This window comes from Oncorhynchus nerka, linkage group LG5 (assembly GCF_034236695.1).
Source record: "Oncorhynchus nerka isolate Pitt River linkage group LG5, Oner_Uvic_2.0, whole genome shotgun sequence".
Taxonomy (NCBI): Eukaryota; Metazoa; Chordata; class Actinopteri; order Salmoniformes; family Salmonidae; genus Oncorhynchus; species Oncorhynchus nerka.
The window spans coordinates 50,304,382-50,376,470 of NC_088400.1; the positions used below are offsets into that span (position 1 = coordinate 50,304,382).

Consider the following 72,089-nt stretch of genomic DNA (forward strand, 5'->3'; position numbering starts at 1 on the left):
TTCACTGTTTCATCAAATACATATTTTTGTGTGTGTGTATATATATATATATATATATATATATATATATATGTATGTGTGTGTGTTTTATACCTATAGGGGTCCTAAAATTAACAATAGGATCCTTGGTAAGAAAATCTTAAAACATTTTCATATGTTAGCTTAGTAGAAATTCAGTCCGGGCACTATGAATGATCTCTCAAATTATTACATACTTTAAAAGTGTTTTATAAACGTGTGAATAACTAGCTTACTAACATTAACACGTGCGAGTAATGATTCATGAATGATAAACAAACTACTCTACTGATGCTTTTCCCTTTCAAGTGTAACATGCATGCACAAAGTGAGCAGTAAAAACAAACAATGGCTTACTTACAAGGATTTCAATTTATGCAAGTTATCAAAGTGGTCAACTTGGAGATCCACAATAGGGTTACACGAGATGTTCCTAAAAAACATGTAAAAGCATTGACATCAGAGCTCCAGTAACAGCATAAATTATAAGACATAATATTTAACAAGAACTATAGCACCATAGCCGTATAACAATGTCTTTCAACGTTAGAGCAACAAAAACACATAAAATATTCAAAGAATGTTTGTGCATAGATCCGAGTGTGGCTCTAACTCACAGCTGTAGTAAATCTCCCAGATGAACAAAGAGATTGGGAGGGATTGCCACGAGTCTGTTGCTGGACAGATCTCTGTGGAGACAAAGCTATTTACTGGAAACAAACTACAATAACCAATATACCACAGCATTGTTGAATACTCATTTATGACTGGCCAGAAGGGCATTCTAGAATGAGCATTAAAACCAGATAACGGGACAGTTGGAAAAGATATCGGGAAATCATGCAATCATGACGCAATATAAGGCGACACATGCAGACCATACTTGCTACAAAGCTACAGAAAGCTAAACCAACATTGGATACATTGTAAACGCAGGTCCAACGACAAAACGTAGCTAGCTAGACATGTTTTTTTTTAGCATCTGATGACCTAAAATGGTGAGTGATGAAACAGCAGGGAGCAGGTCTCGAACCATCGACCTCCGAGCCCGAGGTCCGGCGCGCTATCGACTGTGCCGCAAAAACATGCTCGTGCGGCAGGGTCGATTTCTGCGCAGATAAACCCAGAGTCGTTACACTGCTCCCTCCTGTCAAAGAGCGCGTCCTCGCGCTTGCTTGAGACTCTACGTCTTACAGGAACGCGCTCACCGGCCAAGCACACGCACGGTCGTGGATGCAATGATAAAGTATGAATTTGTTTCTAAAAATATATATATATTTTTTAAAGAAGTTATTTCTATCGGTAAATGTGTGCTTCAGTACTGTTTTCTTTGGCAACTGTTGTATAAGCAGGATAGACACCTCCATTCTGTACATTACCTTTGAAATAATGGAGTCCATTTTTCAAAGGTAATGTACAGAACGGAGGCATTTATCCAGTACTTATACGGTGGATGAAATTTACACAAGGTTTACATGACCACCTGTTCTGCAAATCCAGAAACAAGTGTAAATGCATGTCAGAATAATTGTTTGGATTCACCAAAACTCATAAAATATAAATCATAATCAACATCTTGGCCTGGGAACATGTTGTATATTTATAGTGCAGTCTGTACTGATTTATATGGTATTATCTGAATTATTTTTTTAAGTCAGTGGAATAGGTGAATATATCAGTGTCTGGGACTCAAAATATGACAGAGGAAAATGTCAAGCAATTTCATGTCTTGAGGCATAACAAAACCCAACTTACAATTCCCCAAGTTTCTTTAGAAATGAGAACGCCTGTTCATGTATGCGACTGATTCTGTTCTTCTGTAGGACACTAGAAAAAGTTAAGGAAAGGCTGTCAAAACAAGAATTATAAAACAGACATTTTCTCACTTTATTATCTTCTCTGTTGGTTCTAAAAGCAATTTAACCAGATTATTGTTTTGGGGTCCACTATTTAGAATCCCTTAGGGAAACAAATAGATGTTGATATTTGGAATTGTAATGGTTATAGCCTAGTGAGAAAGCCAAGGACACAACAATAAAAATGAGGAAAACGAAACAAATTAAGTCACACTTACAGCACAGTCATCATGTTGCACGACCAGAATGTTACGTTTCCAACACTTTCAATTTGATTTCCCTCCATGTCCCTGGAGACACACAAGCGCATAAAAACATATTTTGAAAGTAACATCATGTTGATAACAAAGCTCTTTGATTTGTTGACTTCCAAACGTACAGCCAGTTTAGTCGTGGCATTTCCAGGCAGATGTCATCCAGCTTTGTCAGAGCGTTGTTCAACAAAACCCTGCGAACAAAAAACAAAACAAGAGCGGTCTGATTTGTGTGCCATTCAAAGAAAACAACACTCACTGCCAAAATACTTTAGCATATCACATTGGCCCTTTAACAATACCAGAGCACTCCAATAAAGTGCATATGAAAGCATAGACGTGGGAAGTCGTTTGGGGGTGGGGGTGCTGCAGTACTACAGCAGTATTAAAGGTCCAGTGCAATACTTTTGTGAATTATTTTTTTCTTAAAAATAAATAAATACAAATAATAGTATTATTTTTTATTCTGATTTTTTCAGTGCAGCACCCTCAGCACCACTACTTCCCACTGCTACGTATGAAATAACTTATTCGATGGAAAAAGCTAAACAAGCCCAACTCAAGAAGGTAAAGGTAGAAATGAAACTCACAGGAGTACCAAGGAACGCAAGCCTGAAAAGGTCATGGGGGATATCTGATGGATACTGTTGTTTTCAAGGATCCTACAACCGAAGGGTAGAGTTTATTTTCAGCTCTCTTATTAAATTAAGTATTTGGTTGAACGTTGGTTTAAAAGGAAACTGTAGCGATACAAGCTTTGTGCGAGAGTTCTGAAGGCTGTCTAAAAATGTCGTCTTTGTACCCATTGTGTTAACAGTATGTCTATATATGCAAACAGGATATACAGACTGTGTCAGTAAGGATAACCTACAACCACTCCAGCTTGTGTAGATCTTGGAACACCCCGGGCATCAGGATGGATATCTTGTTATAGCTTAAATATCTGAAGCAGAAAATTCAGATTTTAAATATGCACATTGAATTATTTACCATTTATTTCAAACATAAGCAACTTGATAAGGAAAACTTAAATCAACAACATGCAAGGTAAAAATCTGTCGTTCTGCCCCTGAGAAAGGCAGTTAACCCACTGTTCCCCGGGTGCCGAAGACGTGGATGTCGGTGAAGGCAGCCCCCCTCACCTCCCTGATTCAGAGGGGTTGGGTTAAATGCGAAAGACACATTTCGGTTGAAGGCAATTAAGTTCTACAACTGACTTTTTATCCCTCTTTTCCTTTTCATTATAAAGTCCAACATAACACTGTCAAGTGCACCCATCGATGTATGAATATTATGAACTTACAGTCTTGTTAGATTGTATAGTCCTCTGAATGCGTTAGGACTCACAGCTCGAATTCTGTTATGTTGTAGATATCTGAAAAGTAGTATGTTAGAAGTATGTTAAAAAAATATCTTCTTTAATTTAACATTTGCTGTGTCCAAAATATGTACTACTTACTAAAACTAAACATTGTGTACTAATAGTACATTGTGTTCAAAATACTATTTTTAGTCTTACATTAATTTGTGTGTTCAGGAGAACAATTGCCACGATGACTAACAAGTGAAAATTATGTACAACAAGTATAGAAGCCTCACATTTCTACATTAAAGACCTAAATATAAACGGATCCCCGTAGAACAAAATAAAAATACCAATTGGTAGATACTTTCATAGTATGTGGTTTGATTAGCTTTTTAGAAGAAGAAAATTACCCAAACAATACTGCATAGCTGACTTTATTCGAAAGATAGTTCTTGGCAGTCAATGAGGCATGTTTTTAGTCTCCTCATCTTGCTACTACTTCCATGCTGCCAACATGTTTCAAGGACAATGTGATCCAGACTACTGCACTACCCCTCCTCCTTCCTGTGCTGTTCCTACCTCCAGAGCCCCCCCCCCCTCTCCTGTGCTGTTTTATAGTTGATTTCGTGCTATTGTTCACATTTTGCCATGAGGATAAGTGTACATTTTGCAGTAAATTTCCTGCTATTCTGCACATTTTGTTCAAAATGCCCTGAAGCCCAAGGCAAAAAAATATAATAAGCCCAAGGCAAATAATATATAATAAGTATCTCGTGTGAACAACTTAGTATCTCGTTCGAATGACTTAAGTCATTCAAATGAGATATTAAGTCGTTCAAACAAGATACTAAGTCATTTGAATGACTCATTATCTTGTTTGAACGACTTTAAAGTTATTTTGTCTAATTATGCCTAATTTGTTATGCAGTTTGTCAGACCATATAATGGTAGCTGTGGCCATTCATTCACTGATTCTAACCATTGATATGATTATTCATTGTCAGTTCTTTGATAGCCTAAAGCAGGGCTGGTTTTAGGGCCAGGACGATACCAGTATTGCCATCGTCCAGGTTTGGCCGGGGTAGGCCGTCATTGTAAATAAGAATTTGTTCTTAACTGACTTGCGTAGTTAAATAAATGTGAAGGAACTTGTGAAGATGCTGGAGTAAACAGGTACACATGTATCTATATCCACAGTAAAATGAGTCCTATATCGACATAACCCTAAAGGTCGCTCAGCAAGGAAGAAGCCACTGCTCCAAAACCGACATTAAAAATCCAGTCTACGGTTTGCAACTGCACATGAGGTGAAAGATCATACTTTTTGGAAAATATCCTCTGGTCTGATGAAACAAAAATAGAACTGTTTGGCCATAATGACCATCACAAAGTAGATGATGTCATGAGGAGGACAATTATGTGGATATATAGAAGCAACATCTCAAGACATCAGTCAGGAAGTTAAAGCTTGGTCGCAAATGGGTCTTCCAAATGGACAATGACCCCAAACATACTTCCAAAGTTGTGGAAAAATGGCTTAAGGACAACAAAGTCAAGGTATTGAAGTGGCCATCACAAAGCCCTGACCTCAATCCTATAGAAACTTTGTGGGCAGAACTTAAAAAGCATGTGCGAGCAAGGAGGCCTACAAACCTGACTCCGTTACACCAGCTCTGTCAGGAGGAATGGGCCAAAATTCACCAAATAATTGTGGGAAGCTTGTGGAAGGCTACCTGAAATGTTTGACCCAAGTTAAACAATTTAAAGGCAATGAGTGTATGTACAATTCTGACCCACTGGGAATGTGATGAAAGAAATGATAGCTGAAATAAATCATTCTCTACTATTATTCTGACATTTCACATTTTTTAAATAAAGTGGTGTCCCTAACTGACCTAAGACAGGGATTTTTTGCTAGGATTAAATGTCAAGAATTGTGAAAAATTGAGTTTAAATGTATTTGGCAAAGGTGTATGTAAACTTCCGACTTCAACTGTACATGTAGGAATATTAGTGGGAATATTGTCCCAATATAAAGAAGAGAAAGGAGAATGGAATATATTTGAAAAGCCTAACATTTTAAAATACATTGAGATGAAGCCGCCCCGCCCCGTATAGTATTTAAAAAATATATATATACTGTACGCTACCATTCAAAATTTTGGGGTCACTTAGACATTTCCTTGTTTTTGAAAGAAAACCACAATTTTTGTACATTGAAATAACATCAAATTGATCAGAAATACAGTGTAGACAATGTTAATGTTGTACATGATTATTGTAGCTGGAAATGGCAGATTTTTAATGGAATATCTACATAGGCGTACAGAGGCCCATTATCCGCAACCATCACTCCTGTGTTCCAATGGCACGCTGTGTTAGCTAACCTAAGTTTATCATTTTAAAAGGCTAATTGATCTTTAGAAAACACTTTTGCAATTATGTTAGCACAGCTGAAAACTGTTGTTCTGATTAAAGAAGCCATATAACTGGCCTTCTTTAGATTAGTTGAGTACTTGGAGCATCAGCATTTGTGGGTTCGATTACAGGCTCAAAATGGCCAGAAACAAAGAACTTTCTTCTGAAACTCATCAGTCTATTCTTGTTCTCAGAAGTGATTCTATTCCATGCAATACATTGCCAAGAAACTGAAGATCTCGTACAACGCTGTGTGCTACTCCCTTTACAGAACAGCGCAAACGGCTCTATCCAGAATAGAAAGAGGAGTGGGAGGCCCCGGTGTACAACTGAGCAAGAGGACAAGTACATTAGAGTGTCTAGTTTGAGAAACAGACGCCTCACAAGTCCTCAACTGGCAGCTTCATTAAATAGTACCTGCTAAAACACCAGTCTCATCGTCAACAGTGAAGAGGCGACTCTGGGATGCTGGCCTTCTAGGCAGCTGTTGCAAGGGAAAAGCCATATCTCAGACTGGCCAATAAAAAGAAAAGATTAAGTTGGGAAAAAGAACACAGACACTGGACAGAGGAACTCTGCCTAGAAGGCCAGCATCCCGGACTCGCCTCTTCACTGTTGACCTTGAGACTGGTGTTTTAGTCACCAAGGGCATGCGCAATGGTGATATCACCAAAAGAGGACAGCTTATTGGTGCGTGAAATCAAATCCACGCTGGTAACCTTCAGCCCTTAAAATACAAATTCATTATCTAGATCACCAAAGGGACAAATCTTCTTTGTGATTTCAGACCAGGTGTGGCAGAAGGCATGAAGATCACTGCTCTGCTTCAAATGCCCTGATTGATAAAAATTCCGCTATGTAATTGTGACAATTTTGTTTACCAAAGACACCGCAATTAGGCATTAGTTAAACTTCTTCCTGCGAATAAAAATGACTTCCCACAACATTGTTGTCCAAATAACCAGACATGTTTTGCCCAGTAGGTGGCTTTTGACTCCTGGTAGCTTGAAGTGTTTGAAATAGCTTAATCGGTCTACGTCAGCCTGCGAAGAATAGTAAGGTAGTAATTGATTATTATTATTACTGCTATTAATGCATGAGGCTATAAAACTGCAACAGGAAGTTGATCCCTGCAATGCAAAGATTTATTTTGCAACCCTTCCTCCAAATCTATCCATTACACAAGGTTCTCCCTATGAAGTACTCCATTTCAGGATGCTTTCAAAACAATACTTTTTCTTTGCCTTTATCATCAAATTAAAAGATTGTTGTCATGGGTGCGATTGAAAATCGTATAGATTACTTATGTTTCTGTAAACCATTAGCCAACACTTCAAACATTTAACAGTGTCATCATGAAAGTTTACTTTCTCTTCATTTTATTTCAGTAATTACATTTATTTTTTCCTGTTACCTTTTGAAGTAAAGGCCTATCACAATCCTCTTTTTGTAGGTGATTCTGGTAGGCTAATAAAAGCATGTTGTTCGCAGCATAAACTATTATTATTATTTCTGAAGTTCATTCATTTATTAGTGATGGATACTTTAACTGTGCGTTTAGGTTACTGTTATTAAAGCACTCACATAGGCTACTTCTCTGCCAGATTGTGTGAGATAACTAGTCTTATCGGTAAGAGTGGTCTAAGCAATCCCCTTATGGTATCATGTTACCTCCCTACATTGATTGCACATGTAACGCAGGTCAACTAATGTTGAATACTTTTCAGTACTAGTGAGAGTCCAGTAACCAATCATATTATACTATATTGCTAGTGATATGTTTAAATTGACAGCTATTACAAATCAGCTGTCAGAAGCTGCATGACGAGCAGTTTATTTTGAGCCAATCAAAACTCAATATTCTCTTAGTCTCTGTCCTAACCTCACGTTATACACCAGTTGGCGCCAACATGCTAAAAACAAAAGCTAAAAAGGAACATGAAGAGCTACCGCCATTCCATGGTAGAAAAACTGTTTCAAATTGTTGAGGAGTTGTATAAAACTGAACTAAAAAGAGAGAACTGGATATTAACACTCACTTATCAATACGAACGTGCTGTGAAGGGATCTGTTTTTATAAAGTTTTCCACTTTGTAGTTATGGTGTATTGTGTGTAGATTGATGAGGGGGAAAAAACAATTTAATCCATTTTAGAATAAGCAACATAACAAAATGTGGAAAAAGTAAAGGTGTCTGAATACTTTCCGAATGCACTGTATAGGCTACTGTGGATGGGGTAGGCTAAATAATTATTACAGAATAGGCCTAATTCAAAAAATTGTGATACAGGAAATAAAAAATGCTAGGCAGAGCAGTACCAGAGTGGGAGAGAAGGCAAACACAATTCTTTAAATCTGCTCATATTAAACTCTGCTCCTTGCTCCACACTCGCCAACTTACAGTCTCTGGCATTCAAAAGCAACCCTGCTTTATATATTATTTTTACCACCTTTTTCCTCCCCAATTTTGATCTTGTTACATCGCTGCAACTCCCCAACGGGCTCAGGATGTGTCCTCCGAAACATTACCTGCCAAACCGCGCTTCTTAACACCCGCCCTCTTAACCCGAAAGCCAGCCGCACCAATGTGTCGGATGAAACACCATTCACCTGATGACTGAGGTCAGCCTGCAGGCGCCCGGCCCACCACACGGAGCTGCTAGAGCGCGATGAGTCAAGTAAAGCCTCCCCGGGCAAACCCTCTCCTAAACCGGATGATGCTGGGCCAATTGTGAGCCGCCCTATGGTACTCCCGATCACGGCCTGTTGTGATACAACCCGGGATCAAACTCTGGTCTGTAGTGATGCCTCTAACACCGCAATGGAGTGCCTTAGACCGCTGATCCACTCGGGAAGCCCCTATACCAAAAGATCTTTCAATTAATAATCATATTGATGATGGAGTCAGTGAATGAATGCCTGCAGCAAACATTACACGGTCTGACAAGCTGCATAACAAATGAGTCCTTTTGAATGACTTAATATATTTTGCCAAAAAAAGTAGCTGTTTTAAAGCGAATTCCCTGCAATTCTACACATTTTGCCATTGCTTATGACGTGTTCATATGTTATCGGTGTGGCCCCCTACCCCCAAAAAAGAATAATCCAGTAATCTGGCCTCAAATGTGATAGCACAACAAGACTGAATGATAATCTTGAAAGTTTGTTTTTCCTTACAACCATCATCTGAAGGTAAGTCTTGCTGAATGAATGTTATACACAGCCAATGTAAGCTTGTTTTGGCCATCACAACCATCAAAAGGGGACGGGAAATGCTTTGATATTGTCTGTGGCTGTCACAGAGGCCTTGAGTGGTTAGTCTATTAGAGAGTGTTTTTGAAGTGCTATCAAAATATTTACTTGCCGACTGCAACGTAATCAAGTGACTTCTCTCGCCTGAAGACATTTTAAAAATGCAATCAATAATTCAACGACAACTTACAGTTTCTGAAGACTCTGGTACTTATAGAATATGTCACCGTTCAATATCCGAAGTCGGTTCCTTTGCAGGGACCTATGGGATGTGATTAGTTCATAAGGTCGACCAGATAAATAAAAAACAACAAACACAACATTGTGCCACCAAACAATACTGTGTGAATTTAAAACAAGTAAAAACCTTTTCATTTTAATTACTAGGTTCTCGGCTCATTGTCTGTTTGAGGTTGGAACTAATCACATTTCTATGTGACCACATTGTGTGTATTCGGGAAAATCTTCCAATTACATTTGAAATAGAATTGGTGATGGAACATATCATTATTCCAAACAGAAGGAGCATCTTTCTTTATATTGTGACAGAGAATGCATAATTTTGCCATTTTAGTCATTATCTAAGCTCATTCCACCTCGATTACCACGGTTACCTGAGGTTATGGAGATAAGCTTTGAATTAGTGAAGAAAGTATTTTAATTGAAAGTTAGCAATGAAAGACGAGCCAATTGGAGAAAGAGGAGGCAGCAATGATAAGCAATTAACACAATTAAATGACCCCGTCTGCAAATTGGGCTTTCGAGGTTTACCCATCGATCAAATTAATAGTCAAGTGGAACTGGATGTCCGCAATGGGCAAAGATGATAAATCTAGGGCCCAAATGTTCCATTATCTAAACAATGTGTGGACAATATGACAGTGAGACAAAATATTGTGAGGCCAAGAAAGGGTCGAGCGCTACGTGATCATTTATAGTCATTGTCATTATTTTGCATAATGTATGGATGGAAATGATAATGTATATTATATATCCTACTGTTTAGAAATTACTTTTGTCATAATGATTTCCTTTTGTTCAAGTTTTTCCTCACATTACAGTCGGCTTCAGTAGAGGTTCATGCCTCTTTTTTACTCTTCCAATTGAGAAAGTTGTTCCAGTACGGAAGAGAACAGCCCTAAGACTTAAACCAACCTTCAAAAGCAAACCTCCATCGAGACACTCATTAGGTAAGTGCGAGAGACACACTTTGTTTAAGTCGTTTTTCTCTTTCAATTCATAGGAGAAACAGGAAAAAGTATCTGCACACTTCCAGTCAGATGCAAATGTATGTATTCGAAATGTGTGCGGCAACTCACATCATGGTGACGTTAACGGACACGGCTGGGACATGGTGAAACTGGGCACCGTCACAGTCCAGCTCCAGATCTCTGCACTGACACAGCTCTGGAACAGCCACCAGCACTGGATGAGGAAGAGAGACAGTGGGAAGGAAGATATCAATGACTGACGCAGATCCACGTAGGAGCTGGACAAAAAAAAATAGCAATGAAAATGAATGTCAACAAGGTCTTTGGACAACACTGTTGTTGTAGAACTAGCTTTACTTAAGATTACACGGAGACATAGGAGAGTGTCAGGGACCAACCTCAATCACTGCATATGTACAGTAGCGCCACACTTGACGGATGTGACTGCTTTGCAGTTTTGCTTTCTTCCCTGTCTCAGCACAATGTCCTTGCAAAGGCTCCAGGTACCCTCTGCTTCGCAAACACGTTGCCGCCCGCTTGACAACGTCTTTGCCCGTTACGACACCGAAAGTTACCATTTCGTTAGCACGAGTGGAGACATTTCAAGATGTGAAATGAGGTTACTGCACAATCTCAACACTGTTACACACGGCCACAGAGAATTTAATTGAAGCAGCAATCTATTGAATTGGGGCCTCATGCCAGAGGAAAAGACAATTATTTTTTTCAAATTCAATAAGTCCAGGTTCCGACAGGAAATGTGTAAAAGGATAATAGCATTCAGTAAAGTGGGTATCAGAAATAATTCCTTTATGCTGTATCTGAGGGGATTTATAATCAGGCATAAAGGAAATGATAAGACTCCATGGAAATACTAAAATATCAATGGTATTCAAAGTTCTGTAGTGTTGATTTCCATTTTCCTTGCAAGTTAATTGATCATCGAGTACACTCATTGGGTCCTGACTAAAGGGGAAGAATGGAAATCAGCAATCTGGTTTTGAATATTGATGTTCTGATATTTGAGGACAAATTTGAATCGTGCTGATATTCAAAGAATTAAATATATGAAGAAATAATAATATTCTGTACATCTGACATCTAATGCAATGCATGTGTAATGACTAAATTGAATCCAAGATGTGTATTTGACCTAAAGTGTGAAATCCTATACTCGTCACTCATTTCAAGTGTTTTTGAAAGATGGGTAATTTGCGATTTGAATATCCTTGTCAGTGACCTCTGTTGTACTAAGAATAAAGTTACTAATGAATTGAAAACATCTGATTCTGCCAAGGAAAATTGAGAAAACATTGGATATAATCAAAGGATTATATGCACAAACTTGGAAGAAAAGAAACCTGTTTATTCAATAAGGAATTGTTTATTGCTTATTTGATACCATGTCAGTCGTGGTTTAATATGAAGTTGCGTTATTTAGAAACTCCAAATAGCGAAAGTTGCAACTCAATATTAGGAAGGTGTTCCCAATGTGTGGTATACTCAGTGTATATCAATAATGGACTAATGAAACAAATACAAAAATATTGTTTTGGGGCAGAGTTTTCCTTTAATGCCTCGGGGGAGGCAGCACAAATGGACTGTTCAAAACCACTCGATTTCCATCTGGTCTGTTTAATTCAGATCCACAAACTTGTGCTCTGACCTCTTTCTCCCCTCTCTCTCCAGATGAAATCTCGCGTCTTGTGACGGCCGGCCGCCCAACAACCTGCCCGCTTGACCCTATTCCCTCCTCTCTTCTCCAGACCATTTCCGGAGACCTTCTCCCTTACCTCACCTCGCTCATCAACTCATCCCTGACCGCTGGCTACGTCCCTTCTGTCTTCAAGAGAGCGAGAGTTGCACCCCTTCTGAAAAACCTACACTCGATCCCTCCGATGTCAACAACTACAGACCAGTATCCCTTCTTTCTCTTTCTCTCCAAACTCTCGAACGTGCCGTCCTTGGCCAGCTCTCCCGCTATCTCTCTCAGAATGACCTTCTTGATCCAAATCAGTCAGGTTTCAAGACTAGTCATTCAACTGAGACTGCTCTTCTCTGTATCACGGAGGCCCTCCGCACTGCTAAAGCTAACTCTATCTCCTCTGCTCTCATCCTTCTAGACCTATCGGCTGCCTTCGATACTGTGAACCATCAGATCCTCCTCTCCACCCTCTCCGAGTTGGGCATCTCCGGCGCGGCCCACGCTTGGATTGCGTCCTACCTGACAGGTCGCTCCTACCAGGTGGCGTGGCGAGAGTCTGTCTCCTCACCACGCGCTCTCACCACTGGCGTCCCCCAGGGCTCTGTTCTAGGCCCTCTCCTATTTCGCTATACACCAAGTCACTTGGCTCTGTCATAACCTCACATGGTCTCTCCTATCATTGCTATGCAGACGACACACAATTAATCTTCTCCTTTCCCCTTCTGATGACCAGGTGGCAAACATCTCTGCATGTCTGGCAGACATATCAGTGTGGATGACGGATCACCACCTCAAGCTGAACCTCGGCAAGACGGAGCTGCTCTTCCTCCCGGGAAGGACTGCCCATTCCATGATCTCGCCATCACGGTTGACAACTCCATTGTGTCCTCCTCCCAGAGCGCTAAGAACCTTGGCGTGATCCTGGACAACACCCTGTCGTTCTCAACTAACATCAAGGCGGTGGCCCGTTCTTGTAGGTTCATGCTCTACAACATCCGCAGAGTACGACCCTGCCTCACACAGGAAGCAGCGCAGGTCCTAATCCAGGCACTTGTCATCTCCCGTCTGGATTACTGCAACTCGCTGTTGGCTGGGCTCCCTGCCTGTGCCATTAAACCCCTACAACTCATCCAGAACGCCGCAGCCCGTCTGGTGTTCAACCTTCCCAAGTTCTCTCACGTCACCCCGCTCCTCCGCTCTCTCCACTGGCTTCCAGTTGAAGCTCGCATCCGCTACAAGACCATGGTGCTTGCCTACGGAGCTGTGAGGGGAACGGCACCTCAGTACCTCCAGGCTCTGATCAGGCCCTACACCCAAACAAGGGCACTGCGTTCATCCACCTCTGGCCTGCTCACCTCCCTACCACTGAGGAAGTACAGTTCCCGCGCAGCCCAGTCAAAACTGTTCGCTGCTCTGGCCCCCCAATGGTGGAACAAACTCCCTCACGACGCCAGGACAGCGGAGTCAATCTCCACCTTCCGGAGACACCTGAAACCCCACCTCTTTCAGGAATACCTAGGATAGGATAAAGTAATCCTTTTCACCCCCTTAAAAGATTTAGATGCACTATTGTAAAGTGGCTGTTCCACTGGATGTCTTAAGGTGAACGCACCAATTTGTAAGTCGCTCTGGATAAGAGCGTCTGCTAAATGACTTAAATGTAAATGTAAATGTAACTTAAAACATAGCTGCGAGCAGCAATGAACAGGCTGAACGAAGGACACAAGATCAGTTGGATAACAAAGCAAACACTCTGTTCCTATGTAATACTCTTCCTTTATGTGCAATCAGTGTTGAGTGGATATAATTGAGCATATTAGCGTATATGCTAATATGCATCTACTGCAGGGGTATTCAACCGGGGGTCCACATATTTTCCCTGCAATGTTTTTATGAATATTGCTAAATTACATACCCACAGTCGAAGAGAATCTTCTTTCTAATAATGTCAATTTTAATGATCAACTCCTAATATTGAGCCAAATATACTCACTGTAGTAGCTGACATACAGTGCATTGTCATGGCTGTGTGCTTAGGGCCAGTTGTATCCAATTGGTAGATAGTCTTGTCTCATTGCTGCAACTCCAATACGGACTCAGGAGAGGCGAAGGTCGAGAGCCGTGCGTCCCCCGAAACCCAACCAAGCCGCACTGCTTCTTGACACAATGCCCACTTAACCCGGAAGCCAGCCGCACCAATGTGTTTGAGGAAACACCGTACACCTGGCAACCGTGTCAGCATGCACTGCGCCCGGCACAGGAGTCGCTAGTGCGCGATAGGACAAGGATATCCCTGCCGGCCAAACCCTCCTCTCACCTGGACGATCCTGGGCCAATTGTGCACCACCCCATGGGTCTCCCGGTCACGACTGGCTGCGACAGAGCCTGGACTCGAACCCAGAATCTCTAGTGGCACAGCTAGCACTGCGATGCAGGGCCTTAGACCACTGCGCCACTTGGAAGGCCTGAAGTTGAACCTTCGCCCCAGTCTGAGGTCGTGAGCGCTCTGGAGGAGGTTTTCATCAAGAATCTCTCTGTACTTTGCTCCGTTAATCTTTCCCTCAATCAGGATTAGTCTCCCAGTCTCTGCCGCTGAAAAAGATCCCCACAGCATGATGCTGCTCCCACCACCATGGTGCCAGTTTTCTTGTAGATGTGATGCTTGGCATTCAGGCCAAAGAGTTCAATCTTGGTTTCATCACACCAAATAATCTTGTTTCTCATGGTCTGAGAGCCCTTTACTGTAGGTGTCGTTTGGCAAACTCCAAGCGGGCTATCATGTGCCTTTTAACTGATGAGTGGCTTCGTCTGGCCAGTCTACCATAAAGGCCTAATTCTTGGAGGGCTGCAGATATGGTTGTCCTTCTGGAAGGTTCTCCCATTTCCACAGAGGAACTCTGGAGCTCTGTCAGAGTGACCATCGGGTTCTTGGTCATCTCCCTGACCAAGACCCTTGTTCCGCAATTGCTCAGTTTGGCCGGGTGGCCAGCTCTAGGAAGAGTTTTAGTGGTTCCAAGCTTCTTCCATTTAAGAATGATGGAGTCCACTGTGTTCTTGTGGACCTTTCAATGCTGCAGAATTTTCCCGGACAATTCCTTCAATCTCATGGCTTGGTTTTTGCTATGCCATACACCATCAACTCTGGGACCTTATACGTATAAACAGGTGTGTGCCTTTCCAAATCATGTCCAATCAATTGAATTTACCACAGGTGGACTCCAATCAAGTTGTAGAAACATCTCAAGGATGAGCAATGGAAACAGGATGCACCTGAGCTGAATTTCAAGTCTCATAGCAAAGGGTCTGAATACTTACATTTCCAGTCAAAAGTTTGGACACACCTACTCATTCAAGGGGTTTTCATTATTTTTATTGTAGAATAATAGTGAACACAAACTATGAAATAAGGAACCACACATGCAGAGATCATCCGTTCACCTACTCTGCATCTCACAAAGACAGCGGTTGGAACCATAAATCTCAAATTTGGACCTATCAGACTAAAGGACAGATTTCCACCGATCTAATGTCCAATGGTCACGTTTCTTGGCCCAAACAAGTCTCTTCTTCTTATTGGTGTTCCCTAGTGGTGGTTTCTTTGCTGCAATTCAACCATGAAGGCCTGATTTCACACAGTCTCCCCTGAACAGTTGATGTACACTGTATTTGGGCTGCTAACTCTAATGAATTTATCCTCTGCAGCAGAGGTAACTTTGGGTCTTTCTTTCCTGTGGCGGTCCTCAGGAGAGCCAGTTTCATCATAGTGCTTGATGGTTTTTGCAACTGCACTTGAAGAAACTTTCAAAGTTCTTGAAATTTTCCGGATTGACTGACCTTCATGTCTTAAAGTAATGATAGAATGTTGTTTCTCTTTGCTTATTTGAGCTGTTCTTGCCATAATATGGACTTGGTCTTTACCAAATAGGGCTATCTTCTGTATACAACCCGAAAAATGTCACAACACAACTGATTGGCTCAAATGCGTTAAGAAAAATAAATTCCCCAAATGAACTTTTAACGTGGCACACCTGTTAATTAAAATGCATTCCAGGTGACTACCTCATGAAGCTGGTTGAGAGAATGCCAAGAGTGTGCAATGCTTTCATTGTGGCTACTTTGAAGAATCTCAAATATAAAATATATATAGATTTGTTTAACACTTTTTTGGTTACTACATTATTTCATATGTGTTATTTCCTAGTGTTGATGTCTTCACTATTATTATACAATGTATAAAATAGTAAAATAAAATAAAAGAAACCCTGGAATAAGTAGGTGTGTCCAAACATTTGACTGGTACTGTATGTAAGGTATTTCTGTTTTGTCATTTAAATAAATTAGCAAAATTTAAACAGTTTTTGCTTTGTCATTATGGGTATTGTCTGTAGATTGAGGGGATTTAAAAACACAAAAACATTTTAGTATAAGGCTGTAACATAACAAAAAAGTCAAGAGGTCTGAATACTTCCCGACTGCACTGTAGGCTTTGAAAAAGCACCCATGAATAGACAAGCACTGGCTTGGACATACATTTTTGCAACACCTGGCTAACCTTTGTTTAACCAGCTAATCAGCTGCTCTTAGTGAAAATGGAGTTCCCTTTCTATCTAATAGGCTATGTTAGTTTACACTTCCTCTTCCAATTCTAATGTGGGGAGGTCAAAATAACTATCCACCAAATCTATTCATTTTTCAAATCTAAACGTTAATGATAGCAAATGGACTGGGATTGTGTTTTTGGGTCCAATACTTTTGAAGAGTACCAATTGAGCATAAGCACGACCCACATCCAACACAGAGTGCTATATGCACATTTGATGAAAGGCCCAATACTCCAAGGCGATATTCACGTAATTCCCCTCGACCACGCCCACAAATTAGGGAAAAGAAACATTATTTCCTATTGAACCCCATTGTTAAAGAGCAAACTTTGTACATGTTTTGTAATAATATAATATTTACAGAGAAGCTGATGTTGTTCAATGTATAGTCGTGGCCAAAAGTTTTGAGAATTACACAAATATTAATTTTCACAAAGTCTGCTGACTCAGTTTGTATGATGGCAATTTGCATATACTCCAGAATGTTATGAAGAGTGATCGGTGAATTGCAATTAATTGCAAAGTCCCTCTTTGCCATGAAGATGAACTGAATCCCCAAAAAACATTTCCACTGCATTTCAGCCCTGCCAGAAAAGGACCAGCTGACATCATGTCAGTGATTCTATCATTAACACAGGTGTGTGTTGATGAGGACAAGACTGGAGATCACTCTGTCATGCTGATTGAGTTTGAATAACAGACTGGAAGCTTCAAAAGGAGGGTGGTGCTTGGAATCATTGTTCTTCCTCTGTCAACCATTGTTACCTGCAAGGAAACACATTCCGTCATCATTGCTTTGCACAAAAAGGGCTTCACAGGCAAGGATATCGCTGCCAGTAAGATTGCACCTAAATCAACCATTTATCGGATCTTCAAGAACTTCAAGGAGAGCGGTTCAATTGTTGGGAAGAAGGATTCAGGGCGCCCAAGGAAGTCCAGCAAGTGCCAGGACTGCTTTCCGATTGTTTGGGGCATCCGGAAAAAAGCTTGTCCGGAGAAGACTAGGTGAGAAGACTAGGAAGACTAGGTGAGCGCTACCATCACTCCTGTGTCATGCCAACAGTAAAGCATCCTGAGACCATTCATGTGTGGGGTTGCTTCTCAGCCAAGGGACTCACAATTTTTCCTAAGAACACAGCCATGAATAAAGAATGGTACCAACACATCTTCCGAGAGCAACCTCTAGGAACAGTTTGGTGACGAACAATACCATTTCCAGCATGATGGAGCACCTTGCCATAAGGAAAAAATGAAAACTAAGTGGCTCGGGGAACAAAATACTGATATTTTGGGTCCAAGGTCCAAGGAAACTCCCCAGACCTTAATCCCATTGAGAACTTTTGGTCAATCCTCAAGAGGTCAAACAAAAACCCAAAATTCTGACAAACTCCAAGCATTGATTATGCAAGAATGGGCTGCCATCAGTCAGGATGTGGTTCAGAAGTTAATTGACAGCGTGCCAGGGTGGATTGCAGAGGTCTTGAAAAAGAAGGGTCAACACTGCAAATATTGACTCTTTGCATCAACTTCATGTAATTGTCAATAAAACCCTTCGACACTTGTGAAATGCTTGTAATTATACTTCAGTATTTCATAGCAACATCTGACAAAAATATCTAAAGACACTGAAGCAAGCAAACTTTGTGGAAATTAATATTTGTGTCATTCTCAAAACTTTTGGCCACGACTGTACATGTAACCAGGTAAAAAATCCGGACACACAGGTTCTCAATGCTCCCACGAAAGGAAATAGAGCATGCAAGAAGAGCCCTGTGGCTTCAGTCTATTCGGCATGAGAGAGTGTGAAATGTGTCCAAGTAGGCTACAAGCAGCTATGTGTGTGGAAAACATTTAAATCACAGGTAAGACATTTAACTTGTTTAGTATAGTCTGTTTGTAACTCTACTCGCTACTTGAAGCTACTGTATATAGTCAGTTTTTTGTGTTGTTGGTCTTGGCTTGCTTAATGTTCCGGTCAGTAGCTAGCTAGCACTCATTCACGTGGCTGCCAGCACTGTCGTGAGAAGGGCCATGAGAGAATATTACAATATTACAATATTACGTTTTTCGAAGTAGTGAGAATGCTCAGGAGCAGGCAATGTTGAAAACTAATCTGTAGATGTGTACTTTTCGTAAATGTAGTTTTGTAACTGAACAAAAAAAACTAATATTGTTTGAAAAAGGTCAAGTATTTGATTTTGAGCCACAGGCAGGCAGGACGCGGCATTCTACAGTGCCTTCAGAAAGTATTCAAACCTCTCGACTTTTTCCACATTTTGGTGTTATAGTGTGAATTTAAAATTGATTAAATTTAGATTTTGTGTCACTGGACTACACACAATACCCCATAATGTGGAATTGATGTTTTTAGGAATTTTTACGATTTTAAGAAAATATGAAAAGCTGTCTTGAACTAATAAGTATTCAACCCCTTTGTTGTGGCAAACCTAAATAAGTTAATGAGTAAAAATGTTTTTAACAAGTCACAAGTTACATGGACTCACTCTGTGTGCAATAATATTGTTTAACATGATTTTTGAATAACTACCTCATCTCTGTACCCCACACATACAATTATCTGTAAGGTCCCTCAGTCGAGCAGTACATTTCAAACACAGAGTCAACCACAAAGGCCAGGGAGGTTTTCCGAAGCCTTGCAAAGAAGGGCACTTATTGGTAGATGGGTAAAAAAAAGAGCAGACATTGAATATCCCTTTGAGCATAGTGAAGTTTGTAATTACACTTCGGATGGTGTATCAATACACCCAGTCACTGCAAAGATACAGGCGTCCTTCCTAACTCATTTGCCGGAGAGGAAGGAAAACGCTCAGGGATTTCACCATGAGGCCACTGGTGACTTTAAAACAGTTTGAGTTTAATGTATGTGATAGGAGAGAATGGATCAACAACATTTTAGTTGCTCCACAATACTAACCTAAATTATTTAGTGAAAAGAAGGAAGCCTGTACAGAATAAAAATATTCCAAAACATACATCCTGTTTGCATTAAGGCATTAAGTAAAACTGAAAAAAAGCTGAATACAAAGCATTATGTTTGGAGCAAATCCAACACACGCCAAGTTCTAAATCATATTTTCAAGCCTGGTGGTGGCTGCATCATGTTATGGGTATGCTTGTCATCGGTAAGGACTAGGGACTATTTTAGGATAAAAATTAAATGGACTGGAGCTAAGCACATGCAAAAACCTGGTTCAGTCTGCAGTGGAAGACAAATTCACCTTTCAGTACAAACAATAACTTAAAACACAAGGCAAACTGTACAGTTGCTTACCAAGACGACATTGAATGTTCCCCATTGGCCGAGTTAGTTTTGTCTTAAATTTGCTTGAAAATCTATGGTAAGACTTGAAAATGGTTGTCTAGAAATGATCAACAAACAACTTGACAGAGCTTGAGTAATTTATTTTAAGTATAATGTGCAAATATTGTATAATCCAGGTGTGCTAACCAGAGCCAAACCCAGGAAGATTCACTGCCAAAGGTGATTCTAACATTGACTCAGTGGTGTGAATACTTATGTAAATTAGATATTTATCCATTTAATTTTCAATAGATTTGCAAACATTTCTAAAAACATATTTTCACTTTATCATTATAGAATATTATGTGTAGATGGGTGAGAGAAAAAAACTTTTTAATCCATTTTAAATTCAGGCTGTCACAACTGTTATGTTTGTTCCTTATATAATTTTAACTACTTTTAATGAACATATACTTCAGCTGGAAAACTCCATGTTTAGCCATGCAAGGCATTCTTTAACCAACTCCCGCACCCGCATAGCCTGCTGAGTAACGTAGTCTAAATGTTATTAACACATAACCACACATCTTCTTTTCTTAAAAAGAAAACTACTTTTCTATGTAACTACACATGTCACATCACATTTGTTTACTCAACCTGCATAACATGCCATTTTCAATTTCTTTCCCCCAATTTTTTTCCCTTAAAAATAAAATAGTTTTCCAACTAAATATAGTCTGTCCAACAATACTCTATTGTGGCTCTATTTCTATTCACATTAAGAAAACATTCGGTCCAGGTGCCCCTTTTTTGTATATATATATTTTTTAGCAATTCTCAATAAGCCTTTCAGGGGCTTTGACAGTCCTTTTTTGTCGTTCTGCTGAAGTGCTTCCTGAAACAGTTGGACAGTGGTCATTGTCAGTCAGTGTGTTCTTACTGAATTGTCCATTTCTAAAGGCATTTGACGCTTCAGCAGTATCCTCCCGATGATCCTCAGTCCCTTGAATGAATGACTGCAGCCTTAGATCCACTCTGTTTCGTCTAAATTGTGATCCATGCTCCATTTGGATCTCATAGGATCGCGGTGCAACTTCTCTCTGCACACACCCTTGCTGCATCCAGGTTCCTGTAGTGATGTCTCAGAGTCGTACACGATCTCCAGGTTTCAGTTCAGGTAAGTGTCTTGCACTTTTGTCGTGTCGCTGTTTTTGTTTGTCTTTCTGTTTTTCCTTTGCAAGTTTTACTTTGTGAGCACCTCTGGGTGTTAGCAAGTCCTCATGGATGGGTAGGTTGGTTCTGATGCGACGTCCCATCAACATTTGTGCAGGTGAAAGTCCGTTCTGCATCAGATTTTTTAGGAAATCCTCCTTTCCATCGTGTGCCTTTTTCATCAGACCTTTGACAATTTTGACTGAACTCTCTGCTAAGCCATTGGACCTTGGGTAGTTGGGGCTGGAGGTGCTGTGTCGGAATCCCCAGTCGTCAGCGAACGATCGGAATTCAGAACTTGAAAACTGCGGGCCAAGGTCCGAGTACAGTTCAGACGCAGCCCCATGTCTTGCAAAGACTGATTTCAGGTAGATGATTACAGCTTTGCTGGAGGTAGTTGGCAGTGTTGCTACTTCAGGGTAGTAGTAGTCGGTAACAACAATGTGACTTTTGCCATTGCAGTCAAAAAGGTCAACTCCAACTTTCTAGTAGGATCTGTTGGGTACTGGATGAGGCATTAGCTGCTTGCTGCTTTGTCCTATAGGTCAAACACAGTTCACATGAAGCAGTGGTCTGGCTGATTTCCTGGTTCATTCTTGGCCAGTACATTACTTCTCGTGCTCGTCGTTTGCATTTTTCCTCACCCATGTGGCCCTTGTGTATTTTCTGTAGCATTTCTTTGCGTAGTGTCATGGGAATGACAATCTTGTTGCCTTTGAACACTATGTCACCCACAACGGTGAGCTCTGCTCTGCATATCCAGTAATCCTGTATTCTCCTTGGACAGTTGTTTTTCTGTGCAGGCCATCCTATCAGTGTCGTTTCTTTCAACTCTGTCATTGTTTGGTCAGTTGTGGCCTCTCTTTTGATCTGCTCCATTTTCTCAGAAGACACAGGAAGTGATGCTACGATCATGTCAATGTAGGCCTGAATCTCAGTGTTTTTCTGTGTGTCGAAGCTCTCCTTCTTGTCAACTGCTCGAGAAAGAGTGTCGGCGGCGAACATGAACTTTCCTGGGGTATAGATCATCTTCACATCATACTTTTGCAGTCTGATCAACATTCTCTGGATTCTCATTGGACAATCATTCAGTGGCTTAGACATGATTGACACCAATGGTTTGTGGTCGGTTTCTACTTCGAAGTCTCGTCCATAGACGTATTGGTGAAACCTTTCGCAAGCATATGTGCTTGCCAGTAGTTCTTTCTCTATTTGTGCATACCTTGTCTCTGCGCCTGTCAAGGCTCTGGACACATAAGCGACGGGTTGCCATGTGTCGTCATGCTGTTGCAGAAGAACTGCTCCCAGGCCAAACTGTGAGGCGTCTGCAGAAATCCTTGTCCTTTTCTCTGGATCATAGAACCTGAGCACTGGCTCTTCTGTGATTGTCCTCTTTAGGTTTTTGAAGCTGTTTTCCTGTTCATGGGACCATTCCCATTCATTTTTCTGTTCCAGAAGACATCTGAGTGGAGCGGACTGTGCTGACAGTTGAGAGGTAGGAACTTTGCAAGGTAGGTGATCATGCCCATGAAGCGTCTCACATCGTCCTTGTTCTTCGGGCGCTCCATGTTGTTGATGGCTGATGTTTTCCTCTGGTCTGGTTTGACTCCGTCCTCTGAAAGTACATCTCCCAGGAAGGTAAGTGTTTTCACACCAAACTCGCATTTGTCCTTGTTTAGTTTTAGGTTGACTTTCCGTGTCAGGTCCAGCACTTGTCTCACTCTCGCCTCGTGTTCTTCTTTTGTGGACCCCCAGACGATGATGTCATCCATCATAGTCTCCACTCCTGGAATGTGCTCGAAGATCATGTGGATTGTCTTGTGGTAGACCTCTGGCGCTGAGAGAATCCCATATGGTAGACGAAGAAATCTGTACCTGCCCTCAGGTGTGTTGAATGTGCATAGCCTTGAGCTTGCATCGTCTAGCTTCATTTGCCAGAATCCTGATGAGGCATCAAGCTTACTGAACCACTTTGCTCCAGCAAACTGCGACATTATCTCTTCTCTGGTTGGCAACTTGAAATGCTCTCTCTTGATTGCTTTGTTGAGATCTCTCGGGTCTAGACATCCTGAGATCGCCGTTCTTTTTCACCACAATAACCAGTGAGCTTACCCAGTCTGTAGGTTCATCCATTTTTGTGATGACATCCATCTTTTCCATGCGTCCGAGTTTCTCTTTGAGCTTTTTCCTCAGTGCAAATGGAACTTTTCTGCATGCATGCACAACTGGAGTCATTTTGTCATCAGTACATATTTTGTGTTCTCCTGGTAAACATCCAAGACCCTCAAACACATCCTTCTACTCAGTATTGATTCTTGTTAATTTTCATTCTGTGATGTCACTACATACACTCTTTTCAACAAATTGAGCTTTTCACATGCAATATTCCTAGAATAGGCTGTACACTCTTTTCCACAATCAGCAGCTGTGCTTTGAACTGTTTTCCTTTATGAAGTAAAGTTACGATGCAGCTTCCTTTGACTGGTATGTTCTCCCCAGTATAACCAGTAACCTTCATTTTCACCGGGTGTATTTTGCTCTTCACCTTCAGTGTTTTGTAGTCATCCAGCGATAACAGGTTTACCTGTGCTCCAGTATCAAGCTTGAATGGTATTACAGTTTCATTCACAGCCAATGGCACAATCCATTCAGCATTTACTGCATTGCATATTTCCACAGAATCAACAAAGAATTCTTCCATCTCCTCGACTGTGTGAACCTTTTTCTTTGTAGCCTCAGCTTTGCAGCATTTTGAGAAATTATTATTTTTTCCCACAGTTGTTACATGATTTGCCATATGCAGGGCATTTTTTTGGCTTGTGGATGAATCCACATTTTACACATGTAGTGTTTTGATTTCTCTCTTTTGCTTGTTTTTGTTTTGTAAGGCGTTGTGTGTATTGCTCCTCTCTTTTTATTGCATACACTGACGTCTCATCCCTGCACAGCTCTTTAGCTTGTGCTCTGGTGGTTTCAGCTGCTCGACACATATTCACTGCTTTATCCAAAGTTAAATCTTGCTCACGCAGCAATCTCTCCTTGAGTCCATTATCAAGTATGCCACAGACTATCCTGTCTTTCACTAGTGAGTCTTTCAGATTTTCAAATTCACACGTTTTGCTCAGTGTGTTCAGCTCAGTCAAATACTGGTCAAAACTGACTCCTTGTTTCTGATCATGAGAAAAACTTGTATCTCTCAAACGTGACGTTCTGGCTTGGTACAAAGTACTCCTCAAATTTTGCCATTAGCACAGTCAATGTCAAGTTTGCCTCGTCTTGATGAAAGCTATTGTAAATGTCCAATGCATCCTCTCCAATAACATGCAGAAAAATGGAAGCTTTCAATTTGTCATCAGCTCCCCCAGCACCACTGGCTGCTAGGTAGATATTGAATCTCTGCTTGAAACGTTTCCAATTGTCAGCTAAATTGCCTGTTAACTGCATAGGAGTAGGAGGACTAAGCCTATCCATGATGGAGAACAGGAACAGTGTCAATTTCTCTTACTTCAGTATGTTTGCTCATCAACAGATTACAATGCAGCCTCGCTCTTGCTGCTGTCACTCTCGCTGCTTGCGGCTCGTTGTCCTCGCTCTTGCAAGCTAGCATCTTCGACTACTCACGTCACTTGACTTGTGGTAGAATGTTCCATTTTCGTTGTGGAAATTTGCAGCGTTACTCCTTTCTTTTCTCTCTCTCATCATAGCGACTACCAATCTGATACCATGTTATGTTTGTTCCTTATATAATGACAAACAGGGGCGTAGGTTTAACTACTTTTAATGAACATATACTTCAGCTAGAAAACTCCATGTTTAGCCATAAATTGCATTCTTTAACCAACTCCCGCGTCCGCATAGCCTGCTGGGTAACGTAGTCTAAATGCTATTAACACATAACAACACAACAACAAAATGTGGAATAAGTCAAGGGGTATGAATACTTTCTGAAGGCACTGTATCTAATACCGACTGGGACTATATAAATGTGATACAGGAAGCAGCGCAGGTCCTAATCCAGGCACTTGTCATCTCCCGTCTGGATTACTGCAACTCGCTGTTGGCTGGGCTCCCTGCCTGTGCCATTAAACCCCTACAACTCATCCAGAACGCCGCAGCCCGTCTGGTGTTCAACCTTCCCAAGTTCTCTCACATCACCCCGCTCCTCCGCTCTCTCCACTGGCTTCCAGTTGAAGCTCGCATCCGCTACAAGACCATGGTGCTTGCCTACGGAGCTGTGAGGGGAACGGCACCTCAGTACCTCCAGGCTCTGATCAGGCCCTACACCCAAACAAGGGCACTGCGTTCATCCACCTCTGGCCTGCTCGCCTCCCTACCACTGAGGAAGTACAGTTCCCGCGCAGCCCAGTCAAAACTGTTCGCTGCTCTGGCCCCCCAATGGTGGAACAAACTCCCTCACGACGCCAGGACAGCGGAGTCAATCACCACCTTCCGGAGACACCTGAAACCCCACCTCTTTCAGGAATACCTAGGATAGGATAAATCCTTCTCACCCCCCTTAAAAGATTTAGATGCACTATTGTAAAGTGGCTGTTCCACTGGATGTCTTAAGGTGAACGCACCAATTTGTAAGTCGCTCTGGATAAGAGCGTCTGCTAAATGACTTAAATGTAATGTAAATGTAATACTCTTATTGTCCATTAGATTCCATGGTTGCCATGGTGCCTTTATGGCAGCCTAGGCTTATTCTGCCCTACAAAGGGAAAATGCAGCACTGCATAATTTTCTTTTAAGCAAAATCTGACTTCAAAGTCTTTTTCTGTCTAGGCAGACAGCACTTTCTGATACTTCATGATATATTCTTATCACCTGGCTTGTTCTAGTGTCAGGAATACCACATTAATCAGATAATATACCTGGCCATTAGAACAGATTAAATATTTTTAACCAAATTAGTAGTTACTGCGTTTTGCCTTTGTAGGGCAGTATTGCTCTGCTATTTTAGTTACAATTTAGTGATGTTTTTAACATTTTCATTTAAAAATTCATTTTTTTCTTGAATAACCTTTTGTTTTTGAGTAGCTAATCAAGTACTGATCATTTTAATGTAGTAATTATGAACCTCAATCTTAAAATCAGTTAAGCAATTGGACTTTCCTGCCATCAACAAAGTATATATTTTTTGTTTTATGTTTAATACCTGCATTGAAGTGTCTCACCTACTATCTCCTGAGGACTACAAAGTACAGAACTGTGTCTTTATTATTTGAGTACATGGCTTTTAGAATGAAGACTCCCAGTTCTCTCACTGTGATACTTATCTTTCGCCTTTCCTAAAAAAGTCTCTTGTAACAGAGTTTTCTGAGCTGATCACCTCTGTGTCCTTCCCTCTCCAATGCTGTAATCCTAGGTGATTTTGTTCACATTGATTCAACAAAATGCTCCTCTGCTACTGACTTCCTGAACGTGTTTGACTGGTACAGCATGTCAATGTCCCCACACACAATCCCCACCCCACAATGTTGGGGTTCGTTCCTTGTTCCTCGTCAATTATTGGCTCATTGGTGAAATTAGCATTCAGACAATATCTTTAATTAAATCAATCAATTAAATCAATCATCAATCAACCTTTATTAATGCAATTGCAGACAGAAGTTGACAACAGGAACATGTTTCCGTGTAAGTTCTGAAAATAGTCAAGGGTCCAAGTTATTTTATTAATCCCAAAGCCTAGCCTTAGTGATGTCAATGCCTACATCATTACCTTCTACTCATGAGACCAATCCCATCCATACACACAAATACAAACAATAGTTTCAGTGTTATCTAAAGGCTCAGCAGTAAATGTCCACTCCCATACAGTGGAATGTCTGACTATAGTCTCCTTTCTCTTTCACTCCCCTGCAGGGTTCTTTCGTCACAGACACCCTGTATTGACTGCCATAATTCACACATCCCTCAGACCATTTCTTTATAAGAAGAAGAGACTAGAAAATAATTGTGGAACAATATTAAACCTTATAATGAATATATATATATATTGTTCATCTGTAGTCTAGGACCCTATAAATTTAAAGAGGGAGGGGTCTTATAACTCTCCCCCTTCTATTAATACAACATAAGCATAATCAATTATTATAATACAGCAACATTTGATACAGCCCCTACCATGGCCCCAAGGTGAACCCAACAGTTATACAACTAAACCTCATCACTGGAGAAGTCCTAGATGTACATGAGCTAGGTGTATCTGACCAAAGGGCCGTGGCGATGTCTGTGAGTACTCCTTCACTTCAGCTTCGCCCTAAGCACAATATTAAATTCAGAAACATCAAGTCCCTTGACACATCCCTCTTCCAGGAGACTGTTCACTCTGCCCTACAGGCTGACTGACTGCCTTGACTCCACCCCTGATGAAATGGTCTACCTATATAATAGCACTCAAAGCAACAGCCTTGCCCCTGAAAAAACATGTAAAGTATCCTTCCAACGGTCCTCCCCATGGTTCCCAGAGGATCTGCGCAGCATGAAGACCCACAGCCTCAGTTTAGAGCATCTGTTGAGAAGTACTGGCCTTACTGTCCACCTACTGGCCTATAATGACCACCAAGCATGCTATTTCCTGTGTGGCTCAGTTGGTTGAGCATCGCGCTTGCAACGACAGGATTGTGGGTTTGATTCCCACAGGGGATCAGTACGAATATGTATGCACTCACTACTATAAGTTGCTCTGGATAAGGGTGTCTGCTAAATGAGAAAACATGTAATGTATTTCAAATCACTAAAAGAAGACCGCTCTGCCATTAAAGACTATGACCGAGGAAATCCCAGGACCTTGTTTTCTACCATCAGTCGCCTCCTCCACCCTACAGACGCCCTCCCAGAACAACTACCGAACAATGCAACTGATTTGCTAAGTTCTTCAAGGCTAAAATCAAAGCAATTCAACAAAACATTGTATCCCCCAACCCCACGCTGGCTCATAACCCACGGCTTCACTTGCACCTCAGTGCTTACAAGCTTTATCAGGCTCTCCCATCTGGCTTTACACTCATGTTCAGTACTGAGACAGCCCTGGTGAAGGTTGTAAATGAAATGCTCAATGCTGCAGATACAGGATCCTCCACCATCTTGATTATTCTGGACCTCGGTGCTTTGACACAATAGATCACACCATTCTACTGCAGCGCATCAGAGAGCACACTGCCATTTGTGGGACTGCACTTAACTGGTTCACCTCCTACCTCTCTAACCGCAAGCAGTACATCACCCTAGGTGAGGCAAAATCAGAGGAGTCCACCTTAACCTGCAGTGTCCCACAAGGGGTCGGTGTGTGGTTTTCTTCTCAGGAATTCAGCCTTCTCTGTATTGTCTCTCCAACCCCCAATCTGTCGCACCTTTGAGAAGCAGAGGCTATGTTGCCTTTTGATTGGAGGTTAACTTTACAGGAATGCTATTGGTCAACAAATCAGACGTTTGTATCCAAACAACTCAGATGTTATAAAGGGTCTTAGATTCATTGTCTCTTTCTCTTCTGTTCCTGACCTGCACTGGTGAGATACCTACACTCTCTCCCTCTCCCATGAGCTATGGGCCATGGTGCAAGCCATGGTTTCTTTCTCTTCCTCTCTATGATCAAGTTTACAAAAATGCCATGTAAGGCTTGTCAATGCTTTGTAACTTAAGCTTCATGCTTTGTATGTGAATCCATACATTTTATAAAGTAATTAAATGCACTTGTAGTTAGAATTCCCTTCCCAGACATGTCTTTGCCTATTATTGGCCCCCCAATGGTGGAACAAACTCCCTCACGACGCCAGGACAGCGGAGTCAATCACCACCTTCCGGAGACACCTGAAACCCCACCTCTTTAAGGAATACCTAGGATAGGATAAAGTAATCCTTCTCACCCCCCTTAAAAGACCTAGATGCACTATTGTAAAGTGGCTGTTCCACTGGATGTCATAAGGTGAAAGCACCAATTTGTAAGTCGCTCTGGATAAGAGCGTCTGCTAAATGACTTAAATGTAAATGTAATTGTAACAACTATAGTCTCTTGCATATTGCTAAATCATACCTCATTTAATAGACTTTGTTAACATTAATTGCATAGTCTTATTACGAGTCGCATGTGAGGTGTATATAATATGCATATATGATAATTATTACCCCACAAACATGGACACATCATCCCCCTCTCCTCAGCCATCACTAATTTGGGTATGAAATTTGACCCCACACTCTATTTCAATGCCCACAGTAGTCACGTCTGTAAAACGTCATTCTTTCACTTGAAGAACATCTCCCGCCTAAATCTCTCACCACATCTGACGCAGAAAGGCTAAGCCATGCATTCATTTTCTCCAGAATTATGGGAACACAGTACTTGGGGGCCTGCCTTCAAATTCAATTCATAAACTACAGCTCATCCAAAACAGTGCCTCTTGGATTCTGACACAAACTAAAAAGTCTACTCATATCACCCCTCTCCTTGCTGTTCTCCATTGGCTACCTGTTCCTCAAATAATTGACTATAAAATGATCCTCCTTGTCTACAAAGCCCTAAATGGCGTCAGCCCTGCCTACCTGTCAGACCTACTCTCCCCCTATGAACTTCCATGCACCCTCCGTTCAAGCCACGCAAAACTGCTCCATGCCCACAGGACCAGGCTCCGAATAACGGGGGGCCGTGCCTTTTCCTCCCACGCCCATGGAACTAATTTCCTGATAAACTCAGGGCTATTCAGGTTGCTATTAAAACTGACCTTAAGACAAATCTCTATCGGCTGGCCTACCTTTTATGGCCTTCCTCCTAGACTACCAAGATGACATTGAATGTTCCCGAGTGGCCGAGTTTGTTGTGTCTTAAATCGGCTTTTAAATCTATGGGAAAACTTAAATAGCTGTCTACCAATGATCAACAACCAACTTGACAGAGCTCGAAGAATTTAAAAAATAATAAGGTGTAAATATTGGGGCTGCAGGTAGCCTAGTGGTTAGAGCGTTGGGCCAGTAACCGAAAGGTTGCAAGATCAAATCCCCGACCTGACAAAGTAAAAAACAATCTGTCGTTCTGCCCCTGAACAAGGCAGTTAACCCACTGTTCCTAGGCTGTCATTATAAATAATAATTTGTTCTTAACTGACTTGCCTAGTTAAATAAGTGTAAAAAATTAAAACATTATTGTACAATCCAGATCTCTCTTAGAGACTTACCCAGAAAGACATAAAGCTGTAATTGCTGTCAAAAGTTGATTCTAACATTCGGAAAGTATTCAGATCCTTTTACTTTTCCCACATTTTGTTAGCCTTATTCTAAAATGGACTCAAGCTCAGGTGCATCCTGTTTCTTTCCATTTTTTTTTATTTCACCTTTATATAACCATGTAGGCCAGTTGAGAACAAGTTCTCATTTACAACTACGACCTGGCCAAGATAAAGCAAAACAGTGCGACACAAACAACAGAGTTACAAATTGGATAAACAGACGTACAGTCTATAAGGCAATAGAAAAATCTATATACAGTGTGTGAAAATGTAGTAAGATTAAGGAGGTAAGGCGATAAATAGGCCATAGTGGCGAAATAATTACAATTTAGCGTTAACACTGGAGTGATAGATGTGCAGATGATGATGTGCAAGTAGAGATACTGGGGTGCAAAAGAGCAACAAAAAGATATATATATATCTGGGGATGAGGTAGTTGGGTTGGCTATTTACAGATGGGCTGTGTACAGGTGTAGTGAAAGGTAATCTGCTCTGACAGCTGATGCTTATAGTTAGTGAGGGAGATATAAGTCTCCAGCTTCAGTGACTTTCGCAATTCGTTACAGTCATTGGCAGCAGAGAACTGGAAGGAAAGGCTTTGGGGATGACCAGTGAAATATACCTGCTGGAGTGCGTGCTACGGGTGGGTGTTGCTATGGTGACCGGTGAGCTGAGATAAGGTGGGGCTTTACCTAGCAAAAACTTATAGATAACCTGGAGCCAGTGAGTTTGGCAACGGATATGTAGCAAGGGCCAGCCAACGAGAGCATACAGGTCGCAGTGGTGGGTAGTATATGGGGCCTTAGTGACAAAACGGATGGCACTGTGATAGACTACATCCAATTTGCTGAGTAGAGTGTTGGAGGCTATTTTGTAAATGACATCGCCGAAGTCAGGATCAGTAGGATAGTCAGTTTTAGAGGGTATGTTTGGCAGCATGAGTGAAGGAGGCTTTGTTGCGAAATAGGAAGCAGATTCTAGACATCATTTTGGATTGGAGATGCTTAATGTCCTTCCAGACTCACATTAACCAGTGTCTAACCAGACACCTAGATAATTGTAGTTGTCCACATTTTCTAAGTCAAAACTGTCCAGAGTAGTAATGCTAGTCGGGCGGGCGGGTGTGCGGGCAGCGATCGGTTGAAGAGCATGCATTTAGTTTTACTACCATTTAAGAACATTTGGAGGCCATGGAAAGAGTGTTGTATGGCATTGAAGCTAGTTTGGAGGTTTGTATTTTTACATGGACCATTCTTAAGATGATTCTGCAACTTAATTGGAGTCCACCTGTGGTAAGTTCAATTAATTGGGCATGATTTGGAAAGGCACACGCCTATATAAGGTCCAAAAGTTGATTGTGCATGTCAGACCAATAACCAAGCTATGAGAGGATTGTGTCGGGGCACAGATCTGGGAAAGGATACAATTTCTGCAGCATTGAAGGTCCCCAAGAACACAGTGGCCTCCATAATTCTTAAATTGATTAAAAAAAAATGTATTTCACCTTTATTTAACCAGGTAGGCAAGTTGAGAACAAGTTCTCATTTACAATTGCGACCTGGCCAAGATAAAGCAAAGCAGTTCGACAGATACAACGACACAGAGTTACACATGGAGTAAGACGAACATACAGTCAATAATACAGTATAAACAAGTCTATATACAATGTGAGCAAATGAGGTGAGAAGGGAGGTAAAGGCAAAAAAGGCCATGGTGGCAAAGTAAATACAATATAGCAAGTAAAACACTGGAATGGTAGTTTTGCAATGGAAGAATGTGCAAAGTAGAAATAAAAAATAATGGGGTGCAAAGGAGCTAAATAAATAAATAAATTAAATACAGTTGGGAAATAGGTAGTTGTTTGGGCTAAATTATAGGTGGGCTATGTACAGGTGCAGTAATCTGTAAGATGCTCGGACAGTTGGTGCTTAAAGCTAGTGAGGGAGATAAGTGTTTCCAGTTTCAGAGATTTTTGTAGTTTGTTCCAGTCATTGGCAGCAGAGAACTGGAAGGAGAGGCGTCAAAGAAAGAATTGGTTTTGGGGGTGACTAGAGAGATATACCTGCTGGAGCGTTAGCTACAGGTGGGAGATGCTATGGTGACCAGCGAGCTGAGATAAGGGGGGACTTTACCTAGCAGGGTCTTGTAGATGACATGGAGCCAGTGGGTTTGGTGACGAGTATGAAGCGAGGGCCAGCCAACGAGAGCGTACAGGTCGCAATGGTGGGTAGTATATGGGGCTTTGGTGACAAAACGGATTGCACTGTGATAGACTGCATCCTATTTGTTGAGTAGGGTATTGGAGGCTATTTTGTAAATGACATCGCCAAAGTCGAGGATTGGTAGGATGGTCAGTTTTACAAGGGTATGTTTGGCAGCATGAGTGAAGGATGCTTTGTTGCGAAATAGGAAGCCAATTCTAGATTTAACTTTGGATTGGAGATGTTTGATATGGGTCTGGAAGGAGAGTTTACAGTCTAACCAGACACCTAAGTATTTGTAGTTGTCCACGTATTCTAAGTCAGAGCCGTCCAGAGTAGTGATGTTGGACAGGCGGGTAGGTGCAGGTAGTGATCGGTTGAAGAGCATGCATTTAGTTTTACTTTTATTTAAGAGCAATTGGAGGCCACGGAAGGAGAGTTGTATGGCATTGAAGCTTAGAATAAGTTAGGAACCACCAACATTCTTCCTAGAGCTGGCCGCCTGGCCAAATTGAGCAATCAGGGGAGAAGGGCCTTGGTCAGGGAGGTGACCAAGATCCCGATGGTTATTCTGACAGAGCTCCAGAGTTCCTCCGTAGAGATGGGAGAACCGTCCAAAAGGAAAACCATCTCTGCAGCACTCCACCAATCAGGCCTTTACGGTAGAGTGGCCAGACGGAAGTCACTCCTCAGTAAAATGCACATGACAGCCCACTTGGAGTTTGCCAAAAGACACCTAAAGGACTCTCAGACCATGAGAAGCAAGATTCTCTGGTCTGATGAAACCATGATTGAACTCTTTGACCTGAATGCCATGCGTGATGTCGGGAGGAAACGTACCATCATCCCTACGGTTACGCATGGTGGTGGCAGCATCATGTTGTGGGGATGTTTTTCAGAAGCAGGGACTGGAGACTAGTCAAGATCATGTGAAAGATGAACGGAGCAAAGTACATCGAGATCCTTGATGAAAACCTGCTTCAGAGCGCTCAGGACCTCCGACTGGGGCGAATATTCACCTTCCAAAAGGACAACAACCCTAAGCACACAGCCAAGTCAACGCAGGACTGGCTTCGGGACAAGTCTCTGAATGTCCTTGAGTGGCCCGGCCAGAGCCCAGACTTGAAACTGATTGAACATTTCTGGAGAGACATAAAAATAGTTGTGCTGCAACGCTTCCCGTCCAACTTCACAGAGCTTAAGTGGAACGGCAGAGAAGAATGGGGGAAATTCCCAAATACAGGTGTGCCAAGCTTGTAGCGTCATACCCAAGAAGACTCAAGGCTGTAATCGTTGCCGAAGGTGCTTCAACAAAGTTCTGAGTAAAAGGTCTGAATACTTATGTAAATGTCATAATATTATTTTTTTGTATACATTTGCTACAATTTCATTATGTGGTATTGTGTGTTGATTGACGAGGGAAAAATATGATTTAATACATTTTAGAATAAGGCTGTTGTCATGATCCCTACGGAACTGTCCCCTAAATCCCACTGATTAGTATTTGTATATATGTGTCCTTTATTTTCCATTGGGCTGTCCATTATTGTTACTATGTTTGTTGGTGCGTGTGAGTACCTGTGTTTTGGCTTTTGTGCCATTGTGGATTGCGCGTAGGTATTGTGTGTAGATGGGTGCGAAAAGCAATCAATTTCACCAATTTTGAATTCAGGTTGTAACAAATCAAAATGTTGAATAAGTCAAGGGGTATGAATATTTTCTGAAGGCACTGTATTTGCTTGGTGTATTTCTCTCAAGAAGACTTGAAGAAATGTTCCCCTATACTGCTTGTGAGTAGCGAAGTTATAGAACTGCCAAAAAGGATGGATAAAAAAAAAAATTCAAAGCACTGATCCAGTAGGCAGAATGGTTGTCGTTCTGCACTAATGCACTTGCTTATTGGTTCTTTGAAAACATTTACCTGTAATAAGCATAATAGTTATTGGAGAAAAGGGAGACAGTACATTTATGAAATTTCATATCCAGTACTTACAACATTTATCAGACTTGGTCCCGATGTCGATGTTGGGCATCCCAAAATACTTGTCAAAAAGATGGGGCCATCCATTGTTATCTCCTAGGAAACAAAATATAAACACATTATTTTACTGGTCAGAAATAGTACATCCTTATGTCCATCTTTCACAGAGCAAACATCAACATTCTATCATACTTTATTAATAATTTAGATACATGCCAAGGTGTCAATTAATACCTTCTACAACACAGCAGGAACAATCTCTTTTTTTTGCCTGACATCAGCTTGACATCCATTAACCAGCTAGTAGGCCTCAAGTTTGGGCACTGCAGATTCTTACTCAAGAAGTCTAGGGCTTAGACTAGGTGCCAATTGGTTTCTGCTCTCTTGCCAACTCCTTATGGAATTTTCATGTTTGGCTTGACAATAACAGCAATGGAGTTGGCAGGAGCACTACAAGATATGGGACCAGGCTTTCTAGGGCTCATTCATTGAACCATGAAAAGATAAATAGATTGCCCATTTTGGTAGATCAATCTGGAATTAAGTTTAGGTTTGCCAATATACACTGAACAAAAATAGAAACTTAACATGTAAAGTGTAGGTCCCTTGTTTCACGAGCTGAAATAAAAAATCCCAGACATTTTCCATACGCACAAAAAGCTACACAACACAATGCCACAGATGTCTCAAGTTTTGAGGGAGTGTGGAATTGGCATGCAGACTGTAGAAATGTCCTCCAGAGCGGTTGCCAGAGAACTGAATGTTAATTTCTCTACCATAAGCCACTTCCAATGTCATTTTAGACAATTTGGCAGTATGTCCACCTGGCCTCAAGCCGCAGACCACATGTATGGCGTTGTGTGGGCGAGCAGTTTGCTGATGTCAACATAGTAAACAGAGTGCCCCATGGTGGCGGTGGGGTTATGGTATGGGCATGCATAAACTACACACAACGAGCACAATAGCATTTTATTGGTGGCAATTTGAATGCACAGAGAATCCATGACGAGAACCTGTAATGAATTTCCTCCTCTTCTTCCGAAGAGGAGAGGCGAAACGGATCAGAGGACCAATATGCGGCGTGGTAAGTGTCCATGGTTCTTTTTTAATACGTTAAGATACACATGAACAACTGACTACAACAAACAAGAAATGTGAAACTCAAAACAGTCCTATCTGGTGCAAACACAGAGACAGGAATAATCACCCACCAACACACAGTGAAACCCAGGCTACCTAAGTATGATTCTCAATCAGAGACAACTAATGACACCTGCCTCTGATTGAGAACCATACTAGGCCGAAAACAAAGAAACACCCAAAACCTAGAAAAACAAACATAGACTGCCCACGCCCTGACCATACTAACTAAATACAAAACACAGGAAATAAAGGAAATAAAGGTCAGAACGTGACAGAACCTAAGGCACATTGTCGTGCCATTCATCCACCGCCATCACCTCAGGTTTCAGCATGATAATGCACGACCCCATGTCGTGTACACAATTCCTGGAAGCTGAAAATGTTCCAGTTCTCCCATGGTCTGCATACTCACCATACATGTCACCCATTGAGCATGTTTGGGATGCTCTGGATCAACGTGTACGACAGCGCATTCCAGTTCCCGCCAAAATATCCATCAACTTTGCACAGCCATTGAAGAGGAGTGGGACAAAATTCCACAGGCCACAATCAACAGCGTGATCAACTCTATGTGAAGAAGATGTGTCGAAGCTGCATGAGGCAAATGGTGGTCACGTCAAATACTGACTGGTTTTCTGATCCACGCCTCTACCTTTTCTTTTTATGGTATCTGTGACCAACAGATGCACATCTGTATTCCCAGTCATGTGAAACCCATAGATCAGGTCCTAATTTATTTATTTCCATTGACTGATTTCCTTATATGAACTGTAACTCTGTAAAATCTTAGAAATTGTTGCATTTCTATCTTTGTTCAGTATAAATACTACAAGCTTTTAGGACAAACCATCTCAATAGATTCATTTTTGTAAAACATTTTTTACTTCCTTAGACACAAAAATAAGTTATTATGTTAACAAGGAATAAATTGTCCTTTCTAACAGCTCCCCCATTACTAGTGCAAATGGTAATGCTGTTTTTGCTGCCCTTCAACCTACTGCAGCATCATCAGTCACGACTGTCACATATTTCAAAAGTATAGCATGGATGTGGGATCGTAATTTGAGCCAGTTTGCTACAGCAGGAAAATAATCGTTCAAGAACAGGAAATGTGAATTATTATGTGCATTATAATTAATGGACATTTTTGTAGGGGTTTGATACATTTTCAGTAAATTAAGTCTGACATTTCAAAGTAAAACATTTCCAACAGGGTGATCAAATTAAGATTAAGGCCTTTAACACCATATAGAGCAAACACACATACTCACAGCCCCAGGCACATACCCAAACATACATACCCCAAAACATACAGTATACACACACACACGTTTGTTTTACTATCCCTGCGCGGACCTGATTTATTCCTATTCAAAGTCTTGTTTTCCCTAACTCTAATTGTAATCCTTAACCTAACCTCTAAAATAGCCTTGTGCTGACCTGCGAAATGTACCCGCTTGTCCAAATGTTTCTTGTTTTATCATCCTTGTGAGGACTTCTGGTTTAAGACCAAACACACACGCACAGACACTCATCTCCACAGTCACTTTCAACTTGTTCTTGTCCCAGTCTGTAATCCCCACTAGAGTTCTTATTTTCAGCCCCAACATAATTCTGTGAATTGAGTCGCGCAGGGTGGGACTGGGCTTGCCGTGCTATGTGAATAAAAAATGAACTATGTGTCTGCGCACCTTTTAGCCTACTACGGCTCTCTCTCTGCTTGATATTACTTAAAGGCATGAATGACTCGTGTTGCATAATGACATGAATGAATGAGTGTTTGATTATATTAAACAAGGCAAAGTTACGTTATTCTATAAAACAGGACACACACTCACAGCTTGATGATGGATAGATTGTATTAGGCAACTAGAGTCCAGAGCAAAATAATACACTTGATTTAGGCTACATTATTGCATGCTAAATGTTTCTGGTCAGTGATAGATGAGCACACAAATAAATGAGCTACCACCTCCATTTGCCCAGCCAGAGATCAATTAACCAAATATACAGACCGATTCAGTGAAACAAAATCACATTGATTCAGACATGTCACAGGCTTTTGGTCAGGAGTAGGACAGGCTACTATGTGAGTGAAGAGCAACATTCAGTTGTTTAGCTACATAACATGCTAACAAAATGTTCTGATCGGCTAATATATGAGTAAACTATAATATTTTTTTTATTTAACTCGGCAAGTCAGTTAAGAACAAATTCTTATTTACAATTACAGCCTACCCCGGCCAAACCCGGACGATGCTGGGCCGATTGGGACTCCCAATCAAGGCTGGATGTGATGCAGCCTGGATTTGAACCAGGGACTGCAGTGACACCTCTTGCACTGAGATGTAGCACCTTAGACTCCTGTGCCACTAGGGAATACAGATGATCATGAGCACTCACTTTAACTTAGCCTAATTGTTTCCAAATATCCAAACGGAAATTCAGTGAAAACTAAAATCGGACATCGATTGTCTCAAAGCTGTGCGATGGCTCTGTCCCAATCTAATGGTGCTGAAATTATCATCTCGGTGACCACACACCACTATTGGTTTAAATTGGCATAATAGTTTGATATGACTTTGGGGACTCTATTTTCGTCTGGCGTTAAGGCGACGCTAGTGTCAAACGACACGTTAATTTGCAATTCTGTCACGTAAAAACTGGCGCACTGGCAATTTCCAGCCCTAATGCCATATGTTCGGCAATTTACCTGTGTAAAATCAGCAAGCTCGCGCTCTGATGGGAAGGGTGGAAATATTTTAAGCATGTACTTAAAAACATGATCCAAAGTGCTAATTTCAGGCAGTGCTAGTAGGGATATTTAAGACCAACCAATAGCTGGTTTTAGCGGTAAAGATTATGGCATGAATTTAGACAGCGGAAATGCAGCCTGTCCAGCCGTGTCGCACACTGCACATATTCACATGAAACGAGATGGGATGTGGTGCCTGTATACTTAGTAATAAGAAACATAAAAAATTCATGTTTTTTCCGCCATTTTCGTTTTATTTGATTAGAACCAAGCATAGCCTCCAAGTAGGCTAGTCAAGACCGTTGATAAAGTGTTTGGATCATGAGACCGGATGGAAATAAATCTTAATCACCCAAGCTATATTAAAATATAACATTTGAGAGGAGCAAAACAGTGAGCTGACATTCCCTTTTTATCTATGTATTGTAGGCAGGCCTACATTATTTTAGCCATGCCTTGGACATGCGTAAAACCCCTCCATGATGTAGGCTAAATGTGTCCATGCCCATCATGAAACAAGAGATGAGAACCTTGGTGAATACCGGTGAACCTCGTATTCTCCTGTAACAATTGTTTGATTTCCATTTCATATTTTTAAAACCCAAACCCTCTGTAGGCTACCCTTACGCTAGGCCTACTATAATGAAGGCAATGCATTGTCTTTTTTTATGCTGGCGATTTTATGATATCATTACATTTGACATGTTTTTATTGTTAAAAAAACAGATTTCTTGTTTTTCATTTAATTTCATTAAAACCAAATTTACTAGTATGATTCACTGTCCTGGTTTTGTGGTGAGAACATCCATGGCACGCATACCATGCAACTTCTGGAGAAGTGTGAATGCGATCTGTAAGATGGTTTTCCCCTATTTCGTGATATCCAATCGGTAGTTAGTCTTGTCCCATCACTGCAACTCCCATATGGACTCGGGAGAGGTGAAGGTCGAGGGCCACTTGTCCTCCAAAACACGACCCTGCCAAGCCACACTGCTTCGACACACTGCTCGCTTAACCTGGAAGCCAGCCGCACCAATGTGTCAGGGGAATCACAATACAACAATGGGACAAATACATCCCGGCCGGCCAAACCCTCCACTAACCTGGACAATGCTGGGACAATTGTGCACCACCTCATGGGTCTCCCGGTCGCGAACGGCTGCGATAGCCTGGGATGCGACAGCCTCTAGCACTGCAGTGCCTTAGACCGCCACTCGGGAGGACATTGAGTGGATATTCTCCCTTTATTTTTATATTGGATCTTTGTCCAGCTACTGTGAAAAGTTTGGATGTGTTTAAGACTCTCCATAATCTGCGTTGTTTTATTATTATATGCCACGGGAAGCAATTATGGCCGCAATGGAGAGGTTCAAAAGCTTCAAGTTCCTCTGCGTCGTGAAGAAAGCATGGCAGCGCCTCTTCTCCCTCATGAAGCGGAAACCATTTGACATGGCCGCTCAGATCCTCAGGAACGTTTACAGCTGCATCATTGAGATGTATCACCATCTGGTATGGCAACTGCACCGCACTCGCTCAGAAGACACAACGAAGGGTGGTGAGGACGGCCCAGCACATCACTGGGGGTGAGCTTCCAGCCATCCAAGATGCATGCCAGGCAATGTCTGAGAAATGCCAAAGCATTTGCAGAAGACTATTCCCTGGCCATAACATTGTTAAATGCTCTACTGCTCTACCTCTCCCACAGACTATCACACTGACTATGCCCATCCACACACACCTACGCTGCTGCTAAAATTATTATTGTTTAGTAGATGTATTACTACCACTACGATGCTGTTAAATTATTATTGATTTCCATTACCATGAGTATCCATTTATTTATTACTTCTGTTTACATGCATATTTTATCATTAGTATATTACCATGAGTATTTATACATTCCTGCAGCAGGAATCCTGCTACCAGTTGCTTTATTATTAATCCTGCTTACCAGTCACTTTCTCCTTATCCCTACCAACATGTAAATACAAGTCGGAAGTTTACATACACTATAGCCAAATACATTTAAACTCAGTTTTTCACAATTCCTGACATTTAATCAGAGTAAAAAGTCCCTGTCTTAGATCAGTTAGGGTCACCACTTTATTTAAAAAATACGAAATGTCAGAATAATAGTAGAATGATTTATTTCCGCTTTTATTTATTTCATCACATTCCCAGTGGGTCAGAAGTTCACATACACTCAATTAGTATTAAGTATTGCCTTTAAATTGTTTAACTTGGGTCAAATGTTTTGGGTGGCCATCATTAAGCTTCCCACAATAAGTTGGTTGAATTTTGGCCCATTCCTCCATGACAGAGGTAGTGTAACTGAGTCAGGTTTGTAGTCCTCCTTGCTCACACACGCTTTTTCAGTTCTGCCCACAAATTTTCTATAGAATTGAGGTTAGGGCTTTGTGATGGCCAATCCAATACCTCGACTTTGTTGTCCTTAAGCCATTTTTCCACAACTTTGGAAGTATGCTTGGGGTCGTTGTCCATTTGGAAGTCCCAAGCTTTAACTTCCTGACTGATGTCTTGAGATGTTGCTTCAATATATCCACATCATTTTCCTCCTCATGATGCCATCTATTTTGTAAAGTGCACCAGTCCCTCCTGCAGCAAAGCACCCCAACAACATGATGCTGCCATCCCCATGATGCTGTCACCCCACTGTACACCTATGTAGATATTCCATTAAAAAATGTAATTAAAATAACAAAAAACAGCCGTTGACAGCTACATAATTCATTTTCAACATTAACAATGTCTACACTGTATTTCTGATCAATTTTATGTTATTGCAAGGACATTTCTAAATGACCCCATACTTTTCAAACCTAGTTTATATATTAAGAGCATAACAAATGGCCCCAAGAAGAGTTTGCAGGTAATTCTCTTTGTCATTTCAAAGTTTTATCTGCATTCTATTTTGGGTGAAATATGAATGTGACTCATATCTTGGATGCACAGATACACACATTGTTTTTTTCCTTACTTGTCAGGACATTTGGGTGAATTGTTAGGGCATTGGGGTCCTGATAAGGTAGGAAAACAATTTCACACACACACACACACACACACACACACACACACACACACACACACACACACACACACACACACACACACACACACACACACACACACACACACACACACACACACACACACACACACACACACACACACACACACTTCCTTTGCTCAGACTAGGCTTGCTCAGACTAGGCTATTACAATGCTCATAGGAGCTGTTTATGAGTCAAATACAGTACATTAACTACAGGCAGACACCGAGGAACCCAACCAGACCCAAAATGAGTTGGGTTGGGTCCTCTTTCATTTCGTCAAAACAGTAGTTGGCTACATCTGGCCCACATAAAATGGGCCAACAACACATTTTGTTCTCCTGACATTCTCCTGTATGGTGCCGGGCAAAACTATCGAACATATTAGCATGCAGAGCGTGTGTTTCTTGAAATAATCAATTGACAAGGTAATGATATGAACTTTTGCCGTAATGCTTTAATAGCAGGCAAAGGCCACCATTCAATAACTGTTTTATAGTACTGTTTAATTTATTCCTGTAAAAATTCACTTTTTTATGCTCTTCTCTTTAGAAAAGCGAGATTATCCCGGTTGCTTTGATGTTGTCTAGAGTAGTGTCAAGTTGGGTTCATTTGCATATAATAAAATCCACTGCAAAAATGTATTTTCAGACTTTCCAATTCTCCACAAATTTGTGACCAAAGTATCTATTATCAAGTAAATATATGTAGTTGCTGGGAGTAGTATGTTTACTTATATTTCACATTGCATACTGTAGTTGTTAACGCTTAAGCACTCAGACCGAGTTATTAGTAACAGAGGTCATGGAAATTCATATCTCAAAAGGATTGCACCTGATTGACGAGTCAATGGAATTGGTATGCTAAACAATGGATTGATGCAGATACTCATGATATTCTGCCAGGTAGGCATAGACTACTTTGTAGTTAACATTTTAATTGAGAATATTTTTGGGAAAGTGTTTCCATATATCAGAAGATGGTTGTTATTAGCATCATCGCTACGGATTACACAAATTGGTAGGCAAATGTGCTTACACAGACAGGGGCATTCCTGTGCCATTGCTTCTTCAGAAAGTTGAGGGAAAATACAAATCACTGATCCATTTCGTTCATGTCATGTTTATCTTGGGCACATTTATAAATGTTCCAATAAGTTCAATACATTTAGTTGATTTCCTACAAAGTTCAAAAAGTTTTTTTTATATTGTTGAATTCTGTTTGAATGTCTGGATTCCGTGATTCCGTCTGTGCTCTCCGTATAGCAGATTTGATAGGGCCCTACAAACATTGACTGTATTATTGTGTCCTATTAAGTTCGCAGAGAGAGCGAGAGCACAAAGTCCAGTGAAAGATATTTATGTAGAACCCCCCCGCCGCTTAGATAGGGCTTAGATTCTAGAGCAGGGGTGTCAAACTCATTTCGCATCGTGGGCCACATACGGCCTAGGGAGATGTCAAGTGGGCCGGACCATTAAAATTATACCATACTCTGCTACACTGCTCCACGAAATTGAACATTTATGGAGTTGTATGAACAGTAGAATTCCATCACACAACTTTTGTTTTGAAGCTGTTGACTAACATTAAAGTGCACATTTTTTAAATCACCACAGTAAGGATTCATCTTCACAGAGCTGTATTCTTTCAATGCAAACAGTATCTAAGGCAGCATTTTAAAGGTGTTAGTCTAGTCTGGACTTGTATTTGTTCCTGAAACTTGGCATCTTTTGGCCTGTACAAGTGCATCAACACCAGGTGTCATGTCCTGACTAGCTGTCACTTTTAGAATGTCATTTAAGTGCTTGTTTGTGAGCCTTGAACGCATTTTTGTTTTATTGATATTCATCACTGAGAAAATTTGTTCACAAAGGTAGGTTGTCCCAAACATGCACAAAATTTTAGCAGCCAGGGCTGTTAATTTGGGGTACCCTGGTAGTAGATACTGATAAAATCTGTCCAGACCTACAGAGGCAAATTTGCCCTTCAAATCTGCATCACACTGCAAATCAATTATCTCTAGCTGAATTTCGACCGGCAGATCAGAAGCTTTAACTGTGAAAGGTGAGCGAAAAACTGAAAATTCTGTCTCAAGTTCACCAAATACCTGAAAACGTTTCTCAAACTCCCGCAGTAGTCCTGCAATTTTGTCTTTGTACCGTTTCATGTCCGCATCAGGTCTGGTCACACACACATCTCTCAGACAGGGAAATGAGCAGGGTTGCCATTTGCCAGTTGCATCTCCCACAAAGTCAGCTTCAACTTAAATGCATGTATGTTGTCAGAAAACTGTGTGACAACTTTTTGCTGACCTTGCAACATTTTGTTCAGATTGTTCAAGTGTTCAGTAATATCAACCAAGAATGCAAGGTCCCGTAGCCATTCCTGAGATTGTAATTCCAACACCGGTTTTCCTTTTTCTCCATGAACTGTCCGATTTCCTCTCGTAGATCAAAGAAATGCCTCAGCACAGCGCCTCGGCTTAACCATCTCACTTCAGTGTGGTATGGCAGGCTGTGGGTAATGTTGCTGTCGCTGAGAAGTTTGTCAAACTGACGATGGTTCAGACCTCTGGACCGGATGAAATTTACAGTGCGAACAACCACCTCCATGACGTGGTCCATTTTCAGCGACTTGCAACACAATGCCTCCTGGTGCAAAATACAGTGAAATGTCCAGAAACGATCTCCTCCATTAAGGGCTTGTACTTTGTCTTTGAACTTTGTCGCGACACCTGCTTTCTTTCCGACCATGGATGGCGCGCCGTCTGTAGCCAGGCTGACAGGGACCAGTCCACTACAACTCTGTCCAATGCAGCAACGACAGAGCCGAAAATGTCCTCGGCTGTTGTGGTGTCCATCATTGGCACCAACTCAAGAAACTCTTCAGTAACAGTCAATGTCTCATCAACTCCTCGAATAAATATGGCCAGTTGGGCCACGTCTGTGATGTCAGTGCTCTCGTCAATTGCCACGGAAAATGCAATAAATGACTTGACTCTCTGTTTCAATTGACTGTCTAAATCTGCCGATAGTTCGAAATCCTCTCTGCTATAGTATTCCTCGTCAGGCTAATATTGGCAAAAGCTTGTCGCTTCTCGGGACATACAAGTTCAGCCGCCTTCATCATGCATCGTTTAACAAAGTCACCGTCGGAATACGGCCGATGCTAATGCTATTTCGCTAGCAATTAGGTAGCTGGCTTTTACCGCTGCTTCACTGACTTCTCGGCTCTGGATGAAAGTTGACTGCTGTTTCCTCAGACCCGCCAGCAATTCGTTAATCTTATCTCTTCTCAGTTGTCCTTGCAAGCCGTCATATTTTTCGCTGTGATGAGTCTCGTAGTGGCGTCGAATATTATATTCCTTCAATACCGAAACTTGTTGCAAACACACCAAGCACGAAGGTTTTCCGTGCATCTCTGTAAATAAATAGGACGTGGTCCATTTTTCTTTGAAAATTCTACACTCCTTATCTACTTTTCTCCGTTTGGATAACGACATTTTGGCTAATGAGGGTGTAGCGGAGAGGTAGAGACCAAGGTATTAACAACGTCGTAACAAGCAGCAGATGGCGCATTGATACCGTCTGCTGTTTTCAGTCTGTCTCAGTGATGCGGCTTGTCTTCTACTCTGATGGAAAGAGTGCGCCCCTTAGCGGATAATCCATGAATTGCAGCGAATTAAAAATATTAATTCCATGTCTTTTATGCATTTTTTCCACTTTCAAATTATCCTGCGGGCCGAACCTCCTTGGGGGCCGGTTCCGGCCCGCGGGCCGTATGTTTGACACCCCTGTTCTAGAGGGTTAAGGTCTCTTTTAAGATTGCAGATGGCCTCCTACCATTTCGATGGCTGAAGTCCAACATGAATAACTGTTCAGGTCTGAAAAAGCTCAAACAATGTTGTCACCCTCAAGGTCTCAAGGCCTCTTGCAAACAAACACAGGATACATGCACTCAATCACACTCACACACACACACACACTTTCATGAACACGTACACGTATACACCCAACCGCAATGGCGATGACTTATCTACTTTCCCCAACTGTTAGGAACAAGACCATCTATCTGTGTCGCGCAGATGGCCGCCTCCTAAGCCTCATAGTCCTCTGCACTGACGAGACATTTCCCAAGCACATTTGTCAAAGAATACCACCATGCATAAAGCAAAAGCAAAATATTTTTATGATACTTGCAGAGACTGACGCAAACATCCACCAGACGTGAACCATAATGATCTAGTATCTATCCGCCGATGCGAGCCACCATTTGACAAATTATGATTATATGCACTCTACCTCCTTGAGGCTCTCTGGCGGCTAGGATGAGAGGCTCTCTGGCGGCTAGGATGAGAGAGTACAGCACAGAGAAGAAAGGGGAGATGAAAACAACTTTAAAGAAGAGGATGGGGTTCAAGGGAAAAGGGTGATTCAGCTTTGCAATTATGCAGGAGTATGTTCGCAAAATATAGAAAGAAGGCTCCCCTGCCTGCCTTCTTCCAATTTGGTTCGGACTCATCAACGAGCAAAGGGGAGGAATTTCGACAATCAATGTGCCGATCTCAAATCAATCCCACCTTGTTTGGGAGATAAAGGTTCGCGTAGACTGTATGAGTCATCTTATGCCACGATTTTGCCTTCCCAGACAACATTTCCACGTTGTGTGCCAATTCTTAGGTTGAAACGATTGTCGGACATCTTGGCTCATTCAGTATGACATGGTCTAGGGTCTAGGTCTGCCAATGATCCTGCTTTGTAGTCTAAGAGGCCATAACAATCCCACTCTACCTGGACCAGATGGTGATAAGTCTGGCAGACTGGCAATAGAAGCTGGATCAGCCCAGGAGGCTCAGCTACTTAGCTGAAAGGTAGGCCCAGGGGTCAGCTTCTAAAACAGACGTGGCTTCTTGTGTTAACTTATTATATACAGTATCTCCAGGTGTTGCAAACAATTGGGCCACCCCTTCCACTGCCCATTGGGATTCTGTAGAGCTGGAGGAACACTACTTCTCTGAAAGTGGGGAGTGAGAGGGGCTTAGAATATGGAGGAGGGGAGTTAGAGAAGTGGATTTGAGAGCAGGTGGGAATGGTGCAATGACAGCGGATCTAGATAGCCGTTTTTGTTGGTCCGTAAAATAGGGACCTTGTAGAAGTCATAGTGCTTTTTATTTGCAGATGAATCAGATGGTCCAATGAGCAATATTGACACACTGGTCAAAAAATGTGTATTTACAAATTTCTCACAATACTTAGTAGCAGGCAAACCTGTCTATTCCAAAGAGACCAGGTTAGGGGTGTACCAGGCTCAGCAGCCTTCCCTCTCATTTACCAAACTGAATCTCCCTAGAAGCCCGAAAATAGCCGCTTACAGTTGGTATCATAAATATTCACCCCCCTTGGATTTTGTTGCATTACAAAATGGGATTGAAATATATTTAATTGTGATTTTTTTTGTCAAAGTGAAAAGAACATTATACAAATGTGTCCTAAAATAGTAGTTTCATAAGTACAAGTATTCACCCCTTATGTTTAGGCAAGCCAAAATTAGTTTAGGAGTAAGGTTTGGCATAACAAATTAATTAAATTAATTAATAATTAATTAAATTACATAAGTTACATGGGCTCACTGTGTTAAATAATTTGGGGTTGACCTGAATTTTGAATGATTTGTTCAGTGAAGTATTGCATTTAAAGAACATATTCAACTGTGCTTTTAAACAGCTTGGAAAATCTCAAAAAATCAAAAGAAATCAGGCATGACGTCAGAAATTTGTTTTGTAGACCTCCACAAGTCTGGTGCATCCTTGGGAGCAATTTCCAAATGCCTTAAGGTGCCACGTTCATCTGTACAAACATTAGTACACAAGTATAAACACCATAGGACCACGCAGCCGTCATACCACTCAGGAAGGAGACGCATTCTGTCTCCTAGAGATGAACGTACTTTGGTGCGAAAAGTGCAAATCAATCCCAGAACAACAGCAAAGGACCTTGTGAAGATGCTGTAGGAAACAGGTACAAGAGTATCTATACCCACAGTAAAACGAGTCCTATATCGACATAACCTGAAAGGCCGCTCAGCAAGGAAGAAGCCACTGCTCCAAAACCGCCATACAAAAGCCAGACTACGGTTTGCAATTGCACATGGGGACAAAGATCGTACTTTTTGGAGAAATGTCCTCTGGTCTGATGAAACAAAAATAGAACTGTTTGGCCATAATGACCATCATTATGTTTGGAGGAAAAAGGGGGAGGCTTGCAAGCCGAAGAACACCATCCGAACCATGAAGCACGGATGTAGCAGCATCATGTTGTGGGGGTGCTTTGCTGCAGGAGGGTGCAAAATAGATGGCATCATGAGGAAGAAAATTACTTGGATATATTGAAGCAACATCTCAAGACATCAGTCAGGAAGTTAAAGCTTGGTCGCAAATGTGTCTTCCAAAAGGACAATGACCCCAAACATACTTCCAAAGTTGTGGCAAAATGGCTTAAGGACAACAAAGTCAAGGTATTGGAGTGGCCATCACAAAGCCCTGACCTCAATCCTATGGAACATTTGTGGGCAGAACTGAAAAAGCGTGTGCGAGCAAGGAGGCCTACAAACCTGACTCCGTTACACCAGCTCTGTCAGGAGGAATGGGCCAAAATACACCCAAGTTATTGTGGGAAGCTTGTGGAAGGCTACCCGAAACATTTGACCCAAGTTAAACAATTTAAAGGCAATGCTACCAAATACTAATTGAGTGTATGTAAACTTCTGACCCACTGGGAATGTGATGAAAGAAATAAAAGCTGAAATAAATCATTCTCTCTACTATTATTCTGACATTTCACATTCTTAAAATAAAGTAGTGACCCTAACTAACCTAAGACAGGGAATTTTTACTAGGATTAAATGTCAGGAATTGTGAAAACAGAGTTTAAATGTGTTTGGCTAAGGTGTATGTAAACGTCCGACTTCAACTGTATACACTGGAGTTGCGTACCAAAATGACATTGAAATCTCCTGAGTGGTCTAGTTACAGTTTTGACATGAATCGGCTTTAAAATGTATGGCTGTCTATCAATGATCAACAACATATTTGACAGAGCTTGAATATTTCAATAAATAAATAATGGGCAAATACAGTATTGTACAATCCAGGTGTGCGAAGCTCTTAGACTTACCCAGAATGACTGACATCTGTAATCACTGCCAAAGGGAATTCTAACATGATTTTATTCAGGGGGTTGAATGCTTATCTAGTCAATAAATATTTATAAATATTTCTTCAGGTGTAGATCGTTGACAAAATTACAATTAAAAGAAATCCATTCTAAATGTCCTAATCCAGGCACTTGTCATCTCCCGTCTGGATTACTGCAACTCGCTGTTGGCTGGGCTCCCTGCCTGTGCCATTAAACCCCTACAACTCATCCAGAACGCCGCAGCCCGTCTGGTGTTCAACCTTCCCAAGTTCTCTCACGTCACCCCGCTCCTCCGCTCTCTCCACTGGCTTCCAGTTGAAGCTCGCATCCGCTACAAGACCATGGTGCTTGCCTACGGAGCTGTGAGGGGAACGGCACCTCAGTACCTCCAGGCTCTGATCAGGCCCTACACCCAAACAAGGGCACTGCGTTCATCCACCTCTGGCCTGCTCGCCTCCATACCACTGAGGAAGTACAGTTCCCGCTCAGCCCAGTCAAAACTGTTCGCTGCTCTGGCCCCCCAATGGTGGAACAAACTCCCTCACGACGCCAGGACAGCGGAGTCAATCACCACCTTCCGGAGACACCTGAAACCCCACCTCTTTAAGGAATACCTAGGATAGGATAAAGTAATCCCTCTCACACCCCCCCCTTAAAAGATTTAGATGCACTACTGTTCCACTGGATGTCATAAGGTGAATGCACCAATTTGTAAGTCGCTCTGGATAAGAGCGTCTGCTAAATGACTTAAATGTAAATGTAAATGTATTTGTCAATTTCTTGCATCACCAGCTCCACGGGATAGCTGGCCTCTATCTTTTCAGATGCTTTATAAAAGACTATCAGATCAGTCTCCAGCCGTGTCACCTGCTGTTTTAGAATGTAAAACCTCTTGCCAGAGTTGAAGTGTTGTCAAGATCCTCAACCTGGCCAAGTCATTGTACTGATTCATTACACCACTCCCAACAACTGTGAGTTATGTCCCTGACTCTCTACACCCCCATTCACTTGACAATGCCTCTCAGTCAAAGAAAGCCCTTATTCTTAACTCCATTATTAATTTGAGTGATCTTCAAAAGGCGGCACTTACACAGTTCAAAATCTAGGACACAGTTCAACATCTAGTTTAGATTTACATTTGGTTGAGTTGTCAACTATCGTGAATTCAATGTGGGAAAAAAATCATGTAATTGGATTCACTTTCCAGCCTAGGCTTAATCTGTACTATAACGGTGGATATTGCTCGTCCGCCTGCCGCTAACTACAGCAGGATTGTAACTGAGCATGCATGTCGCAGATGGCTCATCGAACACCAAACTCTTCATTGAGACAGTGCTGAAATGGGCTGGTCTGTGCTACATTTTCATTTGTGCCGAAATCAAAACGAAAATAAGGTTATCTTGCAAATTCAGCAGGCTCTGGTGTGAAATAGGCTTTTAGAAGTGCAACTCTCATTTGATTACTTCTCCTTAATGCCGCCTTTGATGTGTTTATCAATGCACAAGCACTTTTTCCCCACACTCCTATCGCCCCCTTCTTCTGTGGAACAGCTTGCATTGTGACCATAGAAATTATCCATAGAAGGGTTTTGGAACCTCTAACCCTGGCAATTTTGGGGGCCCTTTTCTCTTTCAGCATGACAAAGCGAGGTCCCTACAGAAATGGTTTGTTGAGATGGTTGTGGAAGAACTTGACTGGCCTGCACAGAACCCTGACCTCAACCCCATCGAACACCTTTGGGATGAATTGTAACACCAACTACGAGCCAGTCAGTCACGTAGTGCACTGGGGTTCTAGCTTGTATGGCTCCTTGGGGGAACCCCCTCTTCAGGCTCCCCCCTCACAAAAAAGCACCATTCTGCACAAATTGTAATTGTTATTTAGACATTTGGAACAACAATAATCATAACATTTAAAACTATATAAACATAAAAATATGTACAAAAATAAGACTCATAAATATCAAAAAGATGAAACAAAGACAAATAAAAACACATTTGTGTTGATTTGGCACTCAAGTATCAATACATTACCCATCCCCCGACACTGTCAACCAAGAGTCAAGACTAAATCAATTCACCTTGGTGGTATGCAGACTGGTTTTATATTATTCTTAACCATTTCGCACAAACCAGAAAAAAATGCAACAATATGTCCGTGAAACTATATATTCACAGTATTATGAATGAATTGTGGTTTATTTGGTAGCATTTCGTAGTGGGACAGATTTTACTAATTGCATTGGTACTGTAAAACGTTAGAGGTGAGCTATTTGATAGATTCTCCTGCTCCACCTACCTCGGGCTTCCATCTTGTACTTCTGAGTAGGAGACCTTCCCAGGCAGTAGCCTGCCTAGCTCACAAACTAGAATCAGGGTACCCACTCCGACAAGGTTAATTGACCCACAGTCCCAAACGGTGACATGATATCATTGACGTGACGTGTAAGTGAGCAATAGAAAACCAATGGCACAAATGTCACGTAACGATTTTTTATTGTGTCCCGTGCCACCCCCGGCAAGATGCCGCCCTGGGCGGCTGCCCATGTCGCCAATAGCTAAATCGGCCACTGATGTAGTGTACATTTTACAGACACTGTATATTTAACATTAGTTATCTTTTTTGATTGTTTTTAGTCCCATCATTCAGCTACCTTCAACTCTTCCATCTATCCTTGAAAACCATCCAGTTTGGATTTCTTATTGCCATATATTTTTCAACTGTGCTGTTTAACAACAGTTCTGAAACCTTTCTGTTCTCAGTTTCTACAGATTGTAAATTAAAGATAAATATTTACTAAGAGTATTATTACAATATATGATCAATTGACTACAGCTTTTCAAGTCACCCAGCAGTGCTATTTGCAGAGTTAGCTTCAGGTAAATGTCACAATTCTTAAGCCATTTCTGAACCTGCGACCAAAAATACTCCCTGTTCACCTAGGACTGCGTGGCTAAACACGACTCCAACACCATCATTAAGTTTGCTTACGACACAACAGTGCTGGGCCTGATTACCGACAATGATGAGACAGCCTATAGGGAGGACGTCAGAGACCTGGCAGTGTGGTGCCAGGACAACAACCTCTCCCTCAGTGTGAGCAAGAAAAAGGAGCTGATTGTGGACTACAGGAAAAGGCGGACCGAACAGGCCCCCATTAACATCGAAGGGGCTGTAGTGGAGCGGGTCGAGAGTTTCAAGTTCCTTGATGTCCACAACACCAACGAACTATCATTGTCCAAACACACCAAGACAGTCGTGAAGAGGGTACGACAACACCGTTTCCCCCTCATGAGACTGAGAAGATTTGGCATTGGTCCCCAGTTCCTCAAACAGTTCTACAGCTGCACCAGCGAGAGCATCCTGACTTGTTGCATCACCCCCTCTTATGGAAACTGCTCGGCATTTGACCGTAAGGCGCTACAGAGGGTAGTGTGTATGGCCCAGTACATCACTGAGGCCAAGCTTCCTGCCATCCAGGACCTACAGTTGAAGTCGGACACATTTAAACTCAGTTTTTCCACAATTCCTGACATTTAATACTAGTAAAAATGTATTCCCTGTCTTTGGTCAGTTAGGATCACCACTTTATTTTAAGAATGTGAAATGTCAGAATAATAGTAGAGAGTATGATTTATTTCAACTTTTATTTATTTCATCACATTCCCAGTGGGTCAGAAGTTTACATACACTCAATTAGTATTTGGTAACATGGCCTTTAAATTGTTTAACTTGGGTCAAACATTTCAGGTGGCCTTCATTAAGCTTCCCACAATAAGTTGGGTGAATTTTATTATTTTTTACTTTGAGTTTATTTGGTAAACATCAGGTTAGTTCTGAAGGATTCATTGCCATGGAAATGTACCTAAGCCGAGTTGGCGAAATCCTTGCTTGATGTACAGGTCAAAGTATTGTGATGACATAATACATATTGAACCCAGTAAGCATCATGACTCTGAAAATGCCTATTTTCCAGACATTGACGTCAGGTGCACTTTAGGTGCTGAGCGGAAGGTGAAAAGGCATACATTATGCTACATTATTTCGAATACCAGCTGACCTGGGTTAATCAAAAGAGAAGACGTCTTATACAGACATGAAAAGGACCGCAAAAGACGTCCGTAGAAGACGTTTTTTCTTTTTTTAAATACCCAGGGCCGTTGGTGTTTATTTTGTAAAATAATTGTAACCTTTATTTATTTGGTTCTCATTGAGATTAAATATATATTTTCAAGACAGACCTGGTCCAACAGCAGCTGTTGTGTATAGTTTTGTTCTTATATTGAACAAAACTATAGACACACTGTAACGGTTTTCTTGAGTTGAAGGAGAGGCGGACCAAAAAGCAGCGTGGTTGAAGTTCATGTTTTTTAATAAGACAACTAAACATGAACATAATACAAAACAACAACCGTGGAAAACCGAAACAGCCCTATCTGGTGCAACAAACACAGAGACAGGAACAATCACCCACAAAACCCAACACCAAACAGGCTACCTAAATATGGTTCCCAATCAGAGACAATGACTAACACCTGCCTCTGATTGAGAACCATATCAGGCCAAACAGAAATAGACAAACTAGACATGTAACATAGAATGCCCACTCAGATCACACCCTGACCAAACAAAACATAGAAACATACAAAGCAAACTATGGTCAGGGTGTGACACACATATACAGTACAACAATTAGTACAACAAAAACATGAATGTCACAACTAAAAAACAGCTGTCCTAAAGACAGTTACACTTTTCAAAACTCAGCAAAAACAGTAGCGTCCCTTTTTCAGGACCATGTCTTTCAAATATAATTAGTAAAAATCCAAATAACTTCACAGATCTTCATTGTAAAGGGTTTAAACACTGTTTTCAATGCTTGTTCAATGAACCATAAACAATTAATGAACATTAATTCATTAAACATGAATTAATTACCTGTGGAACGGTCGTTCAGACACTAACAGCTTACAGATGGTAGACAATTAAGGTCACAGTTATGAAAACTAAAGAGGCCTTTCTACGGACTCTGAAAAACACTAAAATAAAGATTCCCAGGGTCTCTGCGTGAACGTGCCTTAGGCATGCTGCAAGGAGGCATGAGGACTGCAGATGTGGCCAAGGCAATAAATTGCAATGTCTGTACTGTGAGACGCCTAAGACAGCGCTACAGGGAGACAGGACGGACAGCTGATTGTCCTCGCAGTGGCAGACCACGTGTAACAACCCCTGCACAGGATCGGTACATCCAAACATCACACCTGCAGGACAGATACAGGATGGCAACAACAACTACCCGAGTTACACCAGAAATGCACAATCCCTCCATCAGTGCTCAGACTGTAGGCTGAGAGAGGCTACAGTATTTGTAGTTGTCCACATATTCTACGTCAGGACCGTCCAGAGTAGTGATGTTGGACGGGCGGGCAGGTGCAAGCAGCAATCGGTTGAAGAGCATGCATTTAGTTTTACTTATATTTAAGAGCAATTAGAGGCCACGGAAGGAGAGTTGTATGGCATTGAAGCTCGTCTGGAGGGTTGTTAACACAGTGTCCAAAGAAGGGCCAGAAGTATAAAGAATGATGTCGTCTGCGTAGAGATGGATCAGAGACCGGCAGCAAGAGTGACATCATTGATGTATACAGAGAAGAGAGTCGTTCCAAGAATTGAACCCTGTGGCACCCCCATAGAGACTGCTAGAGGCCCGGACAACATGCCCTCCGATTTGACACACTGAACTCTATCAGAGAAGTAGTTGGTGAACCAGGCGAGGCAATCATTTGAGAAACCAAGGCTATCGAGTCTGCTGATGAGGATGTGGTGATTGACAGAGTTGAAAGCCTTGGCTAGGTCAATGAATACGGCTGCACAGTATTGTTTCTTATCGATGGCGGTTAAGATATCGTTTAGGACCTTGAGCGTGGCTGAGGTGCACCCATGACCAGCTCTGAAACCAGATTGCTTGGGTCAAGAGTGTCCCCCCCTTTGAAGAGGGGGATGACTGCAGCTGCTTTCCAATCTTTGGGAATCTCAGAAAGAGAGGTTGAACAGGTTAGTAATAGGAGTGGCAACAATTTCGGCAGATAATTTTAGAAAGATTGTCTAGCCCGGCTGATTTGTAGGGGTCCAGATTTTGCAGCTCTTTCAGAACATCAGCTGACTGGATTTGGGAGAAGGAGAAATGGGGAAGGCTTGGGCGAGTTGCTGTGGGGGGTGCAGTGCTGTGACCGGGGTAGGGGTAGCCAGGTGGAAAGCATGGCCAGCCGTAGAAAAATGCTTATTGAAATTCTCAATTATAGTGGATTTATCGGTGGTGACAGTGTTTCCTATCTTCAGTGCAGTAGGCAGCTAGAAGGCAGCTAGTGTCCCAGAACTTTTTGGAGTTTGCGTTACAGGAAGCAAATTTCTGCTTGAAAAAGCTAGCCTCGGCTTCTCTAACTGCCTGTGCATATTGGTTTCTAGCTTCCCTGAAAAGTTGCATATCACGGGGGTTGTTCGATACTAATGCAGAACGCCATAGGATGTTTTTGTGTTGGTTAGGGCAGTCAGGTCTTGAGAGAAACAAGGGCTATATCTGTTCCTGGTTCTAAATTTCTTGAATGGGGCATGCTTATTTAAGATGGTGAGGAAGGCATTTAAAAAAAATAACCAGGCATCCTCTACTGACGGGATGAGATCAATATCCTTCCAGGATACCCCGGCCAGGTCGTTTAGAAAGGCCTGCTCTCTGAAGTGTTTCAGGGAGCATTTGACAGTAATGAGTAGGAGGTTCTTTGACGGCTGACCCAATTACGGATGCAGGCAATGAGGCAGTGATCGCTGAGATCTTGGTTGAAAACAGCAGAGGTGTATTTAGAGGAGAAGTTGGTTAGGATGATATCTATGAGGGTGCCCGTGTTTACGGCTTTGGGGTGGTACCTGGTAGGTTCATTGATCATTTGTATGAGATTGGAGGCATCAAGCTTAGATTGTAGGATGGCTGGGGTGTTAAGCATGTTCCAGTTTAAGTCACCTAGCAGCACGAGCTCTGGAGATAGATGGGGGAAATCAGTTCACATATGGTGTCCAGAGCCCAGTTGTGGGCAGAGGGTGGTCTTATAGCAGGCGGCAACGATGAGAGACTTGTTTTTAGAGAGGTGGATTTTTAAAAGTAGAAGTTCTACTTGTTTGGGTACAGACCTGGATAGTAGGACAGAACTCTGCAGGCTATCTTTGCACTAGATTGCAACACCGCCCCCTTTGGCTGTTCTATCTTGTCTGAAAATGTTGTAGTTAGGGATGAAGATTTCAGAATTTTTGGTGGTCTTCCTAAGACAGGATTCAGACAAGGCTAGAACATCCGGGTTGGCAGAGTGTGCTAAAGCAGTGAATAAAACAAACTTAGGGAGGAGGCTTCCAATGTTAACATGCATGAAACCAAGGCTATTACGGTTACAGAAATCATCAAAAGAGAGCGCCTGGGGAATAGGAGTGGAGCTAGGCACTGCAGGGCCTGGATTCACTTCTACAGGAACAGAAGAGGAGTAGGATAAGGGTACGGCTAAAAGCTATGAGAATTTGTCGTCTAGAACGTCCAGAACAGAGAGTAAAAAGGAGGTTTCTGGGGGCGATAAAATAGCTTCAATGTATAATGTACAGACAAAGGTAGGATGTGAATACAGTGGAGGTAAACCTAGGTATTGAGGGATGATGAGAGAGATATTGTCTCTAGAAAATCATTGAAAGCAGGTGATGTGTGGGTGGTGGAACTGAAAGGTTGGATAAGGTATATTGAGCAGGGCTTAGAGGCTCTATAGTGAAATGAGCCAATAAACACTAACCAGGACAGCAATGGACAAGACATATTGACATTAAGGAAAGGCATGCTTAGTCGAGTGATCATAAGGGTCCAGTGAGTAGTGAGATTGGTTGGGGTCACGGCGATTAGATTAGTGGCGTTCCGTGTGGTAGAGGGGACCAATCCAATTGGCAAAATAAATATAGTTATAGTGACCCAAGAAAAGTTGTCCGATAGACCTATTCAGATAGCAGCTGATAAGACAGTTAATGATTAGCGGCCTGCAGATGGGCGTTCAGGTAACGTCACAACGGAGGGGCCAGTTGGATAACTCCCTCGGGCAGATAACGTCGGTAGTCCAGTCGTGAAGGCCTGGTGGGGCTCCGCATCGGCAGTAAAACGGGTCCAGATAGGTGATTGTACCCCAGGAGTGGCTGATGGAACTCTTCAGCTGGCTAGCTCCGGAATAATTGATGTTTGCTCCGGAATCTACGTAAGCCAATAGTCACACGGATAGCAGCTAGCAAGCTGTGAGATTCAGGTGTAAATGTCCATAGCTTGCGGTTGAAATCCGGGGATACGGAGAGAAAAATAAGTCTGGTATGTTCTGGTGTGAGTCACATTGTACAAAACTGGCGTAAGCTTTTCGAGCTAAAGGATAGCTGATGACCACAAACCGTGGTTAGCTGAATACTAACGTTAGCCAGTAAACTGGTTAGCTTCTATCTAGCTTCTGGTTAGCTTCTGGCTAGCTTCTGGCTAGCTTCTGGTTAGCTTCTGGCTAGCTTCTGGTCAGCTTCTGGCTAGCTTCTGGTTAGCTTCTATTGTGGATTACAGATTTGAGGTAAATAATACTTTTTTTTAAATTGGTGAGGTGGGTTGCAGGAGAGTGTTTTGAAGTTGAGTTTTGGAAAATAAAAATATATAAAAGATATTCGAAGAAAGATGTAAATATATAGTGGGGCAAAAAAAGTATTTAGTCAGCCACCAATTGTGGAAATTCTCCCACTTAAAAAGATGAGAGAGGCCTGTAATTTTCATCATAGGTACACTTCAACTATGACTAAAACAAGCAAGATTTCTGGCTCTCACAGACCTGTAACTTCTTCTTTAAGAGGCTCCTCTGTCCTCCACTCGTTACCTGTATTAATGCCACCTGTTTGAACTTGTTATCAGTATAAAAGACACCTGTCCACAACCTCAAACAGTCACACTCCAAACTCCACTATGGCCAAGACCAAAGAGCTGTCAAAGGACACCAGAAACAAAATTGTAGACCTGCACCAGGCTGGGAAGACTGAATCTGCAATAGGTAAGCAGCTTGGTTTGAAGAAATCAACTGTGGGAGCAATTATTAGGAAATGGAAGACATACAAGACCACTGATAATCTCCCTCGATCTGGGGCTCCACGCAAGATCTCACCCCGTGGTGTCAAAATGATCACAAGAACGGTGAGCAAAAATCCCAGAACCACACGGGGGGACCTAGTGAATTACCTGCAGAGAGCTGGGACCAAAGGAACATATCCTACCATCAGTAACACACAATGCCGCCAGGGACTCAAATCCTGCAGTGCCAGACGTGTCCCCCTGCTTAAGCCAGTACATGTCCAGGCCCGTCTGAAGTTTGCTAGAGAGCATTTGGATGATCCAGAAGAAGATTGGGAGAATGTCATATGGTCAGATGAAACCAAAATATAACTTTTTGGTAAAAACTCAACTCGTCGTGTTTGGAGGACAAAGAATGCTGAGTTGCATCCAAAGAACACCATACCTACTGTGAAGCATGGGGGTGGAAACATCATGCTTTGGGGCTGTTTTTCTGCAAAGGGACCAGGACGACTGATCCGTGTAAAGGAAAGAATGAATGGGGCCATGTATCGTGAGATTTTGAGTGAAAACCTCCTTCCATCAGCAAGGGAATTGAAGATGAAACGTGGCTGGGTCTTTCAGCATGACAATGATCCCAAACACACCGCCAGGGCATCGAAGGAGTGGCTTCGTAAGAAGCATTTCAAGGTCCTGGAGTGGCCTAGCCAGTCTCCAGATCTCAACCCCATAGAAAATCTTTGGAGGGAGTTGAAAGTCCGTATTGCCCAGCAACAGCCCCAAAACATCACTGCTCTAGAGGAGATCTGCATGGAGGAATGGGCCAAAATACCAGCAACAGAGTGTGAAAACCTTGTGAAGACTTACAGAAAACGTTTGACCTCTGTCATTGCCAACAAAGGGTATATAACAAAGTATTGAGATAAACTTTTGTTATTGACCAAATACTTATTTTCCACCATAATTTGCAAATAAATTCATTAAAAATCCTACAATGTGATTTTCTGGATTTTTTCCCCTCATTTTGTCTGTCATAGTTGAAGTGTACCTATGATGCAAATTACAGGCCTCTCTCATCTTTTTAAGTGGGAGAACTTGCACAATTGGTTGCTGACTAAATACTATTTTGCCCCACTGTATATACACGGGACACGACGAGGACAAAGGACGTCTGACTGCTATGCCATCTTGGTATATAAGTTCCACATGTCTTCAATTTACGTCTCAGTTTTTGAATCTTACATTGAGACGATGTTTTTTTGCTGAGTTTATGATATTTAAATCGATTAAGTGTTTAAACTCCACCAATGTGACGAGATCATCAAATCTTTAAACGTTCAGGAGAGAATTCCAGGACCACAGAGCTGAGTAACTAAAACTATTTCTACCATGGCCTGTTCTAATTCTTGTTACTGTTATAAGCAAATGAGAATGGGACTGTAAATTATATTTATTTACTGATCTGATTAAAAAAGAACAGAAATAAAGTGGCACATTTCAGGCTTCAAACATAAAGATATAAAACTGTATTTTTTTTGTGAAGAATCAACAACAAGTGGGACACAATCATGAAGTGGAACGACATTTATTGGATATTTCAAACTTTTTTAACAAATAAAAAACTGAAAAATTGGGCGTGCAAAATTATTCAGCTCCTTTACTTTCAGTGCAGCAAACTCTCTCCAGAAGTTCAGTGAGGATCTCTGAATGATCCAATGTTGACCTAAATGACTAATGATGATAAATACAATCCACCTGTGTGTTATCAAGTCTCCGTATAAATGCACCTGCACTGTGATACTCTCAGAGGTCCGTTAAAAGCGCAGAGAGCATCATGAAGAACAAGGAACAGACCAGGCAGGTCCGAGATAATGTTGTGAAGAAGTTTAAAGCCGGATTTGGATACAAAAAGATCCCAAGGAGCACTGTGCAAGCGATAATATTGAAATGGAAGGAGTATCAGACCACTGCAAATCTACCAAGACCTGGCCGTCCCTCTAAACTTTCAGCTCATACAAGGAGAAGACTGATCAGAGATGCAGCCAAGAGGCCCATGATCACTCTGGATGAACTGCAGAGATCTACAGCTGAGGTGGGAGACTCTGTCCATAGGACAACAATCAGTCATATATTGCACAAATCTGGCCTTTATGGAAGAGTGGCAAGAAGAAAGACATTTCTTAAAGATATCCATAAAAAGTGTAGTTTAAAGTTTGCCACAAGCCATCTGGGAGACACACCAAACATGTGGAAGAAGGTGCTCTGGTCAGATGAAACCAAAATTGAACTTTTTGGCAAGAATGCAAAACGTTATGTTTGGCGTAAAAGCAACACAGCTCATCACCCTGAACACACCATCCCCACTGTCAAACATGGTGGTGGCAGCATCATGATTTGAGCCTGCTTTTCTTCAGCAGGGACAGGGAAGATGGTTAAAATTGATGGGAAGATGGATGGAGCCAAATACAGGACCATTCTGGAAGAAAACCTGATGGAGTCTGCAAAAGACCTGAGACTGGGACGGAGATTTATCTTCCAACAAGACAATGATCCAAAACATAATAAACAAATAAACATATCCAGGTGTTAGAATGGCCAAGTCAAAGTCCAGACCTGAATCCAATTGAGAATCTGTGGAAAGAACTGAAAACTGCTGTTCACAAATGCTCTCCATCCAACCTCACTGAGCTCGAGCTGTTTTGCAAGGAGGAATGGGAAAAAATGTCAGTCTCTCGATGTGCAAAACTGATAGAGACATACCCCAAGCGACTTACAGCTGTAATTGCAGCAAAAGGTGGCGCTACAAAGTATTAACTTAAGGGGGCTGAATAATTTTGCACGCCCAATTTTTCAGTTTTTGATTTGTTAAAAAAGTTTGAAATATCCAATAAATGTCGTTCCACTTCATGATTGTGTCCCACTTGTTGTTGATTCTTCACAAAAAAATACAATGTTATATCTTTATGTTTGAAGCCTGAAATGTGGCAAAAGGTCGCAAAGTTCAAGGGGGCCGAATACTTTCGCAAGGCACTGTATGATTTGTCCTCTCTGACTAAACCTATTTTTCTCCCCCTGATTTGTTTTGGGGTTTGTGTTAATTGAAGAATAATATCAACCGCTAAACACTTGGTGCCGTGACCCGGATGAATTGGTCTGAACAACAACAAGAAAAATGTATCAACTGTTTGTTGATCCAGAGGAAAGAGAGAAGGCTGCGTGCAACCCACTTTGGGGGGGTCAATTCTTAATCTCCTGATTGATGGCAGAATTGCTGGGTGAGTCTAGACCAATATCATTTTAAAAGAATAAAATCAGGCTAAAATAGTGCATGCAATTAGTGATACATATCTGTGATGTGTAAGGTTCAAGTCATTTGTTCTCTATTAAAAGGTTCAAGTCCTTTCTCTATTATAGGGGGTCAAGTTCGCTGTTAAAATGTTTGAGGCCTCTGTTTTTGTGAAACCTTCTTGTTGCATAGAAGTGAGTGGAATAACAATTTTTACACATGTGGTTCATGTAAGCCTTCAACAAGCTTTTTGAAGGGAACATATGTTTTATGGATAGCCAGGCCCTACAAAAGAAAATTGTATTCTAGAAGAGGTTTGAGTACTCAAAAGGGGTTATGTAAATATATATATATTTTGAGGGGGTTAATGTAATGTCATTTTTATGTGAGAAAACCACTCTGGAAAAAGACGGAACATCTCTTCTGAATGTGAACATGAAAGAGATTTTACATTTACTATCTAGTGAACCATTTCAAAGTAGAGGAGGAGACACGGGTGAAAAAGTCAGACATGACCCCCACCGGTGGCCTCTCTGTTCTCCAATCTATCTATCCTCACACTGAGTTGTGCAAGGCAGATCAGGTTTCAAGCATCTGGTCAGCACTGCCTGGCTTTGAGTCAACAGATTCTGACAGTAGTGACGAACAATGTCTTAGGCCACCTAAGAGGCTGTAATAGGAAGTCAAAAATAAACTTCTAGTGACAGTAATCACACATAAATCAGCATCTCCAAAACAGTTGGATTAATGGTCAAAAACCTTTAAGCATTCACGAGATGTGGGTATCAGAGTTATGCAGGTTCTGAGTGAAACCAACAACATTATTCGTTCAGCAAAAGAGAAACCTTGTGTATGTCATTATTGCTGGATTTCTGGTCACTGGCAATGAGAATGTCGGAAAAGAAAACGTGATTTTATGAGAAGTGGCCAGGAGAAGAAGGGTCCGTCTCTAAGGGAAAATGGAATCAGGACAACAAGAAGAAGCTCTCGCCGGCTCAGCAGCAGAGTTTGCTGGATGCTGTGGAGGTAAACTACGACTCCCCTTTTACGTCCCATCTCAGCTGGTGTACATGTGAAATCGGTTGGAATATATGTGAACATTATGGTTAATAACTTTGCAGTAGATTTTTTTGTAGATACGGGTGCTGAAGTCACTGTAGTTCCCATATCTTAGGCAAAACATATATGTCCTCAGAAGATTAAAGCAACAGGATTGGGGGCAGATATGAAACAATTTCTATTGGTCCAATGAAGATTTGAGGGGTGTAGAAGAACCTATTTTAGGCCTTGACTCTACATTGAACATTTCTGAAGGAAAGGTGACGTGGCAAATTAGGCAACTGCATGGTTCTACAGTTCAGAATCATGCTATTTGGACTACGAAGAATAATCAGTGTGGACCTTTGGATATGGAACCAGTGTGTTTGACAGGTGTTGCCCCACCGTGCACAAAACAATATCCCATTAGCAATGAAGCTATGGACGCTACTAAAGTAGTGAATAAAGATCTATGTGAAATGGTTATAGTTGAAAAGACACCATGTAATCCAGCTAGTCGGATGTATCCTACCGATACCACATTACTTGAACACGACTGTTGTGAGTTGTTTTGGATCAGCTCTCTGATGGGTTTATAGAGTCATTCATTGGAAAACCCTAAGTTTATCTTATACACAGATACTTCAACCATTGTGGAGGGGGATGTGAGGAAGTAGGCTGGGTAGTTACTACAATGGACAATGTGATAATACCAGGCACGTTAGATTTGAGAGAAGCAGACATTCACTTTGAGTGACACAATGCTTAACTATTGCATACAACTCTCTAATAGGGAATAACTCCCGAGGGGGACATGACGTAGTGCCAGGAGTGGGTGATGGCAAAAAAAATGTGACAGACACATTAGGGCCAAAATGGGAAGATTCTTATCAAGTTTTGCTCATAACGAGGTCAGCAGTAAAAGTCCAGGGAACATCACGATGGATACATGTCATTCATTGCAAGGTTGTCCATGTTGATGACAAAGCGGAGCCTGGACAATAAAGAACGTATTGATTAGCAATCGGTGGCCAATCTGGGGGGGGGGGGAGCATAGTAAGATGATCAGAACCTGATAAGCTTCTATGTTGTATACCGCAGTCGTCATATTAGGGATGTCTAGGTGAAATTACATATTTTTTCCTGAAAATTGGGACATGCTTAATTTCTCTTGAAACCAGGACATGTTACTTTCTCTTTTTTGTTTCCTTCATTACAGGTTATGAGAATCTATAGTCTGAAGCTGAAGCAATATCCCTCGATTCAAGATATTTATGATGTATGATGTAGTGATCACAATATAATAACCATATCTAGGAAAACCAAAGTTCCAAAGGCTTTGTCTAATATAGTGTATAAGAGGTCATACAATACATTTTGTAGTGATTCATATGTTGATGATGTAAAGAATATTTGCTGGTCTGTGGTGTGTAATGAGGAGCAACCAGACACTGCACTTGATGCATTTATGCAACTACTTATTCCAGTTACTAATAAGCACGCACCCATTAAGAAAATTACTGTAAAAACTATTAAACCCCCTTGGATTGATGAGGAATTTTATACATTGTATGGCTGAGAGGGAAGTCTGGCAGCCCAGCTGATTGGCAAACATACTGCAAATTAAGAAATCATGTGACTAACTTAAAGAAAAAGAAACTACACTATGAAACAAATATCAATTACATAAAGAATGAGAGTAAAAAGCTTTGGGGCACCGTAAATTACATTTTGAGAAAAAAAGCCAACTCGGCTCCTTCATTCACTGAATCAGATGGCTCATTCATTACAAAGCCCACTGATATTGCAAACGACTTTAATGGATTTTTCATTGGCAAGATAAGCAAACTTAGGGATGACATGCCAGCAACAAACACTGACACTACACATCCCAAGTATATCGGACCAAATTATGAAAGACAAGAATTGTACTTTTGAATTCCGTAAAGGTAAAGAGGTAAAAAAAATATTGTTGTCTATCAACAATGACAAGCCACCGGGGTCTGACAATCTAGATGGAAAATTACTGAGGATAATAGCAGACGATATTGCCACTCCTATTTTCCACATCTTCAATTTAAGCCTACTAGAGAGAGTGTGCCCTCAGGCTTGGAGGGCAACTAAAGTCATTCCGCTACCCACGAATAGTAAAGCCCTCTTTACTGGCTCAAATAGCCATCCAATCAGCCTATTCCCAACCCTTAAGTAAACTTCTGGAAAAAATGATGTTTGACCAGATAGATACAATGCGATTTTTACAGTAACTAAATTGACAACAGAATTTCATCATGCTTATAGGGAAGGACACTCAACAAGCACAACATTTACACAAATGACTGGTTGCCTGAGAGAAATTGATGATAAAATGAAAGTGCAGCTTTTGACATTATTCATCATAGTCTGCCGCTGGAAAAAAAATTGTGTTATGGCTTTACACACCCTGCTATAATGTAGATAAAGAGTTTATTCTCTAACAGAACACAGAGGGTGTTCTTTAACTTCTTTGGGATAGGGGGCAGCATTTTCACTTTTGGATGAATGGCGTGCCCAGAGTAAACTGCCTCTTACTCAGTCCCAGATGCTAATATGTAATATATGCATGTTATTATTAGTATTGGATAGAAAATACTCTGACGTTTCTAAAACTGTTTGAATGATGTCTGTGAGTATAACATAACTCAAATGATAGGCAAAAACCTGAGAGAAAAATCCAAACAGGAAGTGGGAAATCTGAGGTTTGTAGTTTTTGAACTCAGCCCCTATCGAATTTACAGTGGGATATGGGTTATTTTGCACTTCCTAAGGCTTCCACTAGATGTCAACCGTCTTTAGAACATTGTTTCAGGCTTCTACAGTGAAAGGGGGCCGGATGAGAGCTGTTTGACTAAGGGGTCTGGCAGCAGCCTCTTTCTAAGTCACGCGCATTTCACATGAGAGGTAGCTCTCACTCCATTGCTTTTCTACAGACAATGGAATTCTCCGGTTGGAACATTATTGAACATTTATGATAAAAAAAACATCCTAAAGATTGATTCTATACTTAGTTTGACAAGTTTCTTCGACCTGTAATATACATTTTTGAACTTTTTGTCTGACTGGACCTGAACGCGCGTTTGGATTTGTTTACCAAATGCCCTAACAAAAGAAACTATTTGGACATAAATGATGGACATTATCGAACAAAACAAACATTTATTGTGGAACTGCGATTCCTGTGAGTACATTCTGATGAAGATCATCAAAGGTAAGTGAATATAGCTCTATAGTCAGCCAGAATACAAGCAAAGCCACTGACAAAGCAGATACTGACCGTGGAGTCGTCCAGAGCCAAGGGCCGGTGAAGATAGTGCAGACGAAAGATCTTAAGGAAGTGATTGAGGTGGAAACGGGTTATGGGGATTCTAACCTATAGTTAGAATGGATTCAGTATAAAGCCAGATCAGTAGGGAAAGAAGAATGTTACGCCTGCTCCACAGCAAAACCTCAGTTGACAACCATTTCCTTTCCATTTGATGGAATTGATGCACCCAGGGGAATGGTCTGTATGGTAAAGCTGTTCATGAGGGAAGGGAAGCCAGACAGTGACAGTTGCATTGATATGCATTATCTATATCCCCATGTGCCCATTACATTCAGACTTCCCCCTTTCACAGTTACAGGAAGACATTATTATTGTATGGCTCGATACTTCACACACGGACGGGTCGTAGGGAAAGTAAGAACATGCAATAGGACAGAGAATGTTACAACCGACAAGACAATGAGGGACTTGACTGGCAGATGAAATGGCCTGGAGTGGATGTCTGGGGATTTGTGGTGGTGTGAGACTGTGACCTAACCTGCCTACCAATTGGACCGGTAGTTGTGCATTAGTGCAGCTAGGCATGCTCTTTACCCTTGCCCAGAGCCAGGTAGAAGAGAGAAAAGGAGTGCTCCATCAGGATCTTTTGACAATAGAGTTTACATTGATAGCATTGGAGTTCCAATGGGGTTACCTGATGAGTTCTGGATTGGAATCAAGCATCTTATGGTGAAAACAGCTGCAACTAGGTTAATGGGATGTAAGGATAGAATAGCCTTGGATATGTTACTGGCTGAAAAGGGTAGGGGTGTGTGACGTTTCTTCCCGGAATAACACAGCTCCAGACGGATCAGTGACCAAGGCCTTGGCAGAGAACTCTGGGGTAGATAATGCTCTAACAAATTTGTTTGATAGTGTGTTTGGGAAATGAATAAACGTCATGATCACTGTGTTTTGGGCAACCTTCACCTGTGTGACTGTGTTAGTTTTGTGCAGATGATTCCGTTGTGAAAGGTTCTTATTTCCAGGACTCTGGAGAAATCGATGAGACAACAGATGGTGAGATATGGGCCAATTCCGAGCTCTGACCAGTGGAATGATAAATACATGATTCTAGACCTAGCGTATGGATTCGGCTCCTTCACATACAAGCAGCCTAAATTGGATGAGACCATTTTTGATGTTTATGGATTTTAGGTTGTTTCTTGTTTTGATGTTTAGACTGTTTCTTTGATGAAGATTATAACAAAAATCCTGATAAGAAGAGTTATGATTCTGATGTAGGCCTGGAACAGTCAATGTAATACATATGTTGGTCTTTGTTAGGTTGTATTTGGATAACAAGAGATAGTTCTAATAAAAATAAATGGGTGCTTTTTAATATTTTAATAAAAATAGAGGTGTGCCGCTTCTCATTCGATTTGAAATGTTTTTAAATTGTATCAACTGCCTTAATTCTGCTGGACCCCAGTTAGAGGAGCTAATGCGGATCAATAATAAATACACATACAAGCCAGTGGAACGGAAGAAGAATTCCTCACTTCCGGCAGACTGTCAGAATATAATTTCTAATAGTTATCTATGTGGGACTGATACCAGTGTGGAAGAGCTGGTCACTTTAAAAGGACTTTGTGAATGATTACATTGACAATAGGAGGATTGAATATTGTCTTGCAGACAAGTGAAAGATGTTTGAAATTATTTTTCTTGTGAGTTTTCTACTAATACAGGATGTGGTTGGTGTTTCCTTTCTAACACAGAGATGCATCAGCAGGATGCATCAATACGTTTCTAGCCCTCTCTCTATGCCATGCCACAGTAGTCAATCAAAGTAGTTGTTGGGTTTGTACGTATGCACCATTCACATCAAGGGCAGATATTCCATTAAGGGCTATTCCTTTTAACCAGAGTGAAATGTTGGATATATGGAGAGATGTTAATTGGTATAAGGCAATTATTGGTACTAATTGGGGTGAGAGTGTTGAGTATCAACATGTGAGAGTACCTAGTTCTGCAGTACCTTCCTTCATTTGGAATTACCAATGACCCTAATCAGCGACCACCTTACCTATGTATTACACATGCCCCTGTGGTTAAAATCAAATCAAATTTAATTTGTCACATACACATGGTTAGCAGATGTTAATGCGAGTGTAGCGAAATGCTTGTGCTTCTAGTTCCGACAATGCAGTAATAACCAACAAGTAATCTAACTAACAATTCCAAAACTACTGTCTTATACACACAAGTGTAGGGGGATAAAGAATACGTACATAAAGATATATGAATGAGTGATGGTACAGAGCGGCATAGGCAAGATACAGTAGATGGTATCGAGTACAGTATATACATATGAGAATGTAAACAAAGTGGCATAGTTAAAGTGGCTAGTGATACATGTATTACATAAAGATGCAGTAGATGATATAGAGTACAGTATATACGTATACATATGAGATGAATAATGTTGTAATGCTCCGGGTGTCGTGGGTGTGGAGTCAAATGCAGCAGACAGAGTTCAATGCTGTGCGTCTTTTAATAGCACCAACGCACCACAGGGTGCTCACAAAAAGTTACGTTCCCAACCACAGGGAATCAGAAAGTACAATAGAACAAATCACGACTCGGCACTAACACGTACCTCTATAACAGAGCCGAAGGTTACATAGAAATAATCCCGCACAACAACCAGGCGGGCCGGCTGTCTAATAAAGACAAACTAATTAAACATGAACAGGTGCTACCACTAAACATACAAGGAGGGGGAGGAAAAACAATCAGTGGCAGCTAATAGGCCGGTGACGACGACCGCCGAGCGCCACCTGCCCGGGAAGGGGAAACACCCTCGGTCGGACTCGTGACAGTACCCCCACCCCTGACGCGCGGCTCCCGCAGCGCGCCGACACCGGCCTCGAGGTCGCCCCGGAGGACGAGGTGCAGGGTGATCCGGATGGAGGCGATGGAAATCCCTCAACATGGATGGATCCAAGATGTCCCCCACCGGTACCCAGCACCTCTCCTCCGGACCGTACCCCTCCCAGTCCACGAGGTACTGCAGGCCCTCACCCGGCGTCTTGAGTCCAGAATGGCCCGGATCGTACGCCGGGGACCCCTCGATGTCCAGAGGGGGGAGGGACCTCCGGTACCTCACTGTCCTGCAGGGGACCAGCTACCACCGGCCTGAGGAGAGACACATGAAACGAGGGGTTAATACGATAATAGGAAAGGAGTTGTAATCGATAACACACCTCGTTTATTCTCCTCAGGACTTTAAAGGGCCCTACACACTGCGGAACCAGCTTCCGGCAGGGCAAGCGGAGAGGTAGGTTTCGGGTCGAGAGCCAGACCCTGTCCCCCGGTACAAACACGGGGCCTCACTGCGGTGGCGGTCAGCACTCCTCTTCTGCCGTCCACTCGCTTGTCGTAGAGATTCCTGGACGGCCCTCCAGGTCTCATTGGAGCGCTGTACCCATTCCTCCACCGCAGGAGCCTCGGTCTGGCTCGGATGCCATGGTGCCAGGACCGGCTGGTACCCCAACACACACTGAAAAGGGGACACGTTAGTAGAGGAGTGGCGTAGTGAGTTCTGAGCCATTTCAGCCCAGGGAATGTATCGTGCCCACTCCCCTGGCCGATCCTGGCAATACGACCGCAGAAACCTACCCACCTCCTGGTTCATTCTCTCCACCTGCCCATTTACTCTCGGGATGATAACCGGAGGTCAGGCTGACAGAGACCCCCAAGCGTTCCATGAACGCTCTCCATACCCGAGACGTGAATTGGGGGCCCCGATCAGAAACGATGTCCTCCGGCACCCCGTAGTGCCGGAAGACATGGGTGAATAATGCCTCCGCAGTCTGTAGGGCTGTAGGGATACCGGGCAACGGGAGGAGACGGCAGGACTTAGAGAACCGATCCACAATCACTAGAACCGTGGTGTTCCCCTGAGACGGCGGAAGATCGGTCAGGAAATCTATGGACAGATGTGACCATGGCCGCTGTGGAACGGGGAGGGGTTGTAGCTTCCTCTAGGAAGGTGCCTAGGAGCCTTACTCTGAGCGCACACTGAACAGGAGGAGACATAACCCTTAACGCCCTTAGCCAACGTAGGCCACTAATACCTCCCTGAAGGCTCCCCACTGTCCTCGTCACCCCAGGGTGACCCGAGGAGGGTAGGACGTGAGCCCACCGAATCAGTTTGTCCCGAACACCAAGCGGCACGTACCTTCGCCCCGCTGGACACTGAGGAGGCGCGGGTTCAGCCCGTAACGCCCGCTCGATGTCCGAGTCCACCTCCCATACCACTGGGGCTACCAGCTTTGAGGCGGGAAGGATGGGAGTAGGTTCAGTGGACCCATCCTCCGTGTCGTAAAGGCGGGACAGTGCGTCAGCCTTCACGTTCTGGGAGCCCGGTCTATAAGACAAAGTAAACCTGAACCGGGTGAAGAATATGGCCCACCTTGCCTGACGTGGGTTAAGTCTCCTAGCTGCCCGAATATACTCCAGATTCTGGTGGTCGGTCCAGATGAGAAAAGGGTGCTTAGCCCCCTCAAGCCAGTGTCTCCACACCTTCAGAGCTTTAACCACCGCTAGCAACTCCCGGTCACCCACATCATAGTTACGCTCCGCTGGGCTGAGCTTCCTTGAGAAGAAAGCGCAGGGGCGGAGTTTTGGTGGCGTACCCGAGCGTCCACCTCCACTATGAATGCTAGAGAGGGGTCCGGATGCGCCAACACGGGCGCATCAGTGAACAGCGCCTTCAACTTGTTGAATGCTCTGTCCGCCTCTGCTGAACACTGCAAACGCACCGGGCCCCCCTTCAGCAGTGAGGTGATGGGAGCAGCTATCTGGCCAAAACCCCGGATAAACCTCCGGTAGTAATTGGCAAAACCCAAAAACCGCTGCACCTCCTTTACCGTGGTTGGAGTCGGCCAATTACGCACGGCCCTAATGCGGTCACCCTCCATCACTACCCCCGAGGTGGAAATGCGATATCCCAGAAAAGAGACGGCTCATTTAGAGAACACGCATTTCTCAGCCTTGACGTATAGGTCATGCTCCAGCAGTCTACCAAGCACCTTGCACACCAGAGACACATGCGCGGTGTGAGTGGCCGAGTAGATCAGAATGTCATCGATATAAACAACCACTCCCTGCCCGCACAGGTCCCTGAGAATCTCGTCTACAAAGGATTGAAAAACGGCTGGAGCATTTTTTAACCCATATGGCATGACGAGGTACTCATAGTGGCCGGATGTAGTACTAAATGCGGTTTTCCACTCGTCTCCCTTCCGAATACGCACCAGACTATACGCGCTCCTGAGATCCAGTTTTGTGAAGAACTGCGCTCCGTGGAACGATTCCACCGCCGTAGCGATGAGAGGTAGAGGGTAACTATACCCCACTGTGATGGCGTTTAGACCTCTATAATCGATACACGGACGCAAGCCTCCCTCCTTTTTCCTCACAAAAAAGAAACTCGAGGAGACGGGTGAAATGGAGGGCCGAATGTACCCCTGTCCCAGCGACTCCGTGACATATGTCTCCATTGCCAACGTCTCCTCCTGGGACAGCGGGTACACGTGACTCTTGGGAAGCGCAGCGTCTACCTGGAGATCTATCGTACAATCCCTTCCCGGTCGATAAGGTGGTAATTTAGTCGCTTTCACTTTACTGAAAGCGATTGCCAAATCGGCATACTCGGGGGGAATGCACACCGTAGAACCCTGGTCTGGACTCTCCACCGACGTGGCACCGATGGAAACTCCCAAACACCTTCCAGAACACTCCTCTGACCACCCCTGGAGAACCCCCTGTCTCCACGAAATTTTAGGATTGTGCCGGGCCAGCCAGGGAGTCCCCAGCACCACTGGAAACGCAGGCGAATCAATAATAAAAAAAACTGATACGCTCCCTATGATTCCCCTGCGTCACCATGTCCAGTGGGACCGTGGTCTCCCTGACCATCCCTGACCCTAATGGCCGGCTATCTAGGGAGTGCACGGGGAAAGGAGAATCTATCGGCACCAGCGGAACCCCTAACTTAAGGGCGAGTCCGCGATCCATAAAGTTCCCAGCTGCGCCTGAATCGACTAGCGCCCTATGCTGGGAAGAGGGAAAAAAATGAAGGAAAGAGGTTAAGACAAATATGTGGCCAACAAGGGGTTCTGGGTGAGTTTGATGGGGTGACCGAGAAGCGTTCCGCCTGCCATCTCTACTCCCAGACGGACCCCCCCAGCACCGATCAGACGTGTGTCCTCTCCGACCACAGTTGGTGCAGGGAAGGCCTCCTCCTCCGGTACCCCTCGGTGTAGCCCCTCCCAACTCCATTGGAATGGGAGCGGAGGGGCTGGGTGGTGGAACGCACAGAACCCTCTCTGAACGCCCGCGGGCAGCCAGCAGATTATCCAGTCGAATGGACATGTCAATCAGCTGATCCAGTGACAGAGTGGTGTCCCGACACGCTAACTCCCGGCGGACGTCCTCTCGGAGACTACACCTGTAGTGGTCCATAAGGGCCCTGTCGTTCCACCCAGATCCGGCTGCCAAGGTCCGGAACTCCAGCGCGTAATCCTGGGCGCTCCTCCTCTCCTGCCTGAGATGAAATAGTCGTTCTCCCACCGCTCGGCCGTCTAGAGGGTGATCAAACACGGCACGGAAGCGGCAGGAAAACTCTTTGTAGTGCTCCCGCGCTGAG

At 42.4% G+C, this 72,089-nt stretch overlaps 1 protein-coding gene and 1 long non-coding RNA gene across 2 annotated transcripts in view; both read right to left on the reverse strand.

The window, feature by feature from the left end:
• LOC115129553 (relaxin receptor 1-like) overlaps nt 1-3,516 on the reverse strand; it is a 23,821-nt gene extending 20,305 nt beyond the window's left edge. The window contains 7 exon segments of the mRNA XM_065018722.1: nt 380-451; nt 636-707; nt 1,774-1,845; nt 2,093-2,164; nt 2,254-2,322; nt 2,719-2,790; nt 3,000-3,516. Of these exon segments, the coding sequence (XP_064874794.1) occupies nt 380-451; nt 636-707; nt 1,774-1,845; nt 2,093-2,164; nt 2,254-2,322; nt 2,719-2,790; nt 3,000-3,040 (470 nt within the window). The 5' untranslated portion in view covers nt 3,041-3,516.
• A 5,774-nt stretch (nt 3,517-9,290) lies between these two features.
• On the reverse strand, nt 9,291-34,598 carry LOC135571807 (uncharacterized). Its single transcript, XR_010463969.1, has 3 exons — nt 34,513-34,598; nt 10,423-10,528; nt 9,291-9,365 (listed from the first exon to the last, which is right to left on the reverse strand). It is a non-coding gene; the product is annotated as an uncharacterized LOC135571807 (long non-coding RNA).
• Between the last annotated feature and the right edge of the window lie 37,491 nt (nt 34,599-72,089).